At 40.4% G+C, this 71,895-nt stretch overlaps 5 protein-coding genes across 12 annotated transcripts; 4 read left to right on the forward strand and 1 right to left on the reverse strand.

Moving 5' to 3' along the window:
• Nucleotides 1–5,343: 5,343 nt before the first annotated feature.
• LOC128261557 (5-hydroxytryptamine receptor 1) lies at nucleotides 5,344–59,212 on the forward strand. Of its 8 annotated transcripts, XM_052995349.1 has the most exons (5): nucleotides 21,393–21,675; nucleotides 21,730–21,994; nucleotides 22,069–22,083; nucleotides 49,450–49,528; nucleotides 55,321–59,212. In XM_052995349.1, exon 5 carries the CDS (start codon nucleotides 55,682–55,684, stop codon nucleotides 57,347–57,349), a length of 1,668 nt encoding a protein of 555 aa, XP_052851309.1. In that variant the 5' UTR covers nucleotides 21,393–21,675; nucleotides 21,730–21,994; nucleotides 22,069–22,083; nucleotides 49,450–49,528; nucleotides 55,321–55,681; the 3' UTR covers nucleotides 57,350–59,212. The 8 variants fall into 8 exon arrangements, with proteins under 8 accessions (XP_052851286.1, XP_052851318.1, XP_052851276.1 ...); XM_052995326.1 differs by lacking the exons at nucleotides 21,393–21,675; nucleotides 21,730–21,994 and adding an exon at nucleotides 5,344–6,007; XM_052995334.1 differs by having other exon boundaries at nucleotides 21,393–21,994.
• Nucleotides 32,135–32,895, forward strand: LOC128261601 (coiled-coil-helix-coiled-coil-helix domain-containing protein 10, mitochondrial). The gene has a single exon (XM_052995385.1). The coding sequence runs from the start codon at nucleotides 32,271–32,273 to the stop codon at nucleotides 32,784–32,786; it is 516 nt and encodes a 171-aa protein (XP_052851345.1). The 5' UTR covers nucleotides 32,135–32,270; the 3' UTR covers nucleotides 32,787–32,895.
• On the forward strand, nucleotides 34,829–35,354 carry LOC128261611 (coiled-coil-helix-coiled-coil-helix domain-containing protein 10, mitochondrial). Its single transcript, XM_052995396.1, has one exon. It carries the CDS (start codon nucleotides 34,938–34,940, stop codon nucleotides 35,280–35,282), a length of 345 nt encoding a protein of 114 aa, XP_052851356.1. The 5' UTR covers nucleotides 34,829–34,937; the 3' UTR covers nucleotides 35,283–35,354.
• A 4,772-nt stretch (nucleotides 59,213–63,984) lies between the features above and the next one.
• LOC128259302 (high affinity copper uptake protein 1) lies at nucleotides 63,985–65,236 on the forward strand. Its single transcript, XM_052991610.1, has one exon. The coding sequence runs from the start codon at nucleotides 64,169–64,171 to the stop codon at nucleotides 64,964–64,966; it is 798 nt and encodes a 265-aa protein (XP_052847570.1). The 5' UTR covers nucleotides 63,985–64,168; the 3' UTR covers nucleotides 64,967–65,236.
• Nucleotides 65,237–67,245: 2,009 nt separating this feature from the next.
• Nucleotides 67,246–70,000, reverse strand: LOC128266419 (uncharacterized). The gene has a single exon (XM_053002922.1). The coding sequence runs from the start codon at nucleotides 69,893–69,895 to the stop codon at nucleotides 67,382–67,384; it is 2,514 nt and encodes an 837-aa protein (XP_052858882.1). The 5' UTR covers nucleotides 69,896–70,000; the 3' UTR covers nucleotides 67,246–67,381.
• Nucleotides 70,001–71,895: the final 1,895 nt, after the last annotated feature.

Consider the following 71,895-nt stretch of genomic DNA (forward strand, 5'->3'; position numbering starts at 1 on the left):
CAACGGCAGGCTGAGCCAGAGTTTAAATCTTTAAGGGAAACGAGGCGCAAACAAACACCTGCTTTGATCTCTGTCGTCTGATAATCAGCCGCCCGAGTGTTTTTCTTATCAATTGGCAGCGAATCAGGTCAGACAACCCCTGTGTCAGCAAATGTCAGAGATCTCACCGACAATGACAGCAAAACAAGTGTAACGCAAAAATACATTTTGGGCGACAGCGATGGCGTGAAATTTAATCAAATAAATTAGCAATAAAGTTTTATTTTCGCCGTCACCAGCTCAGTTTCTCCTGCGTTACACGTTGCGTATACGTAATGGCAAAGTGTGCTTTTATTGCCCTACAGCTCTTTGCGTTGCCAACGTCGTTTTTCTTTCGCGTTTTTAGAGTTTTTCGAGTTTTTATTTCCACAGTGATTCTCACACTGGCCGCATTTCAATTAACATTGTCAGTTTGATGCGACCCTCAGTTTGAACCGAATTAAAGCCGTTGGAATGGGGATTAACCAACGGACGGAAACCCATACGCTCACACATGTCAAGCTGTCGAAATGTCCATTTAATTAGGCTGAAATGAAGAATGTGATAAGGGTGAGAATTAGGGAGTTTTTAAGCTAGTGCCACACGCACTGAACCTATTTATAAGCAGTCTGTATCGTGAATCCCTCTTTGGGCCCGGCTCAAAGTTGGAAGTTAATTGAATTTTGTTTCTGTTTTACTTTCGGATTGCAAAGTGCGTGATAGAGGCAAACATAAAATTGGTTTTGCAAATACTTTAAACTGCGTGGGCCAAACACTCGGCAAGACATGACCATAAATGCGTGCATAAATTTGGGAACCATTAGTGATTTACAGGCGCCGAAAGTTCTGGCAGCGATTATCAATACAATCTGCCAGCCTGCTAGCACATTTATCATGCAGATACATGTCCCAAACTAAGTCACAAACAGACATTTTACATATTTCTGCCAGCGCAAAAAACCTCGTCCACGAACACGAAATGGGCGTCGAACAAGTTTACCTTAAAATTTGTTTCGCACACGCTTACGCTAAATAAATAAGCAACAAACAAACAGAGAACATCGAACCGCAAACTCAAATGCAAATGCCAGCGCAAACTGAAACTCAAACCCGCAAAAGTATGCAACAAAATTTTAAACTCATGACGCAGCCAATTTATATGCACAAAATAAAGCGAATTGAAACGAATCAACAATGAATTGAACACAAAGCCCTCGGTTACAAAGCTTGCAAGAGTAGAGGTATAGAATACTTGACACCCATTAAAATATCTGATTTCTGTTTGAAAATATTATAATAATAATACTTTTAAATTACAATTTTGTACAGTCCCTTTTTAAATAAGCTTTGAATAATTGATTTTTAAATTATTTCTTATGTTTAATGACAGCTTAATAGATATTTTGCCGGCATTAGATTACTTTTCATCACATATATTTGATATCCCCGAAGGACTGCTGGAAATCTCGCATCGAAAACTCAAAAGAGTTTTAGCGAAATGAAAAATTGAAAAACGCTCGCCCAAATGCGATGATTTTGCGGTCGCCAGCTACACTGATGCGTATCGGCGGATTAGGCTCTGGACACAAGGCAGCGGGCAGCGGGAAAGGGCATAAATCATGGCGTATTTATCATAAATCAAATTGGATTCTCCTCAACAGGCCGCCCACTTTTTCCGCCCCTTCCGCTTATGGTTCGTGGTTGCTGGCTGATGTGTTTGCTTGGCGCGCATATTTTATTTATGATTCTTTTCCAGTTGAGTTGCGAATTTGTTTTGTCTCTATCTGTCAGTGCTTCCGCTTCGGATTCGATTCCCGACTTTTCCTGATTTTCTTCATCGGATCAATCATTGTTTCACAATAATTGGGGAGTCGGGAGATTTAAAGCAGGTGAAGAGGGTCTGGCAGGCCGTTTGACAGCCTATAGCCACTAACTTATACGATTGACGTGGCATTATCAACTCGCTGAAAAAAAAAACGAAGAGCAAGAGAGTGATAAATGCGGCCTGGCACTAAAAATGGCCAGAAACCCACAACTATCGACATTTTGCCTTGACCGTTTCCACAAATTACTAGGCACTTTTCCTAGGGCACTTTAAGTACGAAATATCTTGCAGTCATCAGCTATTAGTTGAACAATAAATTCACTTTAACATTTCTCATTCGCCTTCTCGTTGCTCTCATTTTCAAAAGGGTCAATGATATGTTCAGGTCAGCGGACAAAACATTTTTTTGTTTGGTTTGTAAGAAAAAAGTATTTGGAAATGTTAGTTCTTTAACTTGCCGCGCTAGGCTAAAAACTCTTAATAAACAAATAAATAAATTGTACAACCGTGGCCAGGAAACCCATTTTTAAATCGTTTGTTAAATTATTTTTTAATATATAAAATTATAAAATTTTCACAGTAAATTGATTAATTAAAATATTTTACTCAAGAAATAATTACATAAAAATATATGCTGTCTTGAAGAATATCGTCAGCATACCAGTATTGTCCTTCAGGTACCGGTAGAATTTTCGTTATTTGGTGATTCAAGATGCCACTGGATAATTTATCAACAAAAGATCGTGCTGAGAGGGCCAATTTATTTTATTTCAATTATATTTATACCTTGTGTTTTCAATCAAAACTGATGTACTAAATTTGTAAGTAGTTAAATAATGTGTATTTTGTTTTCTGAACTTAACATAAATAATTATACCTATTTATATTTATTATTATCAATGAAGGCCTATGGTGTTTAAGCAATATTATTCAAATTATTAATTTATTAACTACTTAATTTATTCATGTATAATCGTTGGTATCATGTAAATAGATAAAAGCCATATACATTTCTTACAGTTCACACCTTTATTTATTTTGAATTCCTGCAGCTGGTCAATCATTTCTCATCCGTTTTGCTTGATTCCCTTTACTACTCTCACTGGTCACTTTGTAAAACGGGGTATATAAGACCATTAGTTTTTGCGAATATTGGCAATTTAGTTGGCAGAAATTTCGCCAGAACTGGTATCCATTATTCGAAACTGGAAAAATACATTTTGTACTTTTCAGCTGATTGTTCTATTTGGATTTGTGGCACTTTTATTGAACACCGACCTGCATTAAAAAAACATATTTTATGGCACTCTGAGAGCTTGTTACCCCGGCGTTTGCACTGTTGTCGTTGCTTCTGTTCCGAAAGTAAACTACTCGATTTATTTTCTACCTTTTTACACCGGTCAGACAGCAGGCCACTTGCGTTTGGACTGCTGCAGTTATATTTCTGAGCGCTTGTTTGTTTAATGAATTTTTGTATTTAATGAATGAACAACATTTTTCTTGTTGCCAGCTCCTGTGTGGGCATTTTTTGTCTGTTCTGTTCTGTTCTGTGCAGCTCGTATGTGAATTTTTATTCGTTTCTCTTTGCCAATTGATTGGAAATATTTCTTTTCATGTTTTTCAATTTGAAAACCCAAAAACAAGAGTGCGCAGTGGTGGGGAAAACAAAGAGGCACGTGGGGAATGATGCAGCTCCATTTCGCCCCCCTTAAATCTCTGTGGCAAAGTGCTTTTGAGCGATGGCATATGAGCACCCCCCTTTGTTTAGATAATAATAATTTTTGCCTTTTTATTTCGGTTTGCTGGGGCTCTCGTCTCGATTTATGTTCTCTGGCCGCCTGACAGCTAATGTTAGCTTATAAAGCTTTAATTTATTTTGTTATGATTACTGATTATCTTGTTCATAAACATATTTGGGCTTCTCTTATGGTGATTGCTCGACCAGAACATTTTTGTATTTACTCAATACCCAAGTCGATGAATGGCTATTGATGTTGCAGTTAAACGAATGCGGATTTCAAGTAAAATATTTTGCAGATGCGCATCTTGATATTCTGTTAGCTATTTGCAGGAAAATGTTACTGCTTGTGCTTTCCCTTTCTCAATGTTTTCAAACTTCCCCTAGCTGAATTTGATTTAGTATTAACACTTCAGCACGAGCGCCACATTTGAATTAATCCAAAAATGTTAAATAACTGTTGAGCTTCAGATGAAAAACCAGATCAAAGAAAATAATTATTTTTTTTTAAATTGGCATAAAAATAAATTATACCATAAAATGGTAAGCCAAAAGGAAATTAAGAAAAACAAATGGTGATTTGTACACCCCAGAAGCTATTAAAAAAAAAAAGTATAACATGCTGCAAGCCTTGCTAATTGCAAATAGTAAATAATCAAATAGCACTTTTTTATTATTTAAAAACACGAAGGTAATGCTATCCAACGTATAAACAAAGAGTTAATTATTCACAAAAATTGCACTTTGCAATTTGCTGGTTATTTTCATTATTTGTTTAGTATAATTAAAAGCAAGCAGTTAAACTTTCAATTTTCTTTATTTATTTTTGTTTTTGCTTTTGCAAAACACTTTGAAAATTTATAATTTATTAATTTTTTACATTTATTTCCTAAGTTTGTGCCACCAACTGAAATATTGTTCCTCCTTATCTTTCAAACCTACATTTTTATCATATTTATTTAACTAATAAGTTAATAAATTTGTTTACAATTGTAAATATAGAACATGATATTCGACCAAACTTTTTTTTTATTTACAAATATCATAAGAACAGAAACCTTTACTGATTAGTGCACTTAGTTGTTATCTATTTAACCGAATAGTAAGCCAAGAGCTAATGTGTTGTTGTTTAAGGTTCAAAGAATTCTAATCATATTTTTATTTTTTAATTGTACGTTTTTTTAATATTTTTATGTATTTTTATATATTTTGTAGGTAAGTAAAAAACTTGTAGTTTTTTTTATCTATCTAACGGCAGGTGTTTAAACGAAATGAGTTAATTATACGTAAATATATGTAGACATTTCTAGCAAATATCATGCAAACCGACAGTTCGATGTGGCAAATATTAAACTATTACTTGAACTATGGCAAATATTTATTATTCAGTTTTCTTTCTTGATTTTTCCCCGCCAGTCAGTGTTTCATATTACCAATGTTTTGCTGTGGTTCTGCTCTCTTGCATGCGATTTTCCCTGCGTTTGGGTTTTCTGGTAGAGATTTTCCCCTGAATTTTCAGTGCTCTCGCGCTCTGGCTCTCTCGCTCTCTCTCTCTCTCGCTGGCTGAGTTTCCCCGCCCTGCAAAGCGGAAGAGAGTGAGTGTGAGAGCAGACCCACTGACACAGTGATAAAGAATGGCCGCTGATAACAGCGCTCAGCTGTGTGCGTGCGGAGAGAGTTGCCGAGTGCTGTTATGCGATATAGTTCTATATGTCGGGTGTACCGCCGTGCCGACACACTGTTAAGGCCACTCGCACAGGTACGAGGCTCTGGCTCTCTCTTTGCACCGCTCGGGGAAATGCTGAACGCCTTCAAACGCTGCTCGGAGGTCGGCGGTCGCGCTTCCAGTTAAACATTTACAGGCGGACCGACGGGTCTTCAGCTCTTCAATCGTCGGGCTCCGCAGTTTATTCGCGCTCGGCTCCCGAATTCCTGGCAGCCTCCAGCACAAAATTCAAATAATTCAAAACATCAGAAATCAAAATAAATAAATAAGTGAAGAAGAAATATTTTCAGGAATTATTCAAATGAAAATATCTACATAAAACAAATAAGGGGCAAAATTAAATCTGCTTGTGCTACTTGAAATGAATGAAAAATTCAATGCTATTAGTGTGTGCAAAACAAAAATAAATATCGGAAAATATTTGCATGTGTCTACATTAGTTTGAATGGAAAAGTGCTCGAGAGTAAATAGGCCGAAAGTCGAAACACAAAAAATATCTTGGACAAACTTGTGCAGTTTCCATCTCACATATATTTCGGATGTTTTCCAATGCCAGTGCTATTATTAAAGTAATTTGTGCGACAATTGCCACCTGTTCGACAACTTTTGGAAAACACACAAAATTTATGCAAACGACTACGATAAGAAAGCCCATCCGATCCACAACGAGAGTGAGAGTGACGGGAGTCGTTGACCCAGTGTAAGTCTCTGGTCCAATATTGTTCTGGTTTTGTTTACCCCCAACCCCAGTCCTCTGTTTGAGTACACCCGCGATTTTAGCACCTCAACACCAATCTGCCGATGATCTTTGTTATCGCCCAGTGTTTGTTGGAGATTTACATATAGATTTATGGCAGGCAAACATTAATTGGATTACTCGGGCAGTCTTGGGCATTGTGGACGATTGACCTAGACCAAGGGGAAATAAATAGGTGTCACTTGCACAAAGTGATATTGTGGGTTTCCTCCGGCCGTGTTGTGACTTTGTAAAGCTCTGTTCGGTGACTGTTTTCATAACTCGCTCTTTTCAAGGGCCCTCGGCAGGGACTTGAGAACTGGTAGAACTGTCAGCCACTGATATGCACAAACACTCCAGCCGGGGGCAAAGCTAATTAAATTACAAAGTCAAATACCGCTTGATTTGATAATATGGTTGGACTTCGGGTATTCCAAGGCATGTGCCAGAGTGGCATGTGCCCTGTGCCGCAGATGCCGCCGATTTCCCATCACTCCCGGGCAAATGCAGCAGTTTTATCTTTAAAGTTGTCTAAATTACCACCGCACAGATGTGCACCCGAGTTGCGGGTGCGGCTTTTGTATATAAATTTACACTTAACTGCAAAACAGCGAGCTTAATTGCCCGAAACCAAATAAAACTCAGCATGCCAGCGGATCTGGCCGACTGGTCCAAGACAGTGGCGTTGACTGGGCCAAGTTTTTGGATAAATTTCGAGTACCTAGCTCAAGGGTATATCGAACTTAAACGGATTATTTCTTTTTCTTCGGGAATTAGATAATTTTTATTTAGTTCACTCAATTAATGGTAAATTATTGTTAGATATATAAATTGAAATTTTGATATCCTATAAAAATTCTTGGTTGATAAAATCATTAGTGTTTAAACAGTAAGATTTAAAACGCATTTAATAATTAAACTACTTTAATAAATAGTTTTTTTTAATATAATTTAAGACATTATACAGAAATATCGTGGGCATAAAAGATAAAGAAGGGTTTATCTTTAAAGTTAAAGCTTTTTTATACAAATTTCGAAAAGTCAAATTGTAGGTTAAGATACTTGGTAAACATTTAAATGTGTAAGTAAAATTATTTTCGTTTCGAGTGAGTGACTAAAAATAAACACCTAGAAGTGTGAATACTAGGTATCTTCCAGTTGCGAGCAGAGCAGCACTTGTGAATGTTGAAAATATTCTTAGCAATTGCAGCCACTGCTGCGCGCATCCTTGAACATGAAAAGTGAGGCGAGAGTGCTGCCAAAAGATGGCGGGACAATTTGGGCGGGCACTTACACTAATTACAGCCGCCGTGTTGTCCGTCACTTAAAGTGAGTCACGGCCTCATGGTCCACACGTGTTTGCTTAAAGCATTAGGGCATAAGATGTCAGAGTGACACACTTTTCCGACTGCTGGAGCCGCTGCTGCTACTGCTCTTTCATCTATTGTAAATTGACTCTCGAGGAAGAATGGTCGACACAATGGGGCGTATGCGTAATACGGTCGACAGTTTTCCGCCACTAACACCCTGTCAAGCATTGTGCATTGTCTGCCCGGAACATTGCTCATACGCCAGGGTTGCTGCCGCAAAACAAACGGAACGCTCAAATCAAAGGCGACAACCCACAAACAATGGAGCTCAAAATGCCAGCAGGCATGGCGGAAATATAAAGTAAACTATTGTTTTGCCACATTGCGTCAGTGTTTTTTTAACTCGGTGTGCTAGCGAACATTGCGCATACGCCGCGTGGCCCCTTCGCACCTTAGCGACAGCGTTAATAAGCTTTTAATTAATTAATAATGAACCACTAGCTCATCATTGCTTGCCCAAAAAAGCGTAAAAAAGAGAGAGATAGATCAGCCGGCTTTGTCATTTTCCCATTGTCTGCGGGGCTGCTGCCCACGCTTATCGTAATGGCCGAAAAGTTCTAATCGAGGCAATTAACGTGGCCAAATTTAATTTCCGTCCCCAAACGCTATCAGGCCCGCAGAACGAAAAACAGCGAGAAAGAAGACGGAGCGAGGCGCTAGCTTTTTATTTACAAAATATTAGTTTATGCCAGCCATGGGGAAATCCATCATGTAAGCCCGGGATTTCTCAGTTGCATGTGTTTTTCTGTTTGTTCTTGGCTTCATTGTTTGTTCGTTCTGCCTATCCGTCTATTTGTTTGCCTTTCTCCTCTTTTGTGAGCCTAATAAACGAGCATGGCTTCCAGGTGTTTTCTGGAAGTTCGAGGAGTTCGGAGAGAAAGAGCGGCTGCCTTTGAGTGGCCATTAAGCAAATTACTTATGTTAATTAGTTGCCACGGCTAATGAGAAATCCAAGGATTTGCAGTCCGTGATAAGTCAAATTTAAAGCAGAGCAGGGGCAAAAGAGTCTTTTGCTGATTATCCACCTTCCGCCCCAATTTAACCCTGTTGATTTATGATGCGAGATTTACCCAAGCGAAATCTCAACTTGAAAGTCAATTTTACAATGCCCCGGGCCTTGCCACACAATGAGAATTCAATTTACCCCTCTGCATGCCCTTTCTCTGGAGAACTGGGACCCTTTGATCCATCAAATTGCATTTATTTGCCAGATGAGCAAACTGCAACAATGGTGATGCAACAGTTTGCAGCAAGAAACGCATTCGGCAAATTGCATAAATGTATAATACGGCACAATAATTGTCGAACGACTCGAGATTTCAAATAATCTGGACTTTCCTTTGTGGAAGAAAACAATTTCGATTTCAATTTACAATCAGCGGTAATCAATCTGAGTGAGCTAGGGAGTTTCTGTAATTTTCGAAAGAGAGAGCTAACAAGCCTAAGCCTATTTAGCCTAAGGCTAAATATACTGTACTGTTCAAAGTAAAATAAAGTTTTTTGTGATATCAAAAATCAACTAACTAGTAATCATATCTGCAAATCTTTTGCCTTTTATCTGGTTATCGAGTTATTTGACCCATCTCATTTGTGCTTAATCAATGGATAATATTAAAATCCCTTAACCATTTTAATGACATGCAGATGTTTACATTAAAATTAAAACAACGAAGGATTTGTTGGCCTTAAGCCGTTAAATAATTAAAAACGTAATTAGCTTCGTGCAATTCGCATGCATTAATGTATTCAAACTGCCGGCAGCTCAGATCCATTTGGAGCGAAAAGTGGGGGATGCCAGAATGGCTTTCAGGTCAGTGCGCCAGTTGGGAATAATTTCATTTAAATCAACTTTGGCTGCCCTGCCTGCGGTCAGTTGAAAGAAGATTAATTACTGACTTTATTTTGACTGGTAGTAGGCCGTGCAAATTCCGACTATATAATTCAGTATTGACGCAAAATCTATGGGAGGTGGTGCAATGCATAAAAACTAATTAAGCCGCATGAACGCGAAAAAATTAATTCAAATTGAATCGCTTGACAATAATAACCAGCATAAACTCCAGTGCACAATATATCTTAATTTTGCACATAATTAATGTCTGCAATTAAGTTTTGTTCCCCACCTTGTATACTATATACATATATGTGTAGTACTCACACACACACACTGGCGAACGTAAACAATCCACTTAACATGCTGGGAAATACCATTTGATCCTATCCTCCTATCCATCTCCTGCCGCATTGCGTATACGCAGCGTGTGCTGAACGAGCCTTTGGCAACATTGTGTCACGCACATTATTGATGGCTCGGCTCAATCGTTTCGCCTTGAGTTTCCTTACGGGTCTCTCGGTTACAGCTTCTGGTTACTGCGTTGGGCAATTACGGCTCGTTGGTCCCTGTTTATTAAATCGACATAATTGCGAATTTAAGCCCGCAGCCCGGATCTTCTGCGGTCTGTAGCTGAGTGCTCTTCTCTGCCCAGTCAGCTTAAAAAGTTTTCCCGGCAAAATTGGGAATCACAGCGGTCAGAAACAGTGAACTTTATCCTGCACGCCTCTCTTTTCAATTATGACTAATGACCAGTAATTAAAGCTATGAAAGCGACCTTTGGCGGATATACAAATTGATTAGAGATGGACACGCGATTGGCGGCATAGATTATAAAGTCATTGAAAGTGAATTAGTCGGGGTGTATACAAACGTTATAAAATTCACAACGTGATGGTAAAACAAGATAAAAAGTAATAAGTGGGAGACACGGATCTCAAGTACTTTTTAATTAGTAAACAAATGGTTAAAACCTTTAATTTTTATTTTAAAAAACTTAATGGTTTACGCCTCATATTAGATAAAAATTCCTTTGCTTTATAGACTTTTAATAACCAATCTATAAATGTAGAAATGTTAAAATATTAATAGGAAAATATTAAGGTAAATCATTGCCCTAAAACTACATATTTTCAGCATAAAGTATTTTGGCCCAAAACTAAAACCTTTCCGGCCCAGTTGATAGTTAACTGTTTGTTTCAAGGACCCGACCTGATGCTGTCACATCTTCAAGTCAGACACAATATCTTTTATTAGCTTAATTGTATACACTTGAATGGGGCCCATACTCAACCCCTGACGCCACAGAAGTCATTCAGCATAAATCAGGGCAAATGCTCAAGTGTTTTGGCTTTTCATTAATTAAATTGCCGGTTGGCTGGCCGGGCTGCAGAGACCACCTTTCTGGGCCCAGATTGTTTATGTTTTGATTAGGCATTAGGCAAAGAGCACGGCCAAGGGCCAAAAACCGAAAACAAGTTTGGGTGAAGTCCAGGCCCTCGAGGACCTTCGAGTGGAGCCTTGTTCTCGTGTCTCGAGGGTGCATTATAGGGCGGCCAATCATGCTTGGAGCCTTTGCCCCGCAGACCCATTAATCACCGCCGATGTCTGGTAAGACAGCCGCGAGTGTTTGCTCACAGCGCTTTGATGGCTAATTGCATACAAGCCAGGCGGTTCCGTTCCGTTCCGTTCCGGCAGCACTCGTAATTGTAGACATCTTGTACTACCTGATTGTGTGTTAGCCAGACAATTGCAAAGAGTTCGCACCGAGTGCTAATTGAATTGTAATCGACTTTGGCATGCAATTAGACGCTGCACAGCGCTTTAAAACGCCAGATGCAAGGTTCCCCTCTGCTGGTGGTATTTTTAATTTCCTTAATAATTACCACCAAGATGCAACTTAACTTTAAGTGGGAGAAATATAAGTTAGCTTATTACTTAACTAAATCATTGTAAATACTATAAATAAATACTATAAATTTAGTTTAACAGTTATTCATGTGAAAAATTGTAGTATTATCTCCATTTTTATGTTCGCTTTTCTATCTGTATCATCTGGTATCTTCCCTTTCTAATTTTGTTTAATAATATTATAAACTGCTAACTGGCACCTCGGGTCAGTAAACAAGAATGTAATCAAGTGCGGCAGGTAATTAAAAGCTTTGCTCTTCCAACTCTGTCCACTTGTGCACACAAATTGCAGAGCAGCTCTCGTTATGGTTATCCCACAGTCATCAAGATGAGTCGGGGGAAGTGGCAAACTGCAGCTGTTTACCCGGAAAATGACAGCAATGGCAATATCTGCGATGAGAATGCGAGTGTCAGCTGCGAGATATACCAAAACAATGCGATTAAGCGCGGTTCCATTCCGTTTTGGCGCACTTGGCGTATGCGTAATCCGCGCTAATGCAGCGCCAATCTAATTGGCTCAGTCAATTAATGAAGAGGGCAAGCAAAATGCTGATTCTATCGATCAGCAGATGTCATTTTTCTATTTATTTTTTCCAATAAGATTTTCAACAGAGAACAAGATGTAATTGATTTTAAATTTTTTGTCACACTTTCATAATAATCACTAAGATTAATAGAAATTTTAAATACTCTTAGTTGTGGTTAGTAATCTTTGTCATTTTTTCTTTTTATGTATAAAAAGTAATAAATACTTTAGTAAAACAAAAGTTATAATTGAGAATAAAAGTTTGCAAGTGCATTTTAAAGCTACTTTACTACTTATTTTTTTTGTAAATGCTAGGCATATAAAAAATAATACATTTTTAAATTTACACTTTAATTGTTTTGTAATGCAACCGGAATTAACTAATAAATTATTAATATCTAAGTAAGCTTTGTTCTTAAATCCAATAATTTCTATGCACTAACAACCGGTTATTATTTAATAACTGTTTGCCCAGCAAAAAATTTGTTCAGATAAGTTATAAAAATGCTCTCTATGAACTAAATAAATATTTTCTGTTAAAATTTATGGATGTGCACCCACTTAAAATGCAGCTCTTTGTCATCATATCATGGTGAATAATGCTTCTATCGCCACTGACCATCCAACCACAATCCCACACCCCACTCACACATGTGCCTGTGTAAATAAATTAAATTCAAATCTAAATTGATATAAACTATGCTCATTGAGGCTAAACAGAGAAAAAAGAAGGCCCGTGCTTATCGCTCGTCCCACTCATCGCTCTCCAAAGTGGAAAAAAGGGGGCGTAAGGGGGCGCGGCGGTACTTTATCGCTGCTTAATTACGTTACTGATAAGCTCACATTTTCGGGCCAAGTTCTAGTTCTATTTGTGTTTCGCAGTCTTCGCTTTCATTTCGTTTCTTTTCCCTATCAAAGGTCTGCATGTGGCTATTTTTTTTCACTGGACAAATCATGGCGCTTAGCTCTTGACTTTCGGAACTGCTCAGCCGAGATTTTGTTAATAAAAATTAATGGCTTTGTGATTTGTTTGGCCTTAAGTGCAAAATTTCCTTATGTGCTTAATTCTGGTTCGCCCATTGATTGTGTTTATGTTGCAGAATGTAATTTTCGACCACCCACATTGAAGGTTGTACTAGCACTTATGGAATCAAAGAATTTTTAAATGATACATGTACATGTACACATAATTAATTTTTATAAATTTCAAGAAATCTTTATTTTTTTTTTAACAAAAATTAGGAAAGACAGTGGTTTAGTTTTCTTCATTTGAAAACATTAATTTTCCAGACAAACATTTGTGAAATATATATCATTACCATCATAATTGTTAATAACAAGTTCTTTGTTGTTTCTTATTTAACTTATATATTAAAATTATATTATCCAGGGTATCAGAAAATAATTTTGCCTGAATTGTTTTTCCATTCCAATTTATTTGTTTTCGTGTTTTGATGCGGTACTGGGTTGAGGGTAAATGGGGATAATATTGCAGATTGGCTGCTGGGTTTGGTATGCAGACATCGCCCACACCCGCCATTAATGTCGGCGTAATTATTTATTTAGGCGTTCTAATTACTTATTTATCGGTAGCGCTTAACGTGGCGTATGCGTTATATCGGGAATAGCACTCTCTGGCAAAGCGAACAATGAAAAATGCGAGTAATTTAATTTCCGTTGCCAACGGGTTGAAAAAAGTCAATGACACAATGCTAAAAATAAATAAATAGCGATTTATAAATATCCAACACAAATGATAATTGATATTGGCCTATGATTTATGAAGGACGCAGTCTCAAAAATACGGATATGATTTATTTAAACTCTATAGCCCATCAGCGTCGATGTGGAAAAGTTTTGAAGCTTGGTGATTGTTTATACGCGCTGTCAGGGAACCCATTAACCTATTCAATCATTTAATGGTTAAATCGCATAAATACGAAGTGCGAAAATATTTATTCGCCCTCATAAAACAGTGATATTGTTCCCATTATTTGGCCATAACAAATTGTTTGCATTCGCGCAGCATTTTCCCATTTTCATGATAATTTTCCACATCCACATTTCAGCTTGCATTTTAGTAAAAGGTCTGGCACATAAATAAACCAATATTGGTTGGGTTAATGGGCATTGCAATCATTTCATATACCTGGAGCTTATTTATTTGGAAATTTTAGTCTGTGGTATCTTGCAGTTGAAAAGCCGTTTGGCATTTTTGGCTGCTCAATTTGTTTGCCGGCTTTATCAATCGAACATAATCTTTATGCACGGTTTGCCCCAAATAAGCGATATTTATTTCTTCAATTAATTTAAGCGCCAGCTCAATAAAAATATCTCCACTACTTTGGTGACGAAAACTGAACTCAACTGGGCGAGATAAAAGCCAGTCATACAAGTGTATGTGGTGGTATCTGAGAATTGTCCATGCATAGTGGAGTGTGTTCTGGTGTGGCTGATGCATGGGAAATAACCAAAACATTCTGCATGATTGATGGGTTCCATTGCCCAAGATACGAATACGGGGTTTTGCATACAGCCTAGGTCGGGTATGCAAATTGGCTTTATTTATTATTTGAATGCATTTTGTGGTCATTGCGAATGGTCTCTCCCTTAGCTCTGAATATCCAAACAGGAATTAAACCTTTTTTTGGGATGTGGTAAATATGAAATTTTCTACACAGGAAGTTTGTTTGATAAGTTTTTTTAACGTCGCCATTCGGAAGTGGTAAAATGCCAAAATGAAAAATTTGGCATTTATTGCAATTTAAATTTAAAATTTTTGTAATTTGCTGTGGAAAATTTGGAGCTTACTACTCGGTTGTTTTTGTGGCTTTTCCCCGCTGCGGTGTGCGTTACATAAATCTCCCGGCGAATTTAGTTTCCGATTTGCATTGGTGTGCGTCGTCAGGTTTCATCGCACATAATTCATGCAGCTCGACAAGCTCACAGCTCTCCAACCGAAAGCCATAAATTAAATCTGTTTTTGTCCTGAATTTTCAACAACATTTTTTCCCACAACCTTGTTGGCTGCGTTTCGGCATCGATTTGGCAGGCAAATCGCGGCGTCGCCAATTATGCCTCTGCACTCTATTTATAGAAGGGGCAAAACTTAATGGGTAACCCCAATCACGCAACCAGCATGCATCCGCAAGGTATGGATCCTCCAACCCAGCCTTGCTGCTTGAACTTCACATTCCTTGGCGTCGTCAGCCTTGGCTGCATTTTAATGGTTTTTATTGATTTTCAGCATTGTTTCAGCGGCTACCGCGCAACATGCCAATTCGCCCGAGGTGCACACCTGCTGCTGCACGTAGAAAAATAACTAAAAAGATCGAAAATTGTCAATTAAGAATTTAATTAAAAAACTACTTTAAAAAAAATAGGTTTTCATTATTTAAAAATTATTTTAAGTCCCAAACACTTCAGCTATAACTGTTGATAAAAAGATTCCAAAAAAGAAAAGCTTCTCTGTAAAAATATTTATTTTTAATTTTGTTGTATTATTTTTCTTTGATAAGGTTTAGAATCGACATTTTTCTACGTGCATCACAGCTCGTTATGACCATTCATCGCCTCAATTGGCGCGTGCCAGCTAGGGTTCCTAAAAACCGGCTACATGGGGAGGACACCTGGCCCAAGGTCTTGCTCCTCTAACTGGGTGTGTTGCACTCGCACATTTAGCTTGCGGCTGCTGTCCTTGTTCAGCCCTTCCACATCCCCCCGAAGTCCTCCGTTCGCTCAACAAATGTCCTTCTGCTTTTTAGGTATTCGCGCACTTTTGTGAGCGCTTTTTTCGCAATGCCCTACTCCAAATCTGGATCTAATTGTTCTGCGGTGCTGTTCGAATGGAGCCCACACACACAATGAAAATACCTGGCAAATTGGACTTCCCTGGCCTCAGTTCAATTCTCAACGCATAAGGGGGTTAAAGGCATTGATTGGAAAAAGAAATGTGGCAGAATTAGGCTTCGATCCCTATTGCTTAAAAAAGTAGCTCTTAGTAAAAAAAACAGTAAAGGTACGTTTTCCTTAAATTTAAAAAAAAGAAGTAATCTTTTTAACAAATTATTAAACAATAAATTTGACACAGTTTAAGCCCAGTAATGTATCATCACACAAGTGCATAAAAGTTCAATTGGTCTTCAAAAATAAAAAGATTTTAAAGGTTAGCAAATAACAATGTATAAATACATTTTACACTCCTCCTTTTCCACACAGACTTATAGCTATTTATGGCTGAATATTCGTGATAAATCGCTTTATTGATATGTCCACGCAAGGGTTGGGAACTGACAAATCCTGGGATAATATTTCAAAAGTTTCAGTTATGCTAATCAGCCGGAAAGTGGTCTCCCTGCTGAGCGTCCATGTCTGCTTTTCGTTTTGGGGGGTGAGAGCTTAAGCCCCGACGATGGGTGCTTCACTCAGTTTTTTGTCAGTCCAACATTTTCAAAGTCTCACTATGTGTTTGTCCCAGTCTACCCGGTGTATTTTACCACCATACTTGCCTCTGTTACATTCTTCGTGATTCTGTACCTTTTTTGCTTGTATTTTGTCGGTGCACAGAAAGAAATATATAAACAAATATTTTTTTTATTTGTTGTTCATATTTCTAGAAATTTTTTCTATCAAAACAGTATATACTGCATTATTTCTCCGATTGCACTTTTGATAAGTTATTCATAAGGTTCATATTTTGAAAATAAAGTTTAAAATGTAAAATAAATGTTTCACCCTTCATTGGTCATGGAATCCCGTTTTTCAAAGGCTTTACCAGCTGTTTTTTTCTGCATATTGCATAGCTTTAAGTTTCCAAAGTCTTAATTTTAGTCTTCAAAAAAATGTTTTGCATTTTCCAAATAAAACCAAAGTTAAGTCCATTTTAAAAGACAGAAAACTCTTAAATTGATGCCCAATTTCGGTGACATTTTTCTCGGTACATTACTGCTGCTTCCGGTGAGCACGCCTCGCTTATCAGCGCATTTTCAGTTGTTCCCTGCTGGGTGGCAACCAAACCCAGAAGCATTACCACCCAACCACCCACCTTTTTCCCTCGAGCCTCGTTGCTTGTTTGCCTGTTTTGCATGTCATGCGCTTGTTTGTTCTTTGCTCCTGTTTTCTTCGTTTTGTGCTTCCTTCCGTTTTCAATTTCTTTCTACATGTTCACGTTGTCGGGTGCTTTTCCCCGTTCGCATCCTGGACTTCCTTTTTTTATTTTTGCATATTTTGAGCAGCCATCCAAATGACATTTCTGCTGAATCATGATTTCGAACATGAGGAGTCGCATAAACTGCATCTGTCTTTTGTGAAAGTCGCCCCCCTCTATTTTGCTTTGCCGGAGACATGCAGCCTAGTAATTGTCTTCGATATTTGTTTGTGGGAAGCATTTAATTAAAATCTAATTTAATTTATGGCCCCCGAAACACAAACATCACAAATATTTGCTTTAATTGAAATGCCTGAGTCCAGGCGTCAGAGTCAACTTTAACGCATGACCTGTCAGCTCGAAGTCGCTGGTCCGGCAGTAATTCATAATACTATGAGCTATGTATACAATAAATACAATAATTTATCGATTTTTCATGCGAGCATAATTCCCCCACGCTTCCACAAAGTTATAATGGAATCGGGATGAAGATGACTTCCGCTTTGTTTGCCCCCGATGTCAATAAAAATATGTGGCCCGTTCTGTCCAACCAACTTAATAATCATCGACGAATCAAAGATGAGTGCGTGACCGCAGCAAAAGTTGTGATTCGATTTTAGGGTAGTCCTCCCATGACTGTACACAGTCAAAAAATTGCTTAAAATGGGAAACTCTTCCGTTGAGATTTATAAATGTTTAAATTAGCTTAAAATAGTGTATTGTATTTAAGAAATAATTTGGCATTTGGGTTTTATAGAAAAAACTAAATTATTTTTTAATATTTTATATTTATGAATTGAAATAATAATAGAAATCTGAACTTGTTCATAGTTTAGAACATAACCATTGGGTAATAGTTTCTTTAATTAGTTTGCAAATGAACTTTATATATCCACTCTTCCACTTATTAATGCATTTAAATTTTAATCAAATGATTTATTTCTTTTCCTGAACTAAAATGTATGGTTTTCTTAAAGACATCCGAGCTCCGTGATTCTATAAAAGTATATTGAACTATTAAACACCTTTATTGATAGCCAAATAATGTACCGTTTATTCCTTGTGTACCAAGGTAATAATACAAATTTCTATCACGCTGTCATCTCTGAAGCTTACGGCTGAGTGATTGGCAAAACCGCAGGGGGCAGGACATCGTCCTAATGGCCCATTGACAATTATGGCGCTAGTAAATCTTGACCAGCAGGGACACGGCCAGTGGAGGCCAAGAAAACAGAGCAGAGCTTGGGGAAAACTGGGTCTGAGTCAAAGCAAATATGGCCCATGTCATCTGCAGGGGACCCCCTATGACTCGCAAGTTGTGGGATCGTCATTGTTTATCTTGGAGGGGGGGGTGGGAGCGGACTAAGGAAGGAAGGACTACCAGGACTTCGAGGGGAGGGAGGCTTGTGGTTCGGCTCATGGGCTGCATATTATTCAATTAAAATCGCACTGCCATTAAGCTTGTACGGACAACTGTCAGCAACACGCACGCAATCAATGTCAACACGCACACACACTGCTCCTCTCTCACACACTGCTACACACACTTTTGCAAACGGTCCAAGTGCTAGGCAAAGGAAACAGGCGCACACACACACTTGTGGAAGGAGAGAGTTGTGGTGCGAGGACGAGTTGCGAGTACGTTAATAGAACTTAGACTCGCATAAATGTCAGCTACAAGATTTGATAGCCCCGGGTTAAAACTAAGTCCCTGCATATGCGTGTCTGAAGAGCTTGCCGTTGAAGAGTGTGTGTTTTTGTGGGTGTGAGCGTGTGTGTGTATTTGTGGGTGGGAGGAGAAGAAGACTTTCCCCCTGCCTCTGTGTATGTGCGCCAGCAAAGTGTGCGCCAAAAAGCAGGCTGCAAAAATTGGACAAGATGCCTGATTTAAATTTATGTGCCACAGTGAACAGTGCCTGAAGCGTAAAAAGATGTCCAGAAACCAAATAAAAGCAATAAGCAGCCTTAAAAATTGAATAATTTACATTATTCCAAAGAATTTAGATTTGAAAATGAAAAAAATTAAGTATTTTTCCAAAAGCAAGGTTATTATTTTCAAATGGAAATTAATACATTTTCTAGATAATTAAGACTTATTATTAGAAAATAAAGTTTTTAGTTAAAGCTTCAAGAGATCAGCATAATTTAGTTATAAAACATGAATTTCAGTAAATTCTCCCTCTCATCTTATTATATTTTTGTAGCTGAATGTTGTTTCATATTCGTTTATATTTTAGATGTTTATTTTAATATCCCTTCCCGATCCGAAAATCCAGTAATATTTTTGGCGCTGACAAATGCTTTTTGCCTTATAGAGTTCTCTGTGAAATATGTGTTGTTCAAGCACCTAGGGCAATTTAAGACGCAGCTCCGAACGCCTCCACACGTCACTTGCGAAAAAGAGTTTGAGAGTTGAGAGTACGGGATATGCTGCCTCATCTGGCAACTCGACCTCGTAGCCACACAGAGGAAAACTTTTTCTCCTGCTCCCTGCCACGAAAAGTTACCCAAAATGCCCGGTCCTCGTAGGAAAACAAAGAGGAAAAGCGAAAGGAAAAGAAAACGGTTGGCCCCTCAAATGAACTTTTGCATGGGAACGGAAGTGGGAAAATTGGAACGAGACCTGACGTTAAGTGGCGCCCAACCAAGACGCAGCATCAGCAGTTGCCACGCCCCCCCAAAAGACCCCATCCCCCAAGGACCTGCTGGGTAGCTGATAGCAAGCTGAGAATAAGGAAATATATAGATAGTGCAGGAGTGGCGGTTGCCACACTGGGGAAAATTTTTGTTTATATTTAGGAAACTTCTTCCCTATTATTTCTGTGTAGCTAACTGTATTTTGTAAAAGAAAGCAGCGCTACTATTTGCGCTGAATTTAACAAAATGTATAATTTAAAAAAAAAAAAATTGTTTAAGAACATGGCTTGTCTAAGAAAAAAGAAAAATAATAAGTAAGCTTACTATTCTTATCTAAAGGAACGTTAAACATTGTCAAAGCTTTAAAAAAGTTTAACAAGATGAAAATAAGTATTTGTTATCTTTTTGTCTAGTGCAGGCCACCAATGTAGCCTTATTTTTACGGCTATCGCTTCAATTTTTATGGCTTAAGTTGCTGTAAATTTAGTTAGGAGTGGAGTTCGGCTCTATCATCTGGCACTCTGGTCCCCTCGAGAGCTGAGTACGGCGGAATCGATACTGTGCGGTAACAACTGGGGCTGCGTGTCCGTCCGCCGTTCTATTAGCCGTCAAGCGGAAAATTTAATACTGTTTATTTACACAATTTTCCAGTTAGCCAGCGCAGCGGTTCTACCTTCACTTTGGTCGCGTTTTAGATTACGTAATGTTTTAGCATTGAGGTTTTTCCTCTACTTCTCTGCCTGTCTTTAAGTAAAGCTTTCCTTTTCTGTGGATGTGGTGGTTAAAGCCAAACTAATACAGTAACTTACACACACCCTCCCGCTTCACCTGTTTCCATTCACACGTTGTGTGAATAATACGAGGTAACAGTACATTTGCTTTAGTATTTATGCGCTGATAAACATGGCAGACAGCCCCCGTCACGCCCACATCCAGGCACCTAAACCCCGCACACCATCTGGAGGTCCTGTGCGTTTAGGCGCTGCGTATGTTATTTAATTTGGCCCAGTCAACACCCGAACACTGGATAACCTGCTTAACCCTCGGCGACGTGCGAATCTGATTTGTGTGCTAATTTTACGCTTCTTAAAGGTCAATGACGTGATCTTAAACAACTTCCGAGCAAGAAATAATTTAAGCCAAGAAATTATAATGGGTCAATTAAGTTCACTATTAATAACAATAAGAAAGGCTATTAATATTGATGGCACCAAGGTGAAAAAGTTCCACCAAATTCATTCATTGATTTTTAGAGCACTGATAAATTCTTTAAATAGAGTGCGTTGTTTAAACAAAGATAAACGTATGTTGCAAAAGAAATTCTTGCTGTCAGAAAATGTTGATATCTTTTTTTGTATGCCTATGCTTTTTTAAGTTCCCTTCGAGCAGAATAAAGCCTAAAATTCCACGATTTTTTTTTATCAGGGTGTCGTAGAAATCTGTAATAAGTTTGATATCAGTTGGTTCTCATAAGTATACCAAAGTCACGTGTTTTAAAATATTTGGTCAGTTGCTTCAATGCATAAATTAATGGTTCACTATAATTTATAATTCTATATTCTATTTATAATTTAAATTGGATGGGGTAACTATTAAATCAGATGCCATTAATTCTAATGAAGATTAATTACAACAAAATTTTAAAGTCATGCAACAATTGAAATCTAGTTTTACCAAAGATAAATGTGACATAAATTTGTGCATATGCTGAGCCATTTTCCGTCAACTCATTCAAAATCCCTGCGGCAATGGCATTTAAAGATTATACGTGAAAGTTGGCTCTTTAATTGCAAAGTCTCGAAAGTATCGCTCAATCTTTATTGGGCTTCCATTTATTTATTATCGCCTTTCGTTTTCAGTACATTTATTCGAGCAATTTTTGTCTTCTGTGGCGGCCGAGGCATAAATAATAAAAGTACTTCGTGGTTGGGGCCCAAGCGATTTCCATGTGCGCGGCATGGCGAATGTAAAATCCGGAGTGAAAAAATATATAGGAAATACGGAAAAGAAAACGGAAGCTAAGCTTAACGTGGAATGGAAAAGAGGGGAGCGTTTGAGGGGTGTGGGAATTTATGCAAAATCACGTATGCCAGGGCATAAAAAATAAAGCACGAAATACGATAAATAATGCAACAGCCGAAATGCAATGCAATTGTAGAGCCAGATATAGCAATGTATTTCGGGGGCTTAAAATAAACATGGTAGAGGCAGGTGAGTGGTGACTAGGCAAACATATAGTACATACATGTCAATGACTGCTGTCAGCCGGCGAACACGGCACTCTGACCCACTTCCACTTTTCCAGGCCGGCGTTAATCTTTTTTATGTGCAGTACCATCCCGAATCGCCGAGATTCGAGATTCGATACAAGATTGTTTGGCGAAAGGCCTGGGACCCTTCAATTTTATTTAGCATTTCGGCTGTCATTTTGGGCCTGAGTGGCACTTCGTGTCGGCTTTATTGGGTTCATCAAATGGTCGACAGCAGCAGTCAGCATATGTGGGATAGTTGCCATAGATACTCCGGCCAAGTGGGTCTGATGTTTGGCACTCTCTAATAACCCAATGACTGAACCCCACTTTTTCTGCCATCCTTTCTTTGCAGATTGAACTGAACGAGGTGAGTCCGTGCATTTGACTGTGGAGCCATTTGGGATTTGGAATCCACTCGAGCGAAGCGCCAGAAAAATTTGACTCTAGATTAGGCCATAAAAATACGCATTAAGCTGTCTGGAAGAGATAACTTCATATGAATTTATTGACATTTCTGTTCGGTCGACGGTCAGTGTTGGTCGACTACCCACTTGTTTGCCCAAAAAACATTTCTTTCTGTTGGCCAAAACCCCGCTCCTTTGTACCCAACTGAGCATGAAAAGGCCAACATCCGTTGCGGCTAATGTGCCTGTGGGCAGGACATGGAAAAAGTGGCAGATCGAGGGTCCTTTGTGTGAATGCGGCGACTAAGAAGTACATAAATAAATTAGTTACGTGCCTGGCACAAGTCCTCTTCGGTTCAGCATTTGCTATCACCGGACTCGAATATGAGATATAAATATGTTTACCTGCAATATTTGTACAACATGACGGACTATTTCGATGATTTTAGTTTCTCTGCGTGAGTGAGAAGCCCTTCAATTTATTTATTTTGTTAGAAATTTTATTGTTGGTTTGGGCCACTGTTAGATGAACAAATTCAATTTACCTGGTGAAATTCGACGCTACTAGGGAACCTAAACTAACATTTTAATAACAAGTTCTCTGTTTTTGCGTTTCGAAATATGCATTCGATAAAAATTTTTGTATTATATCTTTATTTTTAGCTTTTCGACATGTTGATAGAAAAGCATTCTTGTGATTGCCATTTATGGGTATTATTTTAGACTTTTCTCGAGTATTAAAAGTAAATTTCATTACCTAAAATTCCAATTAAAATGTGTCAAAGGTAACCAAACCAAGTGTGCCAACCAAATTCTGTTACACATTGCTGAACAATTTTGATGAGTTTGGTTGGTAACTAGGGTGTTCTGTTTAGGACCATCCTTATACTTAACTGTGATATGTGGAAGGGTTTTTAACGTACTTCCCGCTCCCCATTGCTGACCAACCTTAAATCACGAGCTGGACAACGCTTAACTCTGTGGTTGCGCTTCATAAATTTTGTTTATTCATTTGTTTTCGCAGTCCTGTCCGGCTTCGCTTTGCTGTGGTTCCCCCTGCCCTTTGCTCCTTTTTTGTGCACATATATTTTTTTGCTGCTTTTGTCTGTTGGTCAATTATTCAGACCGAAACGCTTGTGGTCAGCACAGTGTGTGCATAAGGGCGGCAGAACGGCTAGGTGAGGCCGGGAAGTAGGGCATTTAAATGGCTTTAAGAGGGTCTAAACGGGGAAAGAGGGCAAAAACGGGGAAAGCAGTAAAAGAGTACCCAACGAGACGTGTGACTGTTGACGGGCTTGTGTAAATTGCATAAACTTGGTAAATGTGCAAAATGTGTTGCTCGCTTTTGTGCGACAGGCAGTAGGTGTTCCCATCAACAGGTGCGATGTGGGATGGGCAAGGACGATGGGGCGTGGTGGCAATGGGGGCGTGGCCAGGAGCAGAAGACATACCCAGCAGTCAGTTCATTATGTGGCCGGCACTTTGTTTACCTAGGACCCGGCTCCCCAGGCCCTCGGGCTGTTTACAGTGGTGTCAGTCATTGGGTTGGTCACTCGACTGCAGCTCCGTGTCCTTGGGCTCGGTGCTGGCATCCTGTGACCACATCCTGTCGTCGGCACGCTGCCTGGAAGTCAGTCCTCGCACATACAACTCGAACAAGTGACGAGAGAACGTCTCTCACAGCTTCATTGTTTGGGTGTCTACACTTGAAGTGAAATCATCACAATACCTTAAGATTTTTAATGGTTTATTAAAAGTGTGCTTATATTCTAGGCAAGATAATTAATCTTTTTAATCAGAAGATCACTTATAGTAATTTTATCTAAAGCTAAAAATGGTTTAATTTTCAAGCTATTATATTTCAAATATCATTTTGATTTTAAGACTTTGAAGATATTTTCCCCCCAGTGCAGCACTCTTATGACTTCGGCCAGAGCCAAGGCATTATAACGCTAGGACGAGTAAGCCCAAAGAGTTCCTCCTGAGTAACGAAGGACGAACAAAGAGCTATTTTGCTGTGTGGTCGGAATGGCTGGAGTGGGTGGAGTGGGTGGAGGGTTGGATGTGTTTGCCTGTTGGGGGCACAAGAAATCAAGCGCAATGAAGCCCCAGACGAACGACAGACAAAGGTTTACTTTGCTCTCACCCAGCCCATTCAAAATTCAACGAAATGATAATAGATAAGCCGCTTGACACTAACACGCTTACGCACTCAAGGAGTATGTTTGGATTTGGCCCAAAAAGGTGTGCAAAAAGAGCAACCCAACTTTCCCTTTGCCATCTTCCCATTTTCCCCATTCTATTATAGCCCCCGAAAACACTGACCAATTAGAGCGGAAACATGCTACCGGATTAGCTGCGAATTAGTGATTGTAATTGAACGCATACCTGGCGTTACAAGACAGTTGTTAATGGGCCAGCAGGACGTTGTCCCTGGGGAAAGAAGTGATATACTGTAGGGCGACACCAGGTGGTCCGGTCGAAGGTTTAAAATGCTATTATGCATTCCGGGCAACTTTTAAGTGGTCAAGTTTTAAGTGGTCCAGCAAAAAAGTTTGCTGAATTCGCTGGCAATGCAAAGAAAAACCAAGCTGGAAAAATGACAGCTTAGGCAATACTTGCAAGAAACTGTTTTGCCCATTTTACCAGCTAGTCCATTACCCATTTAATGACAAAGTTGTTTACATTCTGTCCGCATAAATTACATACGTGTGCCATTAAATAAACTATCCGCGGGTGTGGGCAGCTGTTTTGCTTCGATTGCCGTTGCCAGGGCAATAACAATGAAAATCATAAGCTAATGCCATAAAAAGAGGAACATTTTAAGCGAACGTCAAATGCAAGACTCGAAAATCGCTGCAGGAAATGATGTGACGTGAGGCTTTTGCTTTTGCTTTGTTTGTTTTTTTTTCACCCAGTTTGCCCTTTGCTGTCCAAAGCAGCAATAATAACAATATAACGAAAACGTTTTCCAGGGTCAGGGGCAAAACGGGCTGCGGAACGAACGGCCACAGCAACATCATTGAAATTGACTTCATTATTATTTTATAGTCTTGGCCTTAAGTTTTGCCAGCTCTGCTTTTTATGGCTTTTTATCAAATCTTACATTGTGGTGCTTGTGGCACGTTTTACACTGATGGTCGTCGTTGTGTTCATCCCCGTTCGTTTTGCTTATTAAAATCCAGCCCCGGGCTGCTGGGAACTGCTCTCTATATGGTTGCTCTATATATGCACATGATGTACAAGGATATATAAGCTAGGATGCGGGCCCCGGGCAAAACTGATATAATGCATTTTGCAATGGTCCTTGTCTTGAGCACAGAGCCAAGAAAACTAAGTGAGGGCACCATTAGCAGAACAGTGCAAAGTGGAGCCATTAGAGGCGACTTCGATTACAAACGGATTTACTTTGCTGTTTTTGCTGTCTCCGTTACCATGGTCATTAAATCACTTCAAGAAGTTGCTAAGAGTTACTGAGTAATTCGGCGTTCATAATTTAGTAGCTGATTTTTTTACATACTAACATAAAAAAGATTTAACCAAGTTACTCTATTAAAGGGTACATTTTTATGGTGACGAAAAATTAATTAAATACAGATGAAATATTAACTTAACTTTATAACTATTCATAGGTACTGAACCAACTCTTTAAGATGCTTCATTTTTAAAGTTACTTAAAAATACATTTATATTTGTTTGTGTCTGGTGTATTCTTTTAAAATTTTACAATTTAAACAATTTTTATTGTTTACTTAAATGTAAGAAAGGAGGATTCAAGAAATGTAAAATCCTAACAAATGGTGAAAACCTATTCTTATTAAATAGTGTCAAGCTGGCTTAACCCCTTATGTCATTCTAAGCTCTGGTCACTCAATTTCCTCCATTTCTCCGCTGGGTTTTCCATTTTCAAGTGCCACTTGCCATTTGCCAGTCACTTATGCGCTTTCCTCATTTCCACGTTTCCCACTATTTTGCTTTCATGTTTTTTCTTCAGCCATTATGTAAATTTTTTATCGCCATTTTGGTGTGTGCAGCATTTTAGTTTGTTGTGTGAGTAGACCGCTAAAGTCGAATGCTTTCCACTTCCGCCCTCGCGACACCCATTTATTCTTTGTCTTTGTTTGTTTATGAGCATTAGCGCACACCCACTTGCACACGAGCACTCTCGGCGGGTTTTTTGTTTTTTTGGGTCACTTTCAAAGCTCTTGGCGTTTTTCAAGTGGTTTTAGCACACACTCGAAATAATTTCGTGTGTGGAATTTACTGTGCTGGCGGCCGCTATCAATGCGATTAAAAAACAATTACACTTGTGACACTAATGGCGCAAACACACACATTTTCGTGGTATTATATATATTTTCCGCATGAATATTTGCCTTTTATATAGTTTTTTATATTTATTGTGCGGAGCACACACAAAAAACAGAGCCTGCCTGTTCGTGGCATCTGCGAAAAAAAGCGTCCGATTTGTTTACACGTAAATGGCTGCTGGCCGGATAACCACATCAAAAATAAACAACAAATTCAAAATTGATTTCCAAAAATCAAAATAAACAAATTCCCATTCTCTGGTTTTCATTTGGGAGTTTTTATTGTTGTTTGCGCTGCTGTACCGCTCTTGCTTTAAAGCTCTTTAAACTAATTGCCCTGGAAAGGGAAAAGGGAAAGGGAATAAGGGAAATTGGCAGGCCTAATGGCGAAGGCTAATGGCTGTCCGACATCTTGCGGCATTATTAACATGATTGCCACGAGGACCTCATGCTGAGTCCTTTGGGGGTGGCAAAAGCTTATCAATGAATCACCAAAGCATGTGATTGATGATTTGACGTGTATAGTGTCGTTCCATTTCCCGCCCAACCAAGTGTGGCTTCTCTGACAAGGATTAGGTGCCCACGCAGAATCCAAGTAAATATCAGGAATTCTGGGGATTCTTCTTCATCTTTTTCTTCTTATTCTTCGGGGGAATGACAGCTCACATATGCATATATTTGTTCAAGAGCCGCTGTGTGTGTTTGTGTGTGTGTGCCTACGTGTGTGTATTAGTCGGTCTAGGACAGATTAAAAGTGAAGAGCCTGCTAAAAGTTTTCCTTCCCGGTATTTGAATGGGCATACTCTGTCTTCGCTAGAAATACAAGTATGACTAGCATTAAATAAATAAACGTTTCCTGCTAATTTTAGCTGCATTAGCATAGAAATGCCTGGGAAAATGACTCATTCTTGAAATCACCTTTAATTTTGCTCAGGTACCATTCACTAATGACTCGCTTTGGCTTAGTACCTATATTCATTTTGCCGAAATTTGTCAAGGTTAAAGAGAAATGTACTGGTTGAGAAAATAATATCAAACATTTGTTTGATGGAGATCTCTAAAATTGCCTTTAATATTTATAACTAAAAAGTTTGTTATTTATACTTTATCATTAATAAAATGTAGTCATTAATAAGAAAATGTAATACTATTATTATTGATAATTGAGCAAGAGCTTTTGCTTTTAGAAATTAAATTGTTAAAAGGGTTTTTTTTAATAAAAAGTGAAGCATTGAAAAAATTACATGCAATACAATACTGCTTTGATAAATTCTAAAAGAAAACTTGATAACACATTTCTGTTCTCTACTTTCCACGGGCTTTACTTTCTTACCGTTCAGTTCTCATTCAGGGTTCCTTGGCCCATTGATAACTAGTTTTATCTTCGCTGTCAAGGGCGCTGCGGTGAAGAGCATTAACCAGTCAGCAATGTTGGACTCCCGATATTTTGCCCTACTCATTTCGTTTCTGTTTACCGACAGCAACCGCCATCATCATCAGCAGCTGTTGAGGCTTCCGCCATTTGTTCGTCGGCGGCTTCAAAAGCTTGCTTTTTTATTCCTTGTAGCTGGTACTACTGTTGATTTTCACACATACACCGAACAGTATATATACCATTTCAGCCCCGCACGAATTTCTTTGTCCTATCCCCAAAGTAGACCAAAATGTTTACACATACGCGCGATTTTCTTTTAACAATTCATCAAATGCGCTAAGCGCGCACAAAAACTTTGACACTCGACGTTTTCTGTGTTTGGAAAGGGGAAATGTCCCCCGATCACTTCTCGCCCCCAAATGCCATATCAATCGTCGCCCAAAGTGCGTGTTTGTTAGACACCTTTTGCAGGTGAGACGATGGTACAAAGGGGCTTTAAAATATTTATTTTACTTTGCCGGGCCATGTTGAAGGCTAAATACAATAACTCAAAGTGATTTGGCTGGTGAAAAGAGCTCGCCATTATTTGCATGCCCCCCTCTCACGTTTGCTTCAACCATGCATTATTTATTTGCCTGGGCGCAATTTATTTCGTGCAAAATTGTGCAGACAATCGAGTAAGGAATTTGTAGCTGTCGCTGGCAATTAGTTAGGGCATTCGCAAAATACCAGCGTCGCTTAAATTCTTAAAGCAATCATTATTATTTGTGTAATTATCTGCCTGGTTTGCTTTGCCTATAATCCAAGTTCATCGTCAACATTGCGCATACGCCACGTATGCGTACCGCAACATAAATACTGGCTTAACTCTATTTATTTGCTCTGCACCTCTGTCATTTAATTAGTGTAAACAGTTTTTAGGCCCGGCCCTGTTGTTGGGTCAATAAGCTGATTTAAAATTAATTACTTATTAAATGCAAAAGCATTTCGGTGTGCATGTGTGCGTTTTGCAACCAGTTGATTTATGTAAATTAATTAAATAAACACCTGTGGCCAGGATTTGTCTACCGAAGGCCTTGGGGGGCTATTTTTTAACGCAAATAGGACTGCTCTCTGGGGTCTTTTGGCCTTAAAACGATAGTGTTTGTCGTGATCCGGTCCAATTTAGCGCGTTCCCTAATTGCAGCGACCTGATTTATATCGAATGTCAACTGGAGCGAGTCCATAAATTTTTTGGAACCGCCTTGCGTGGCTGCCTGGCATAAGAGAACCCAACTTGGCTTATTCCCGAGCGATAAGTCCTGGGTTCCTCGCTACAAGCTACTCGAAGGCAGTCAAGTGTGCGCATGATTTATTTTCATTAAAAACTTCTTTTGCGGCTGCTTAAGCATTGAAACTTTTCGCGCCGCTCACTTCATAAAGCAGAAAAGTGGAAAACTCAGCATAAAGAGCCTGCGAAAATTTTAATCTGCACATTATCAAGTTGCCAAGCCCACACAATGAAGCCTTTGCAACTTCTTCCCATCCCGAAGTGCAATCATTAATTTCAAGCTTAACTTTTGGGGCCCAGCTAATAAGCGCGGAGAATGTTAAATATAATCAAGGGCCCGTTTGTTAAGCTTAAAAAATGGCTGCAACCGGGCCCATTTATATGGGGCGCCAGTCCCCTGAAATCTAAATACATTTGTTTGCCTGTCCCCCGGCAAATACGTGCGTGAAGTTGCACCATTGTAATGGCAGATTGCCACTGCATTGGCACGCGATCATTAGTCAAGAAGCAGGAACTGCAGCCTGACACTTGATGAAAGCCAAATGGAGTAGTGGGTGGCTTTCCTAGGGTGCTTTTCTGTGTAAAAATACGCTTCGTGAAAAGAAAAAATCAAGATAATAGAAACTGTTCACAATTCAGCAGAATGTATTCTAAAGTGCAAACGATTTGTCTTCAATTTACACTTTAAGACGTTTTGTAAATTTTAAATTTATAACCAATCCTGGAAGTTTTATACAACAGATTTTTGTAAATAAAATAAAATAAAACAAAAAATATATACCAGTACTGACTCTATTTGCTATTAAATATTGGTAGATTGAAATGTCTTTCTTATCGCCTAGAAAGGACAATGCAATTATTAACTGATTTTACTGAGCTAAACGACTAAGCAACTTTAGTTTTTCCTATATTCGTCTGTTTTTTCCCCTGGAGTTTTCCGTGTTTCCATTGCGTGCGTTGTCAGGGCGTTGGCAAATTAAAAGTTCTCGTTTCTATTATTTGATTGCCAAGCCAAAGCTGGTTTTTATACAAATTAGTTTGCTGGAACTGTTACTGTCGCCTACTAATTAGACATAAAAAAGTTGGACTTGTTCAGGTGTGACAACCACAACTTTTCGTTCAATTGCGAAACTGTGAAGCTCCCAGTCTGGCACTGATTTTCCTATTGTTGACTGCAAGTCCAGCTCTACGGCTTGTCTATCCCATATATACCATAGCATATACATTTTTCCCTTGACTGCGACATAATTATGTGGCGGCAATTTGCATTGCGCCCCCGACACAATAACCATAAAACGCCGTAACAATCGAGCCCAAGAAGCGCCGGCCACGAAAGGCAAACAAAGGAGGCGAGTTCAACGGTGCAGCAGTTATTTCAACACCTTTATGGCGGTGTTCCTACATTTGTTAACCGCAAACGGACACTGGGGAAAAATATAGAAATATAGTATTTAGAGTAGAGTTTTTATCAAGGCACTAAAATATTGCAGACTTACTAAAGTATTATTGAAACTAAAACTAATTGCTAAAACAAATAATAACATATTACATTTTTTTCAACAGCCTTGGGCATACTTTAAATTTCAATTCTTTATATATTTAGTCACTGTGGCTTGTGTGCTGCTGTTTTGACTCGACTCAATCCTCATTTCCATAGTGTTTTCCCGAGCTTGGGATCATTTTGCCAGTGCAGACACACTTGGCTATGCTAGCCACAATAGCTCCAGCTTTAGTTCTGGCCGATGGCCAGTAAAGGTGGCTTTTTGGGTTGGAAATACGAATGGAACTCACCGGCTGACATGCAAAACAAACGGTGTTCGGGGGCAGCTACGTGGAAATACATTTACAAACCGTAGATAGACATCTAGAGATAAGGCAAATTGCTGTGCTACAAAATCGTTAACTGTAATTTACCGCATTTGAAATGTTGGCCATTCGCCATTCTCGATTCTTGGTTCTCCATGCAGTTATGAATGGTCGAGTTGGTCTGCAAGTGGCGTTGTATGAGCTACTTTAATTGTATTTTTCAACGGCCAGACAGTGTTGGTGAAAATGGCCAGAGTAATTGAGGCATTCGAGTATATATACTCGGATATCGGAGGTGGTTGTAATGGGAAACACTTGAGAGCCACTTGCGAGCCATGAATTACGTTCTGAGCGATGGTTAGAAATGTAAATGAGTGCCCCAAATTAGCTGCCTGCTCCCTCCCCCCCAAACCTCCGGCAATATTAATCATACGCACTGCGGCCGTGGTCGTCCAATTTACACAAAGTGCAATCAGCACAACTAGGCAAACTCACGCCCATGCTGACACTTGAGTGCAGTTCCACATTAAGAGCGTGCCGGTACAGCAAACAGCAAATGGAATATGCGGCAATCGTGGATGCAAATGAATTCGCACAGATATCCCGCACATATCTTCTAGATCCGCAAGAGAGCAATATGTTTGCGGCAAACTATAACACAGCTGCTGGCTGGCGAAAGTGCCTGTCAAAAGTAATTAAACGCCCTGTCGAGAGACCAATGCGAATATATTTCCAGTGAAGCAGGGCATTTGAATCTAATTGTAACTGGGTATAGATGAATAAGTCTATTCCCTGCTAATATAATATAATTTAAAAATTTGTATTTATATCATTATTATTTCAGTAGGATAAACTTTAAAAGATTTAAAAGAAATTACTTTTTTATTATTTTTATTTATTTATTATTTTATTCTTCAAATAAAAGTAAAGCTACACACAAAATTGGTTGTTCTTGTTTATATACTCATATTGAAGTATTAAATATTTTTATTTTATTTTGTTATTATTCGTGTATTCACAGTGTCATTATGATTCCTTTTTTATTAACCAGTAATGCCTTACAATAAACCTCGTATGAGTATCACTCCCTGGAGGATTTACTTGCATATATCAAAAGGCAAAGCTAGAGATAATTTAATATGTCAAGTGGTGGCGTGCACTTTGAAATTAGTCACAGCGACTCCGGTGTAACAAAAACTACCGGACAGAGTTCAAGTTGGATGCTTGGGGGTACACCATATAGAGTATGTCAGTTGGCCCTGCCAGTCGACTCTGGAAAGGTCAGAAGCGAGCATTTGTCATTCTAAATTTAGCTTTCTGGGTGAAAGCAAGTCAGCCAACGCTTTTCCGCCTCTATTTGCTTGCCGTATTCCTGCGATTCTAAGGGATATGCCTCGTCAACGATCCGAGAGTCGATCCGGTGGGTCAATGCGCCGTCAAAATAGCCGAAGCAGTCATGTCTTTGCCGCAAAGTCATCCCGTGGCAGCAGCAATGATCTTCCGGCGGTGCAAAAGCCCAAGAAGGAATCTTTGCCAGCAGCAGCACACCCTGCAGCTCCAGCTGCCGAGGCCAAAGGATCCACCACGGGGGAACGGTTCAAGGACATGGCCACCACGGCGGCCGGAGTGGCTGCCGGATCCGCCGTGGGCCATGCTGTGGGCGCAGGACTCACCGGGATGTTTCAAGGACGTGGTCAGGCAGCACCGGCACAGGAGAAGTCTGAACAGCCACAGCAAGGAGCTGCATCTTCGGCACCCAAGCCACTGCAACTGGTCGAGGATGGTCCTTGTGCCTTCGAGCTGAGGCAGTTCCTCAAGTGCACCGAGGAGAACGGCAATGACCTCTCCGTTTGCAAGGAGTTTAACGAAGCTATTCAGCAGTGCCGCCGACGTTACAATGTCTGAGATCGTACATATGTATATGCGAGCACCAGACCGGAAAGAGCAAATAGATGGAAACAAAATTAAATATAAAGTTTAATGTTTTTGAGTACAAATACAGGAAAACGAAGTTCAAATATGAATTGTCACACTTTCTTTAATTCGTCATAATTTCCTTAACCAATTGGCATTCACATTAGAAAAAAAAAATTTTGGTTAACTTTAAAAAAAAATGTTGATGTTACCCCTTATGAAAACTGTTAAAAAAAATCAGTTAGAAAAGTAAAGAAGATTTTTAACTGGCAAAATAGTATGCCCCATTTAGGACAAACTACAACCAAAACACGATACCAAATACGCACTCAAGAGCCTAAATCCTGAATTCGATCAAATTTTGAAGAGATCATTTTTGCATGTAAGTGTTTAAAAAATGTAATAAATTTTATTCTAAATATGATAAATTCCCCTAAAAACTATCAGTATAGGATGTATTAAATAAAACAATTGGTTTAATTATAGTGAAGGTGGCTTAAATATTTTTAGCAAACCAAAACTTAAAAACAGTTACCTAAGCCCGTACAGCTTTTTTATTGTAAAATTTAAGTTATGCTGGTTGTCAATTCGCGATTTGCAAATTGAGTCTTTTTAGACAAATTCCCATTTACCAGTGCCCCTTGGGAGGGTATAAAAACAGACTTCAGAGAAGCAAATTAATTGGCATTATGCGGGCAGCCATCAACGAGAATTCAGCTCCTGTTCTCATCTCATCTCAGAATTCCGGGCCATCCATCTTGCTTGCCGAAACATTATTGATGTTGATTGATTTATAAACATTTGCTGGGACCGAACGAGAGACGGGCCAATTAAGTTCTAGCCAAAACAACAAACAAAATTTACTTAGCATTCCGTAGACTATATATTTTGCAGCAAAAAGTGGCATCAGCTGCTGTCACATTTATTCACATGCCATACGCACAGAACATTTTCAGCGAGCAAATATAATTGGCTTGAATATTCATAACAGAGTGAGTGGAAATTGTATACTGCTGATTAACATGGCCTCAAATGGAAGGGGCGAGTGGGGGGCAAGTGGACCGAATTTCGCACTCTCCAATTATAACACAGCATCTATCAAATGGCATTTGCAGCAGGGTCTATTTGGTTTTCCCTGTCGCTGCTGCGGTTGGCAATAATTCAATGAAATATCTCGTTTGCCACATGAACTCGCTGCCAGAATTCTGAATAAGCGCCACAGCTTAATTCGAATAAGGCCCATACTTTGGCAGTTTTGCCGCTCTATTTTCGTTTTTCCTCGAAAAAGACAGAATTAGTCAACCCAGCTATTGCATGCTCTCGGCTAATTAAAGCGTTTTCGCTGTACTCACTTTTAGGATATGGGAGTGACTTTGAGGAATATCAAAAGCAGAAGTATTAGCTTTCTGAAATACTCTTTGCTAAGTTCCAATGCGGTGTCAATGCTACTGAACAATTTGGGGTCAGCTTCAGTAATGGTTTTTTGGGTCGCACATCAAGAGTTTTCGCTTATTTAACTGCAAAGTATGGGAGTTAAAAAGTTAGTAAGGAGCATGTCAAGAAAAACTGGTGGTTATAAAAACAAGTCTCGAAATTAGGACTTCTTATAATTTTTTTTTCTGTTTTTTAGAAAACTTCTTATATAATTGTGAACAATTAATAAAGAACACTCAATTATAATTCAAATTACTTTTGGGAAACCTTTCTATTTTGCTGTGTATCTAGCAGATTAACCCCTTTTCTTGGGGAAATTTTGAAAGGGAAGCCAGCTGTAGTTTTATGTTTATTTTGCTTTCATACCTTTCGCGTTTGCCGACAAATTCATTATGTGTTCGTAATTAGTGCGGGAAATGGGAAAAGCAAGCGCAAAAAGCGAAAGGGAAAACAAATTAGAAATATTTATTTCGTTGCTGCTGCAGGTCTGGCCGCCAGGTGGCGTTGTGGCATGCATACGGCAATTAGCTGGCAGGCAATGCAATTCGAATTAGCTGACAAAGCTGATTTAAATGGATACTCGGGGGAGGCCTAGACTATGCGTGACACATGACATTCCAAATTCAGTTTTCCTTTTGAAAACAAGTCAGAATTTTTTCAGCTCGAAATACACAGAAAATTTATAGCCTAAAAAAAAAAACTAGCAAAATGCCGCGCAGGCAAAGAAATGCTTCGGCCAAGCCCAAGGCCACCAGTTACTTACCAGCCGAATTGCCCTCAACCCGAACTTCGGAGACCCTCTTCAAGGACGTGGCCGCCCGAGCAGCGGGCGTGGCAGCCGGATCGGCAGTGGGTCACGCGGTGGGCGCAGGAATAACCGGATTGTTCAGGGGGCGCGGCGATCAGCAACGGCACAGTGATGTGGTCGAGGATGGTCCTTGTGCCTCGGAGATGAAAAAATTCCTCAAGTGCACCGAGGAAAGTGATGATCTCAATGTGTGCAAGGAGTTCAATGATGCTGTACGACGCTGTCATCGTCACTATAATATTTAAAACCCAAAAACACCTGTCTTTTCACGAAATATCTTACTTGGAATAAATTAAAGAGATTCCTGGGCTCCTTAATTACTAAATTAATGTTATTGGTCCCGTGAGAATGAATTTTAAACCATAATTAAGCTTAAAAATACAAAACTACATATATATAAATTAAAAGTTTATTGTGAACTGTAGTTTTTTTGCACGTCAAACTAAGTAAAACACCCAATTTAAATGTACATTTAGTATACGGATAGGCTACCAGAACGGATTCATTCCCCAAATTAGGCGAAGGACAATAAGGACCTAAGTGTTAAAAAAAATTTTAATAGAACTCCGCTCCCATGTCATTGTCACTATAATCTACGCGCTTAAGACCCGAAAACCCTTTTCCAATCATTAAGTATTCCATTTTGTCCTTGGCTCCAATTTAAATAGACTTCAGCGCTCCCAATCAATGCCAGGCGATGTGGGTGCACAATTAAACTGCTTTATGACAGGTCCTTCGTCCTTGAGCTGCTCTCCCCCGTTTTTTTTTGTAACCACCTTAAAGCGAGCCAAAGGATCGGCTCCATTGTCACATGCTCGCTGCTCCTTTGGCGCTGTTATTTTTCGTCATTCTCAGTTAATTGTGATTTTGTTTACTGACATCCTTGTCTCTCCTGTCGCTCGACCCCTTGTCAGGACTCGGCTTTGTTTGCCCTTCTACTTTGTCTGTGGATCCGGGCGCATATTTACTTTAATTTTGTTTTGTTGTGTTACTTCGCCACCGCCCAAAAAACTCAGCCACCCCACTGATTTCAGCGTTGAACGCGCTTTTCTCGTCGCTTTGAGCGCTTTTGTTTCGTATTTTCGCGTTTTTCCACTTTTTTGCGCTGGGCCCCAAACTTTTTCATTTCGTTTTTTATCTGCTTGGGTTGCGCGCAATTAAGTCAGCGAAATGTTTTTGGCCACGTCAAGGCGACGACGTTGACATTGAGGACCCCAGAGAGAATACCCTTTTTTAATTTCAAGCATATTTTTCCAGCACCAAAATGTTTGAAGGGAGCTTAGCTCATTTTTAAACAGTCAAACTCGCTTAAACTAAATTTTTTGGCTAAACAATATATCAAGATATGAATAAAATTATTTATTTTCCAAATACAAAAAACTTTTTTAGCATATCTCTTTAAGGTTTGTTATGAAGTCTTTAAAGCATTAAAGCAATTGACTTTTTCTTTTTACGAACCGAAGCAAATTACTTTTAAGGAAGTTTAAGCTACCGAAGCTCAACTGTATATTTGCAGCTGCCTTAATCGCTTTGTCTGGCTTAATGAAAACAAATTAAATTTTTGGCAAACAGCAGCGGCCTAATAAATATTTATTATATGCTCAAAACTTGCCCTGCTCACATGCTCTCAAAGAGGGGTATCCTGCATACCCGATTTCCGCTGACCTGACACGTCCAGGCCAAAAAGCTGGTAGTGGCAGCCAGGACCTCCCACTGCGGTCAGTGGTAAGTGGTAAGTGGGATGGGGATGTTAGTTTAGATGTGGACATGGGTCGGATGCAGCTCGGATCTGACATGGCAGTCGGTCCATAATTACGTCCAATTAAGCGGCTTTGAATTGAAAACTAGTGCTCCCATTTCTATTAAAATTTGCACAGGCTTAGAGTTTCCGTTTAATTGCCGGTGGTCCTGCTCATGGAACTTTCAGTTTGAAAAAATATTATGCGTCGAGGCTGCTTTGTGTGGTTTCTGGTCTAAGGGAAAGAGAAACTTAAGTTAACTTTTCTATTTTTTGGCAAGGAAATGAATATGTTTATTTGAAAATCTTTAAGCTATTGCTGTCAAAAAATAGAATCTGCTAGTTAAGATTTCTGTACCGTGTTCTTCGTTGAATAAAGGTAAATATGGCAGGCAAAAAGCGGTAAAACACATTAAGATCGTTGCAGCAAAAATCCAATACAATACAAGGCAGATGCAGATGGGATTGCAGTTGCAATGGCAGGTGACGAGTGCAACAGCAAAAGCGTTTCAATGATTGCCTCTTTTTGTTGCCCGTTAAATATTCCTGTTTTTCATTGTTCCTTTTCCCGCTCAAGGGAACACAATGAGGAAAAGTGGGCGGAAACGTGTGAAATTCGATATGGCAAACACGCATTCGACTGCCAGTCAGCTATGTTTTAAGGCTTTATTATGGTGTATGTACTGCCAAAAATGCACTTTTGACTCAATACTTTACTGGATTTTTAATTATTAAATATATGGAAAATATACACGAATCCAATTTTTCTGTAAAATAATTTATATTTTTGTACTACAATCGAAAGCTGTATCTATTGATATAATCATAGTCATATTTATATAAAAATTTATTAAAGTAGGTATCAGAATTTAAATTTATAATATTGTTAAAATAGTTATTTGAAACAGAGTTAAAAAAATTTTAATAAAGTACTTCTAATCCCCCGAAAAGAAAGTAGATAGTTGAAGGCGTGGCAAATTCCTTTGGTTTTTCCTCTCTGTATATGTGTATATTTGTTTGTGCATGGAGGCGTGGTTACAGGAGAAAGAAAAAGCGAGAAAACCCGGCTGCGGGCAAACAATGAGAAATATCTGGTCCACCTGGTCTGCTGGCCGCACAAAATGTGTGTGTGTACACCGTACACTTTCAGCTGGCCGACCGACCTGAACGTGTTTAATTTAATTCTTCGGGAAGCCTGGCTGCAACCATTCGAACCAGTCACCGCACCATGGACACTTCAGCAAATCGCATAAAATGCTAATAAAAATCAAATCAATTTCACAAGTGGTCGGCCAGTGGGGCGTGCAGTGCAATAAATTGCATCAAAATCGTGTAACCAAATTGGTTGAATGGCCAGTAAGTGCATTACTTTTTAGCGCGTCTGTCAAATATCAAATTGATGTGTTGATGTGCAGCAAACTGTGGCGAAGGCCTGGTGGAGAGCAGCACAGTGCAGCAGAGATGGCCGGCGGAAGCGGAAATGCACTTCCGAAAACCGGAAATGTACTGCCTACGAATTGCAAATGGCGGCCAGATATTCCCACCCCCAATGAATATGCAGCAGAAGGTCAGCCGAATTGCTTCGAGTGCCCGAGGCCGCTCAAAGTTGGCCATTCCAGCATATGGACCAAGTTGCGGTCCAATAAATATTTCAGAAACACAACTTTCGGTACTCAGAGTTCATTAAAGAGGGGGGAACTAAATTTAAATTGCTGCTCTCGGCCTGGCCAACTCCTTTGCCTGTTCTCTGTCCATTTGCATATTAATTAAACCTTACAGCCGCAAGGCGCCTGCTAGCCCCCAAAGCCGAAAGGTCAAAATACCAAAATGCCAGCCCAAAAAGCCATAAGCTGACCACACACACACACACACACACACAAAGCTGCTTCATTAGATGTCGTGGCATATTTATGGGACGAGGAAAGTACAAAAACTGAGCCCAGTTTAAGCCCATAAAAATTTAATTTCATCTTAACAATGGGCGTATGGGCCAACAATTTGCCGTCAGCCGAAATTTATCTTGCTCACCCTGCCGTCGCCGCAATGTGTCACTTAAATATCAATTTAATTTCCATAATAAAGCCAGCGCCTCCAGAACATCCCACACAATGCGGGTCCCCGGGGAATTTTCCCTATGATTGACAGTTTGTTTTAGTCCCACGGATGGGGGAATACCCAAAAAGTAGTTGACAGAACATTGATTGAAATAAGTAGATCAAATATGTATTAATAGATGGGCGAAATTCGGTAGCGAAACAATCGCCCAACTGTTGTTAATTGTATTTACCCTGCTCTTATCGCCCAAAGGAAAATGGAAGAAGAACTTATGCCATTTTCTCAATGGAGTTTATTTACTTCTGATTAAGGAAATTTAGCTGATTGCCATGCAAATATGAATTAGCTTGATCACAGTTTAGTTGGATAAGACTGGTGGGCGAAAATCACTTAATATAAATCCAATATTAGCATGATAAAGGTATATAAACCAAAAAAAATACTAAAACGAGTTCAAATGACTTAAAAGATTGTGCATTGTTTTAAATTTATAAATTTATATATTTTTTTAGGTATACTCGTATGCAAATGTTAATTAGTATTTAGCTTGTACATGTGAAGTACAGGAAAGCTTTATAGTTTGTATGTGTTTTTGTTATAAGTAAATATAATGCAACCTTAAATGAACTGTTACAAATATGGATTAGTGTTTAGAGCGAAACTTCTTAAGCAAACTTCAATTTTCTTTTATCTTTAATTGCAAAATGTGTTCACATAATACCTCTGTTTAATTGAGCTTTTTCCAGAAATTATAGAAATAACTTGCAGTGAGAGAAATTTACATCTTAAATATATGCTTTATAATATCCCCTTTCAATAAAAAGAATTTAAATTATTAATAAAATCAGGTGTTATGTTGATAAGCTGAAGCATATACTGACTTAAAAAAAGTTGTTTATTACCTAAGAGTGAAATTTCTCAACAGTTCTGTGAATTCAATAAACACCAGTGCATATAAATGTTTCCCCGAGTATGCAGCAAACAACAACATAAAAGCAATACGAGTGAAACAATAAAAGCAAACTTAAAAGTCCATTAAAAATACTTAAGCGACTTTATAAAGCCAGACCGCGACAACTTGGTGAGAGAAAGCGAAAAATTTGAAAGTGGATGTGGGCGACTGGACTGCACAAAACTAAACCAAACCCAACTGAACTCAACTGTGCCAGCAAATATATAGCAAAAACTGCTACGAATGCAGAGGGAAAAATGTGACTTAATGATTTTAAAATAATACTGATATCAATCAAGTATTTTTTAAATATTAATAATACATAATTTATTTGTATTTGAAAAATACATAAATTGACTGGGCTTATTCGTATCCTTCAAATTTATCAACTTTTCACATCAAATATTAATTAGTTTTAAGCAGTAAGTTGTTAAGTATTTTATATTCATCCATTCATTCATTATTCAATAATATTTTTCCTGTGTGGTGTTGCCGACAATAAATAGAAATCTCAATTTACGATGCGTTAGTTGAGCTCCCGTGCTGGATTTTTCCGAGAGGCGATGGTGGTTACTAATGCCACTAGTACATTGTTGTTGTTGACTGGAGGGAAAGGTAGTGCTTAGTGGGCGGTAAGTGGGTGGCAAGTGGGTGTCCTTGCTGCTGGGCGAAACCCAGTCGCCTCCCTAATGGCACTTGTGATGGCTGCGGTTATAGTCGCCGTCATCGTTGACGATGATGTTGATTGGCAATTCGCCGGCGCATGCATGGATATGTCTCCATCGTACTAATCCTCGGGCAATGTCCTTTGGAAAACTGCACAACGGGTGTTTATATGTTCACATTAAAAACTTTTGCTCCACTGATGCGAGCAACGAAACCAAAAACCCAAACTTAACCGACGCATAGTTCAATTAAATGATAAAAGTTCTGCTCTTGGAAAGTTTCTCACTGCGCTAATACGTGACATAATTTGCGGTAATGCCATTGGATTGGACAGAAAAGAATTGCGGCAGACATTCCCGAGGGGTTAAGTGACTCTCAGATACCGAAACAATGTTTGCAACTTGTCTACAAGGACGAGGAGAGCGCCTCAATTAGCGCTCACTTCCGTTTCGACCAGTCGAGCGAGTCCAAGGGGAAATTGCTGGCTTTTCTTCTGCGAAAATTAGTGGAAAAACTCAACCGCAAATGCACTTCTCACCAAAGTAAGCCGGCATTGAGGAATCCCTTTCTGGCCAAGACAATTCCGGCCAGATTCACGAGGATGCCGAGCACTTTTCTTGTAACGAAAAGCGGTAACCTCAGCTAATTGGCCCTTGAACGCAAGTGGTAGTAACTCAATTGGATTGTGGTCTGGACTAATCTTGACTAGAGCCTTGTTTGCTATTTGACAAGCTCTATTTAATATTGCAATCGTTGGACAAACTGGAACAAGAGAAGATAATTCATTAAAAATTATTGCCAGTACAAAAGGCAGGCAAAATATGCTAATTGAGTCCACGAGTCAAAGTCATGCTTCTATTTTTTTACCGACCAAAGTGCAGCCAATTCAAATTTATTTCCTGTTTCCCACATAAATCATAAAAAGTTTGATAATGGGCCTTCAAATTAATTTATTCACATGTAAATTGGACACTAATACGAGGTATTTAGCTTGACGTGTAAATTTAGTGGTATTTAAATGCGTTTGGAAAAAATCCATTAATAAAAAATAATGACATAAATTTGGTAAAACCTCAGGAATTCTGATTAAGTTTTACTAGCAACTTTTTTTTGTATACCAGCAGTTGAGTGTGCTTTACAAAATGTTTAGAATCCTCCCTTTAAATTAAATGATCCAGATTTCAAATGATCCCCAGCTGCCAAAGGGGAGAATGCGCAATTTTCGCTAGCTGCTTAAAATTTGATGAGGCTTTTACAGAATTTTATGTGCTTCAAGTGTGCAACAACTTTGCTTTCGCCCCCAACCATTTTTCGTCTGAAAGTGACAGCGCATAACTTTTCGCAAATTGCTGCATCATTTCAGCTTCTTTGGGTAAACTATTTCCGCTCGAGCCTCGCATAAATATGAATTTACAAATTTACATGCCACTAAAAAAGCAACAAAGTTTAGTTTTTTATTCCAGCTGCAACTATGCGGCCAGCAAGTACATTTTTGGGGAAGGGCGGAAAACAGAGGAAAACCTCTCAGAAAATAGGCACAAAAGTCTGCGATGAGATAAAGCTTTGTTGCTGGCCGACGTTGACAAACCCTTACTTTTGTTGTTGTTTGTGCTGTTCGGTGTTGTTGCAGCTCTGGTGGAACGCATAAAAACTTTTTAATTAAATTCTCCTGCCAAGCCAGGAGCCACTTGTTGTCTTTTGAAGGGCGCGGGAGGTGCGGTGCAAAGAGTTCAGTTGGTGACAAGTTTGCATAAAGTAGTAAAAAAGCTATTTTTATACCGCCAAGAGGTTCCGTGCACTGGCCGAAAAATGGCGCAATAAATCAAGCCTCCCAAGAGAGCTACTGCATAAATTAAAAAATACTTTTTATATTTTGTTTATGCACCTAAATTTCATAACCTAGTTAATCCTTTACACCTTGGACTTACTTTCTACTCTAGTTTAAATATTTACATTGTTAAAATAAACTAGTGGGATTAGGGATTCCAATTCTTTATTATAAAAGTCAAACTTAAACTTAACTGCTTGACATAAAATATTAAAATTTAATTTGGCCTGTGTAAAATTTGAGGCTAAACTACTTCCAACTTTATCGAAGTAGCTTCTCAGAAAAGTAGCAACTTCTTTAGGAAGGAGAACAGCTGAGAAAACTTTAACGTTTCCACTTAGCAGAGTGAATGCCAATTTGGATGCAGCAAATTGTGTATATTCTTTAACAATAATTTTTTACTCCCATTTTAAATCATTTTAAATTGTTGTCAGCAATTTTTCACTTCAATCACCAGTGGGCAAATGAGATTGTAGCTCTGCTGGCCTTCGGAATCAATTTGGAAACGTTTAAATTGTATATTTCTTCCTTCCTTCATCCGTCGACTATTTGCCTTGGGCCCTGTCCGAATTCCGCCCGGCTCCTCATTGGGTTATCCCCGGACTCCGGACTCCGAACTCCGGATGCTCAGAGCAGTTGCAACAGCCAGCCGTCTCCTTCTGCATCCTTTTCCTCCTGCTGTCGCATCCTTCGGCTCTGTCCAGCCGCAACAAGTGTCTGTTTGTCCCTGTACTCTGGGGGGACTCCTTGGGGTGGGCAACTGTTGCTTCTCCGCTCGCTGTTTGCATTTTTATGGTAAACTGCCTCGGGCAAGTCAATGTTGCTTTTTGGGCCCCTCAATTAAAAGTGGCTGCGCGGAAATGGTGTGGGAAAAACCCATTAGCAATAATAAGTTTTAAAAAATACATTACAGCGTAAAACTTAAATATTTGTAGACAATGTTTTTGTGTCAAACCATTTTGGTGCATTTTGTTTAATTATATTTACCAACAAGTTTATTAAATTAAATATTTTTCATAGCTTTTTAAACATTTAAAAAAAATTATGTGAAATTGTCTTTAAACAATTACCATTTTCTAAAATAATTTAATCTACCGCTTTACTAGACATTATTTTGTATCAATTTGCAAAACCAGTAATACGAAATGCAGTGATTTTCCAGAAATTTTCCCTATCTTTCCCTGCTTACACTAACATAGCAGAAGGGTCAGCGTGACAAGTGGGAAAAGTTTGCAGACCGTTGGCAAGCTCTGAACTTTTCCGACAAATTGCTCGACCCCACAGCGACATTTGCACCTGTCTCTTGTGCCCCCGGGAAAATTTCCCCCTTCCACCATCAAAGATACATTCATATATCACTGTCAGCGGAAATTTCTTGTCTTCGGTTTTTGTTTGCTTGCCTTTGGGCTAAATATAGAGACTTCTTCGCCGAAAAGTTTGGACAAAGTCAGATGTGAAATAAACATGCTAAAATCGAAAATTCAATTTAAACGTCACAGCGCTCTGTCATCAAATCATAATTTCGGTCAAAGGAGCGGGGAGCAGTGGAGAGCTCTGCTGATACCGTATGCCAGAAACGTGTCTGTTGGCCTTCGAAAATCTGGCAAATGTCAGACGGCTTGTCACAGAGAGGAAAAGCGGCTAAGTATCTTGTGTGCGTTGCGTATAAGTATCTCATGAATGAATCGCAGACGCAGCATTTTCCCCACAATGAACGTAGAACGGAAAACCGGAATGCATCGGGGTTGTGCCACTTGCCAATTTCCCAGTTTTTGGCAGCACCAAAAAGGCGAAAAGAAGCACCAGCTGTCATTGATTGCGGGGCCGCTGAATTGAAAGAATCTTTCTGAATGGGCCAAATTGCAGGCCGTCTAATAGAACGAAGTGATTTGGTCGGATTTCAGCCACCCGGCATCGAATTAAGTTGGCACCATTTTTTATTTGGCTTTCAAAAAGAAACATGCAACTGGCATATGAACGGATATACTAAATGAAAACCAATTGAAAAAGGAGAGTGTCAAAAAATAAAAAGTTTAATATAAGAAAAAGTTCCTTTGCTCAGAAAATTTCACTAGATCTCTCACCCACAATATTAAAACTTACAATTTTATAGTAGATAAAATTCATGGATTTTTAAAACTAACTGGTATAAAAGTATATTGATATATATATATATAAATAAATATTACAGAACAACCCATTTTAATGTTCTGATTTCTTCAAGTTTTATGAAAAAACACTAGACTGTTCGACCAAAAAAAAAATTCAAGAGCTATTGTTCCAGCAATTTCCCATCAATTAATCAGCTGCCATCCGAGGCTGATTGAGTTACCAGCAGCTGAATTCGGCCATCAGCCATTTCCGATTCTCGGATTTCAATCAAAGGAAAATATTTACATTTTTCACTTAGCCAAGCTTTTCGAAATGAAATTACAAACAAAGGACACAAAATGCGCCAAGGCAATAAAGTGCGGAAAAAGAAACCGAATAATTGTATAAAATAAGCAAACGAGCCACTAAAGAGGCTGAAGCGGCAGCCTTGAAGTTTCAGATCCCAGCTTCTTGGCAGCAGTCTGAAAAAGAATTAAACTAATATTTATCAAAGAGATGAGCGAGACGTGCTTCAAGCTAAACAAAAGACGACAGCGAAAGCCGGCGCCACCGGAGGAGAAATGAGGAATGGCCCCATGGCAGGACGGGCAGTACAAGCAGGACGAAAAAAGGAGCAGGATGTGCGGGATGAGCTGGATGTGGATGTGGAAGTGGATGATGTGAGTGAGATGCTGCAGCGTCACGATGGACTAAAGACTCAGAACTAAGGCAAGTGACGCTGTCAAAAAGCGGAATGAATGGACCCGCTCTTGTCTACTACGCCCTCCGCTTTTTGGATACACTGACAAAAATTTTAGAGCTTAAAAGCAGTAATTAAGGCAAAAGTTCTCAAAAAAGAAAAAAAATTAAGTCCTTTTTAGAACCGTACGATACTTAAATCGTGTTAATATTAACTAACCTTTTTTGTGACTGACTGTTTTTTTCAAAGTACGATATACCTAAAAGCGTCTTTTCTGTTTTGTTTAATTTTGAAAGGTTTTGTTCAGCATAAAAATGTGTTTATCATCAATTATTTTCTTTAAACTTTAAATTTAGTACTTTAAATTAAAAGATCCGTCAATGTTAAATAATAGTTTAGGGAATAAATCTGTGAACCAAATTACTGTGAAATTGAAGGAATGTTTATAATCGCATCTGGGTTTTTTTTGCAGTGAATTTGTGTCAGAGTGGCGCTAAAAGTTGAGCCAACTTTATGCTAATTAGCAGCTGCTAACCAGCGTTAAAACTTTGTACTTAAAAGGCGCTGGAGGAGCGGAACCTCCCGACATGTGTTCTTATGTGCTTGAACCTGGCGGGACCGGAATTTACGGGCTGGCAGATCCTTCGGCATTGTGGCTCCTAAAATTGGATAAGTACTGCTTTTCGGACAGCTGGTCCGAACAATGGACAGTCAGATATACTACATATTTTCTGTGGAGTGCGGGCATATTCTTGGCTCAGCACTTTTTCAGCCGCCTCATTCTACCTTGTTGGGGAGTGACTTCACAGCTGTCCCCCTCGATACATTTAAAAATTCACCATTTATAAGCATTTATTTCGGTTGGGCGGCGGTGGGAGTGGTCTGGGGTAATTGCATTGAAATGGGAAAATAAAACGGCTATAAATATGCCCATTGTGTGCCAGTACGATTCTAGAGCCAACAATGCGCGCCATAAATTAACTAAATTGAAAACCATTTTGGTGCAGCGCTCTCAAAAGCTCTGTATACCCCCAAAATCCCCCGACCTTCAGCGCTGGCAACACTTTTATATTCGTTACATTTCATACTGAGCTCGGGTCTATTGTGCCCTGCCTTTGAAAGGGAAACTAGGCTTTATTAGACGGCTGGTAATTATGTGTTGATTTTGAATTGATAGTCTTGCTTTAGACGCTTTATTCATTATAATAAATAGCTAATAATAAAACCAGAATTTGTTTGTTATTTATTGAATTACTTTTTATAGGGATACAGAGATTTGTAATAATTTCGAATACTCTTTTATTACCATACGTTTTTTTTATAAACCAAATTCATGTATTCAAAAGTATAAGGGCTTTTTTCCATTACTATTCACTTTGCTTTCGATTTATTATTTTTTTTATGTATTTTTTATCTTATTTTATACGCAGCCCAGAGTTATCCACATAATTTTTAAATTTTAGAAATTTTTTATAAATTTTTACCCTTTTACAAGTTTAAAATGTTTCCAATATAATAATGTTAACAATTTCTTATATTTTTATCAGTGAACAAAATATTTTGCTTGCAATGTCAACAAGGAATATGAAAAATTCAGCTGAGTATATAATCAGCTTGTTTTAATACCCAGTAAGAGCGTTAAAAAGCCGCCTTAGAAATTCGTTCCACATTTTTGTAGCTTTTTTTCTTTCTGATGCGCTTTCCGCTCACTGCGCAAATAAATATGCAATAGAAACTTTTCTCACGTTTTTGATTGCATTTTTTGTGCAGCGTCATAAATATTTAATGTTTACTTTCGCCGGCAAACGGAAGCTTCGAAACTGAGCATCATTTTTTACCCGCTCGCCTTTCGAGATCTGCGCCCTTTAATATCCTTGCAATATTTATGGCTTTTCCATGTGGCCGCCGGTAAGCAACTGCAATGTGTTGAGTGCGTTGGATTTCTCTTAATGTCCTTATTAAAAGGAGTCTAGATAAGCCAGGGAAATGCGACTCCTTGGCAATGTTCCTAAATGTGGCCAAAAACCACACGATGCACTTCATTAACTTAATTAAAAATCTTGGCATCAGCTCGGCAAATAGCGTGTATGAGTGCATGAAAGGGCGGCAAGTGTAAGTGCAAGAACCGCAAAGCGAGTAATTTCCAGCTGAGTGCAAATAATGCGCTTTCCCACATGAACACGGTAAAAAACGAAAAGACCTAACTTAAATTATTGTCGTCTGACTTTAAAATTGTTACACCAAATCGAAAAACAACAAGAAAATTATGCCGTAGTGTCACGAAATATATTTAGTTTGTATTATATTTCAAATATAAGTATGTTATCGGGAACTACATTTAATTTTTTCCTGTGTAATCACATACACTTCCATAACGCAGCACACGGAGCGTAAACTCAATTAAAAACTGTCGAGCTGTTGCCGCCACGCCGCATTTCGCCTGACGACTGAAGTTGATTATCTTTATCCAGTGTCAGAAAAACACACACACATGTCGCTCTCTGTCTCGCTTTTCTTTTTCCAGGGTATTCCTAGGTTTTTCCTAGCTGCCCATTGTTTTTTCCATCCACACTTAACGCCGCACGCAAATGTATTTTTTCGTTTTTGAGAGTGCATGGACTTCTTTCTATGATAGTTTGTAACTTATATTTTCTTCTTTCCAAGGGTACCAGCGAACGTAATTGGTTTTAAAATGCAGATGCATTCATAAATTAGTCATATAACTGGTTTGGAATGCACAATGTAGTGGCCACAAAGCAGTACAGGATGTAAGCCAAGTACCATGCTGAACAGTCAGATCTCATAAATGCCATTCGGGAATCGTGTTCGCCTGGGAGTTCTGGCCAAATAAATTTGTCATTCAACTGAGCCACCACAATGCTGAACAGAGAGAAAAACGTACAATTTCAGTTTAACTTTGGGCTTAATAAAAATGAAAAGAAATGGAAGAATGCTGGTGTAAAATTGTCGTAGACTTTAACAACTATTTAGAACATTATCAAATCTTATAAAGTTTCTGGGACACTAACACGGTAACAATAACTTATGGGTTAAAAAAATAATTTAGATAGAATAAGTCTGATGCAAATTGTAATTATATTCGAAGCTAAAATTTTTGTATTTATTCTGTGTTAAGTTATTGAGTAACTTCACTTTTTATTTTAAATGTATAAAGTTTTTTTTTGACTTAAAAACCGTTTCTCAAATCTGATGAGGTTTCTGGTTATTTATAAATTATATCCAATATATAAAACAAATAAAAAAAAATAAAATTAAATCAGTCCGATGCCAATTATAATCATAATCGAAACAAAGTCTTTACTTAACTTTTGTTTCAAATGTAAAAAAGGCTTCAATGAAGGCTGATAACACAAAATATAATAATATGTATATTGGAACGATATCAATTAAATATTATAGATTAATCAATCTAGTAAATCTTAATATAAGATTCTTCAACATTTTTAAATTAAAGTTTGTGAATTTTGATTCCATACGTACTGGTCGATACTTTGTTCTCTGTGTGTGTTCATCTAAATGCAGAATAGGGCAAACAAAGTCAGGACGAATGGAGTGATTGGGGTTCGCACACGCGTTCGCATCTCCCAGCGGCTGCATGTGGGGAAATTTTATGGGGTGGCCACTTACCACCCGCTTACTCTGTGTAACCCCCTTGCTGCTACTGCCATATCTGCTATGCTCTGGTGCACTCTGTTGCAAATGCAATGCCTACAATGTTTCAAATGCGGCTAAGCATGACGTTGATGAAGCGCATGCAACAGCTCAACTTAGTTGAAGGTTCATGGAATGGCAGGTTGATGTTGCTGCTGTGCTTCTGTTGCTGCTGTTGCTATTGCTGCTGTGCGGCGATGTGTTGCTGTTGCCGGCTAAATTTGTTGCTGACAATTTCTTGTTAGCGCGAACCGTGCATGTAGTGGTTTCGTGTGCGTGTGTTCTAGACGATAAATTTTCAATTTTTCAACTCGCGTTTGTTTGTGTGAGTGAGCGCGTTTTAGCGTTTCCGCCTGTTTAGCCACCGTTCAACGCAGCACAACATGGTGTATGATTGATGCCGTCTCTGGCAGACATTCGCACACAAGCGCAGAAACCAGCAAACAGGGGCTTATTATATTTACATAAAAACAAAATCTCGCTTGGTTAAAGGGTGATGGCGGGGCTGTCGTGGGAAATTCTATAGCTAAACCCACTCTTACCTCATGTCTCGCGATTTGATGGAGCACCTGACAGCCACACACATACAGTTGTAATCCCACTATGGTGGCAGCACCAACACCATATCTCAAAACACGCTTAACTCCCATTATGTGCTAAGGTTCTTTAATTACTTACACACACCTCATCACTTATCTCATTCATTGCAGCCATGCGTTGAAGACGTCCGCTAAATTCTGAGCCAAAGAAAGAGACGGATAGAAGGGCAGAAAAAGAGACAGGAGATATGTGAGTCTTCGCTTTTATCCAATATTGCCGTATATTTAACCAACGAAGAATACCTACAAAATCAATTAAAAAACCTGATTTGATCTGAGGCCATTAAATCATATTAACAATACTTTTGATTATCAATTCAATGAATCAATTCATTTAAAGGAGGAAACTTTTAAAAACAATACTATATTTATTATTTGCTGCTCTGTTAACAAACAAATTTATTGAACCATTCATCAAAAATATAATATTGTTTTATTCACTTACAAAAATTAAAGTACAGAAATCAAATAAATTCTAACTGCACTATGAAAGCAAACTGGAACATAAAAAACTTGAAAAGTTTGTAAAAAACAGTATGATGTCAAATCATTCTTTTATCACCCTAAGCTTTGTACAAATTCGGGGTCTTCAGCTTTTTTGTTCCCTACTTTTCATTTTTATGTTTATTGCCAACCTTCCGAGGAATTTAATTTTGCCATTATTGAAAGGCAGTGAATGCATTCTCTAGAGCACTCTCGGTCCTTGGAAAACAATTCAATTAGTGGCAGCTAAGAGACAAAGTTATCCGACGGCCATATAAAAAGATTTTATGACTCACTCACAGGATCATGGTAGAGGAAATACCACGCTGGCCGGCATTCTCATAAAAGTCAGCTTGAGCATATTGAGTGGAAAATGGTTGGGCCAGCAATGCACTTTACTGCGATGCAGCTGCTGCATTTTCCTTTAAACAAATTAGATTGCATTAGATTAAAGCATCGGCATCAGATGTCCTTTCCTTTGTATCAAAAAATTCTGATTAAAAGGATCCTTTGGTGAGCAGAGAAAAAATAAAACCAAATTGCTATTGGCCTGGTGATGAGCCATTACATTGATTGAAACCACTGCAGAAGGCCAACAAGTTGGAGATTTGCCAACAATTAGCAGCTGAAAAGTGTAACCAGATGATGTCCCGCCCATTGGGTGCCAAAGTGGGCGGCAGGAAAATGGGCGAGGACAAAGGCGACTTTTTAACTGAAAATATTTTGGTAAATAAATGCGAAATGACATTTTTTATGATGATGTCACAGCGCGCCAGAAAAATAATTTTAAAACCAATAAATTGTGCAAAAAACAACCGACAACAACAGAATGAGCTATAAAAGGGCAACAACAAATGTTTGACATGACAAAACGGGCATTTATGTAAGTAACATAAATTCCTTTGGCGGGGAATCATCGATGTTGTCTTTTTTGGGTCTTCATATGGCCACCATAAATAATCAAATGAAAATAACAAAAGACTATAAGGCGCAGTACCGAAATATGCAAATATCTGTGTGGAAATGGCAAAGGCAAGCTTATTTCGTGTTGTTTTCCACCAGGAAACCAGAAAACGGAAACGAAGGCAAATGCGAAACGAGACAGGCCGTACCCGCAATTTATGTAAAATTCAATGCTTTATTACATCACACACGCAGTGTGCCTCTCCCTCATATGCAAATCATATCACTCATACGCCCACGTTAACTTTAAATGCAAAAAATTATCAAAAATGAAGCACCAGTGAAAATGTCAGCTTCGAAGCAACAAATTCGCCATAACAGGACTAAGAAGGATGCGAGTTCCTAAAGATAAGCAAATGTTTTTGTTCTCTCTCTCTCGTTTCGAAACATGTATGTCCTGTGCACAAATTTTATTATGCACACAAATAAACAAACACTCAGTTCCCCAAATGCCTACATATGCCAGGCATTTTACACGAACTGCTGTTCGACACTCTCAAACAAAATTAATGGCAAACAATCAGGCTCTCACATTTTCCACTCACTTTTATGATTCCCCGTCTCTGACCTTGACTTGGAAAAATGCTGTGGGAAAGGTTGGACATACTCGATATTTGATATTCCATTTAAAAGGATTGCTGCTCATGACACTGAAGGATTTCGTCTGAAATTCCCAAAAGGCTCTAGGGAATCCCATGGCCATGGGATTTAAGCTTTTACTGGGAAAAATAATCGAGAATCGGTGGAAATTATACAATTTTGATTTATTTGCTAAAAAGGTATGGCCATACAACAATTTCAAGCTATTACCTTTAATCAGTTTTTTATAAATAAACATTTTTCATTTCATTCAATTATTAAATTGTAATTTTTAAAATATAAAAACTTTACTGCACCCGTTATTGCATATTTTACGGGCTGTCGAGCTAAGCCATAAAGATATTTTTTGATAGCAATGAATTTAAAACGAAGTCTCACTTTTAATAAACTTGTTTTATTGTGAAACACTCTAGGTATTTTATCCTGATTGCTTTCCGCATTTTGTTGCTCGGTGTAAGCGCGCCGGCATAAATATATGATTCGAAATCAACGCATTCATTATTTACAACCATGGCAACGCGGAGCGAAAAAGCGTAAGGCAATGTAAACCAACAGCAGCTTGACACATAAACATCAAGTGCGCAAGAATTTGCCCCTCGGAAGCCCCAGATTTGGCCCCCATTTCCCATTCTCGTCTGGCAGCTTCAAAAATCCCCAAAAAAAAAACCCGAAAAGGGGCGCCAATGTCGACAGCGGCAATTTAAAATTGCTGGCTTTTTAGCTCGCATCCATTTACAGCAATTTCGTGAGCTCTCGAGACGTGTGGGACCCTCGTGAGATGTGTCAGGTTGAAATTACATCGGGCACTTGGCAAATGGCAAAAATGCGGCAAGGATAACACACATATGCGAGTGGCCCATAAATAAGCAGAGACGAAGCAAAAATTGAATGTGAGTCCTCGGCACGAGAAATCAAATTTTATGACTTTGTAATTGAAAAGAGCCGGCCAGCATATGAAATGAGTGGGCAAACATCGCGCATACGCCGGGTAGGCTGCACAGATTTTAATCTCCTGAGGTTTTCCATCTGCAGTTTTTACCCCACCCCCTTTTATCCCAGGGATTTATTACAAATCTGCTGGTTTTCTTTTTTTTGCCTGTCTCAATTCACCAGTGAGTCACTTGCTTCGTGACTTTCGCTACTCAGCCACAAATCTGCTCAGCTTTAAAAATGCTGTCTGTTTTGGGAAAAAAAAAACGGCGAAAAGAAAAGCTTAATGTGCCAGAGTGCGGCGCCGGCAAGCCAAGCCCTATAAAAAACGCGGGCGCGGGGGACAGGCGGGAGGCGTGGCAGCAGACCATAAACTGCAACCATCAACTGCATCGCATTCCCTTTCGAGTTTACCATTTTTCGAGTGGCTGCTGTGGGGGATACTCGAGCTGGCTGCTTGAAACAATTGCTTGCGATATCTGCAAAAATTAAGTTTACGCTTGCTGATTTTAAAAAGCACTTTATGCGCATCCAGCTTTTATCTTTTTCCCTGGATGAGCTTATTTTGGGGGCCACTCCACTGCGAACGCGAAACTTAAGGATTTGCAAGCGTCAGCGCGGCCATAAAATATATTTTGTGTTAACTGAAAGGCGAGCCAGTAAATCCCGCACGCAGCACTTAATAAGGCAGAAGGGGCTGGCATAAATCTAAATGGAAATCTGCGCAGTAAACTATTTGCCACTTTCCAACAAAGTGTAGCAGTTGGCCAACTAAAATTACACTTGTCTACCAACTGGCCTCCGCAGCCAGGCTCAGATGGCTGGATGGTGAACAGGGCCTTTCAGCAACATCAAGGGACTGCGGCAAACCTCAAGACGCTGCCGCAGAAGCCAGAGAAACTGCCAAATATTTGAAAAGTTGCTAGCTCGCAGGGAGGAATGTCAAATATTAAGGGGGGAGGAGGGGAGAGGCAGCTCAAAGTAAGCGAAAGTTGCTCATGCAGGACGAAGGACATAAATATTAAAACCTATGAATATTTACGCCCCTGTCGGCTTTGGCAATAATACAAATAGGCCGTCCTCATTGCCAGAGGAGCCGCCTTCGCCAAGCATGGGCTGCCAAATCGCCTGCCATCGCGCCCCTCGTACGTTTCATAATTAAATTACATTATTTATGTCCTGTTGCCAGGAGAAGTCATCCGGACAGGAGTCGCACTCGGGCTTAAAGCGGCTTACGTTGTTCCATTGTTTGCTGACCAAATAATTGGCGCCATCTTGTCCCCTTGATTAGCATAATTAACACCGAGCGGTCGTTCGTTCGAGCGCAGCCACCATCCAAAAACAAATAAATTCCAGTGCATTCGCACAAACAGGCAGCCTCAGCATCGCAATCACGAATCGAACTCGTGCGCATCCGAAATTCCAATTGCCAGACAATTTCCCACCAGAGATGAATTTTCGCAAATTGCAACACACACATTGCCATTCGTATTTATTATTATGTCCAACCGATTGGTTTACCAATTTTCGTGTGAATGCCTTATTGTTTAGAATTAGGTGATATTTGCACATTTTGGAACAAGAATTGTCAACGATTCCCAGTGGTTCAAAATAATATGGGTAACTAAAGAGGAAAGAAAAAAATCCACAATTAAAGTCCCTAAAACCCCTAAATAAAATGGATTGTGTGCTACAAAGTATGTTTATTTTCAAGCACATTTCAATAGTTGTTATAAAATTGTAATCATTAAATAGGTTTTTGGTTTGAAGATTTATATGATTTATGCCTGAATCAAAACAACTAATTGTACAGTAGAAAAGAAAAAAGAAATTTGTTTTCCTCGTGTTTTAGTTATTTTAAATTTAGTAATACAAATTTAAATAGTTGTTCTGTATTCTCTAGACCGACTACTTGTTATTCCTGGCCAGTTTTCTCCCTGTTTTCAGCCAACAAGTTCGTTTCCACAGAGAATAGTTTTATAATGATGCTTTGAGCATCAGCTTAATGTGAGTGCCCTCCTGTTGTTTCAAGTTTCACTTGATTTTTGAGTGTCGAGAGGGCTCACATCTGGCGCACTGGTGTGGCCTCGTCTGGCCGTCTAGACGCCTTTGCCCCGCCCTCGAATCACCTGATTTTCGTGGCTCAATTGCCACTTGGCCGCCTTCAATAAATCGTTCGGGGAGACACATAAGCGCGAGAATCGCAAATGCCTTTTTAAAGGGGCATTTCAATTGTGAAGCCAAGTTCGTCGACACCTCCGAACACTTCGCAATGGAATTCAATTACAGAGAAATGTATAAATTGTATGTCTACGCGAGGCCTCTTTTACTTTTCATTTTCCTTTGGTTGACCACAAAGGCAGGAAGCCGGGGGAGTTGCGAGGATGAAATAAATAAAAATGCCAAACGGAAGCTGCCAACGAAAATGGCCGCAACAATGGCGTAGGCGCCACCGCCCTTTAGCTGCCCTTTGTTTATTTGTTTCGCATTTCGAAGAACGTGAAGTGCTGGGGCGGGGGCGGGGGGCGTGGCCTGCGGTTTGTGGCAGGCAACGGGCCAACAATTCAATAATCAAAAGAAGTATGAAAATTAATACAAAAGGACGGCGACAGCCTCCGATGATTCACCGCGTGTCTGGGAAAATGGGGGAAATTCTTAGCGGGTACACAAACCAGCTGCCGATGGCCGCCGGCCCATTAAAACGTTTGCGGTTGCTTCTCTTTTATATTTTTTACATATTTTTCCCCGCATTGTTTCATTGTTTAAAATTTTCTGTGGAAAATGTAACAACTGTGACCATCATTAGGGCGACATGTGCGTGTCTTGAGGTCTTTGTGTGCCGGGGAAAAAATTCCATATAAAACGTAAGAGAAAAGATGGAAGAAGAATGTTGTGACCCCCAATGCTCTTTTATTTTATGCGTATTTAAATTCAGACTTTAAGACACTGCCATTTGCACTTTATAAATACAGCTGAGTAATGAATTTTCTCCCGTTTCTTTTGCAGCCCAGACGACAATCACAAAGTCCACCAGCCGAGATTTATTAAAAGAGATAGCAGCGAGTGTACAAGGCATAAAAGTCAATGACCACATCAATTGGCAGCCGCAGGCAGCGTTTTTATTAAGCATACGCCCCCACATAAATTAGTAATCAAGCGACGGGGGCCCGAGGCGAAACTAATAAGAGGACTTATTTTTATTGAAATTATGATTAATGATGGGAGCGTGCAAGTAAATCGCGGTGCTGGTAAATCATGCTGCTGAGGGCCATTGAGACGACGACGATGAAGTCGGGCAGCAGCAGCAGGTCAGCACTGGGTTGCTCATACGCCGCGTTAGCCCGCTGCCACTCCGATTGAAAGACTGATGGCTTTGTCTGGACAGGATTGGCGGCGCCATCAGAGCCACCGCCAGCATAGGAATCACCAGAAGCACCAGAAACACCAGAAACTGATCTCCACCGCCACGCTGACGCTGTTCGTCCTCTCCCTCAGCAGTTGGATAGCCTATGCCGCGGCCAAGGCGGCCACCGTTCCAGCTCCGCTCGTGGAAGGCGAGACGGAGCCGTCGTCATCGCAGGACTTCAACAGCAGCAGCGCCTTCCTGGGGGCCATTGCCTCCGTCTCCGCCTCATCGCCGGGATCTTTTGGCCTGCTTGGCTCAATGAACAGCAGTCCCGTTGCCATAGTCACATACGAGGGCATAACCAGCAGCAGCAGCAGCAATTTGGGGGACAGCAATACCACCTTGGTGCCCCTATCGGATACTCCTCTGCTGCTAGAGGAATTTGCCGCCGGAGAGTTTGTGCTGCCGCCGCTGACATCCATATTCGTGAGCATCGTCCTGCTGATCGTCATCCTGGGCACGGTGGTGGGCAATGTCCTGGTCTGCATAGCCGTTTGCATGGTGCGGAAGCTAAGGAGGCCCTGCAACTACCTGCTGGTCTCGCTAGCCCTCTCGGATCTGTGTGTGGCCCTGCTGGTGATGCCCATGGCCCTGCTGTACGAGGTGCTGGAGAAGTGGAACTTCGGGACGCTGCTCTGCGACATCTGGGTGTCCTTCGACGTGCTCTGCTGCACCGCCTCGATCCTGAATCTGTGCGCCATCTCCGTGGATCGATACCTGGCCATCACGAAGCCCCTGGAGTACGGGGTCAAGAGGACTCCGCGGCGGATGATGCTGTGTGTGGGCATCGTTTGGCTGGCGGCCGCCTGCATTTCACTGCCGCCGCTGCTGATCTTGGGCAACGAGCACGAGGACGAGGAGGGCCAGCCCATCTGCACGGTGTGCCAGAACTTTGCATATCAGATCTACGCCACCCTGGGCTCCTTCTACATCCCGCTGTCGGTGATGCTGTTCGTGTACTACCAGATCTTCAGGGCGGCGCGGCGGATTGTGCTGGAGGAGAAGCGAGCGCAGACGCATCTGCAGCAGGCCCTCAATGGCACTGGATCCCCATCGGCTCCGCAGGCTCCCCCGCTGGGCCACACGGAGCTGGCCAGCTCGGGAAACGGGCAGCGGCACAGCAGTGTGGGCAACACCTCGCTGACCTACTCCACCTGCGGGGGGCTGAGCAGTGGCGGCGGGGCATTGGCAGGACATGGCAGTGGTGGGGGGGTGAGCGGATCGACTGGACTACTGGGCTCGCCGCACCACAAGAAGCTGCGGTTTCAGCTGGCCAAGGAGAAGAAGGCCTCCACCACGCTGGGCATCATCATGTCCGCCTTCACCGTCTGCTGGCTGCCCTTCTTCATTCTGGCCCTCATTCGTCCCTTCGAAACGATGCACGTGCCGGCCTCGCTCTCGTCCCTGTTCCTGTGGCTGGGCTATGCCAACTCGCTGCTGAACCCCATCATCTACGCCACCCTGAACAGGGACTTCCGCAAGCCCTTCCAGGAGATTCTCTACTTCCGCTGCTCCAGCCTGAACACGATGATGCGGGAGAACTACTACCAGGATCAGTACGGGGAGCCGCCTTCGCAGCGCGTGATGCTGGGCGATGAGCGGCACGGGGCCAGGGAGAGCTTTCTCTAGGCCCTTCCCAAGGACGTGTTTTGTTGTACCCAAGCCAAGCGAATCTGAGCTGCTCGAAGGATCTTCCCAAGGTTTCCGGAAGAAGGCCACATCTCTGCTCGACGCACTCACGCACACCTAAGTATACACACTGGGGTGGACACCTAAGCAAAGTAGATAATGTAAAGTTTTAGGGGGGAAAAGAATTTTGGGCAGTTCTAAGTACTTGTTCACTGAGGTCTTAAACAAAGAGTTACGACTTTTTTAGTGGCTTAATATAAAATGCACTTCATTTTGATGACCTTTATAGTACCTCCCAAAAGTTTACTAGCTTTGTATATTTTCAAAAACCTATGTTTGCTAAATAATGTTGAATAATTTGTAAAGGCTAAAATAATACGCAAGCAATGAACATTGATTAAATATAATATTTATTTAACTAAAGTATAGAAAGGCATTGGGCATTTCAAAATGTATTATTTTTATGTAAAAGTTAAATTTAAACAAAAATGATTGATAAATTAGAAAGAGTCTTGGACTATTCCAGACCTCAAAGACCTAAAGCCTCAAAGAAAAATATACTAAGGACTGACCACAGATTAATTTTCACCACCCCAGTACTCACACATGGATATTTGTATGTAGTAGTGTTAGTAGTGCGTATCTCTGTATATGTGCACCGCCCCTGACGACTCCTCTTAAATGTAACTTGTTGTTGTAATTTTAAATGTAGAACTAAGCAATCGGCGTGGTCTATACCACACACCAACACACACACCTCACACTCACACACCAAACACACACGGTTGTAACTGTGACAGGTTTCTACGGTTCCTTTTATGTTTCGAAAACAATCAGCACCGGATATGAGACACAATCTATATCGAATCTATTGATACCCCTTAAAAGAAAAGGGAAAAAAACCAAGAAACCCATTTCCTTCACCCAAAAAATTGCCAGCGTAGTTAGTTGATTTGCGATACTCAAACTGAGCCAAAAATTAAATTTACAAGCTGCAGAGTGCAGCCAATTAAGTCTACTGATTAACCTAGATATATTTATGTTTGTGCAAGAAGCTATCCACTGTAAATACCCAGCCATCTGCGACTCTGTCTATAACGATAGTATATATATAAAGATATAGAGAAAGTAGCCTATATAGATATATACATATATATATATATATATATACACTGTGCGGCTCAAGCTCAAGTGAGAAGAACTAAATTGTATTTTGTAACTTTCTGCATTACTCTTTCGTTGTATTTTGTATGAAAAGTCACGCCTCTCTGTGATACCAAACATTAAGCATTACTTTTATGTTTAGATCGAAGCTGCATCAAACGTAATACACACATACCTATACATATAGATATAGTCGAACTAAGTGTGCATGTTTTTATTGTATATGTATGTAGCACTGCGAGAAGTGCATTATGATATTCGCAACAAATCAAACAACAAAAAATGGTAACTGGAAACTGGAAACTGAGCTATTCATAACTTGTTGTTTCAGCGCAAACACAAGCGAGAGATAAACTATCAATCAATTTACATAGCCCACACATCCACAACCGCCACCCATTGAATGAAATTGAAAATGGAAAATTGAAAACGGATAACGAAAATTAAAATGAAAAACAAACAAAGGCAAACGAGCATGACAAAACTAAGCGCAGCTAATTATACGCAAACCGAACTAGAGGTTAATGCAAAAAACAAACATTAGATATTATAATTCAAAACAAAACAAAAAGTAATTGAGAATAACAAACAAACAAAAAACTAAAAACACTTTCCGAGTGATGCTTACAAAACTGCATTTGAAAACTGTTTTTCCGAACAAAAAAACTTGCGGAAATTAAGGCATAAAATAAAAGGCAAACCGTATCAATGTAATTGATTTTCTTTTATATTTTATTTTGAGTAAGTATTTTGAGGGGGATGCCATAGAAAAGTCTGGAAATCTCTAGTAAGTACAAATCTTTTTTTTCAATTCCTAGCTTGCTAAATAAAAAATCATAAAGCTTTTGTATATTTATGAAACCCTACCAAGTGACTTTAAATTAACATACACGTGGCTTTTGTATTCTTTTTGAATCTTTAAAAGTGACTTTAAATGATCGGAGACTTACTTTGCATCCCAATATAATAAAGGCAATTGAGTTCTTTGAAAATGTTTTTCATTGACAACAAAAGTGTGCTGCAAAAATTAGTTGAAAAGCGACAAATTCAAGTTGCCAGAGCTAATATAAAGCTGGGAAAGCGGGTAAAAAATCAGAACTGAATGCAAATTTAACAAATGCGAACTGCAGCAGCTGCTGGCAGTTTGTGCTGCTCAATGTCAACCCAATGCGCAATTTAACAGACTGACGGGCCAAAAAACATTGAAAAGCAGCTGCAAGCCAGTCGCCCATTGAGTGCATTCAGCTCATTGCGAGTGACAAGTTGGGCAAACGTGCAAAATGCACGGAAACGGAAGCTGCAGCTGAAGGGAAAAAGTGTAAAGAAAAATGGGGAAAAAAAACAGGGAAAGCGATGCCAACATGCCGTTCATACCAAATGGTAAACACTAACAAACTAACAAACATTGTCGGCGGAAGTCCTCGAAATGTGCGTTGCTGTATGCAAATATCTGCTCATTCCTTACCTCCACCTTTTGCCAGGCACAAAACAAGGCGAGGGCTCCTAAGCAGGCGGTCGAGATTCCAGGAAATAGAACCGTAGCAAGACGCCCCCAAAAGGGTATGACAATGACAAAGTGAGCCGGATCTGATGGCGCCAGCAGCAGAACCAGCTTCACACTCGCAAAAGTATCACACAACTTTGTCAGAATTTTGGTATGTATTCAGCAAGACCACGGTAAGAAAAATATACCGGAAAAGAGCCAAAAAATCCGAAAGAAAAATAAAATGGGTATTGAAAGCTTTATTAATTCCTAAAAAGGTATCCAATATTTGTTTACATTTCCTAAAATTTTGTGTAAAATAAATTTTAATGGCCTTAAATAGTTTTGGGTCTTAAAACAAAACAAATTAGCAGTATAATTTGTCTCAATTTTTTTAATAAAATACACAATGGCCAGAAAAATACAGGTTTCGAAGTCAAACTAAATATTTATTAAAAGATATTATAATATTACTATTTTGACATGTTTGAAATGTTCTTTTAATATTTATAATATATTATTTGATAAATTATTTTCTAAAAACATTTTTCTCAATATTTCTTTCACGTACAATTCAAGACCCTCTAGCTTGAACAAGAATTGCCCACTTTAAACATAGCTGAGACCTAGTATTCCACTGTGCAGCTCTAGCTGCTGGCTGCTGGCTGCCTGCTGATAAATGATGATTTTATGCCCGCTTCTCCGCACTGCCGTCTACATGCTAGTATGCCACTTTATGAACCAGTCGAAAAAAAAAGGACACACACCGAGCACAAGGCCACGCCTTCCGCCCCGGATGTGGACGGGGATATGTGTTTTGGGTGCGCTTTGCTTTTTAGTTAAGCGGATTTTTGTATTCAAATAGCTGCGTTTGGCAGCAAAAAAAAAAAGGTGCCCCAAAATGAAAAACGATGCCGACAAGTGCAGTGAAATTGCTGCAGCAAGGGAGCGTCAAATTTACCGCATCGCCAGCAGTAAAGTCTGCAGTTTTACGAGCATTTTTTTCTATTAGCAGTTACGTGACACTAATGCGACGTTTATGAAACATCTCGAATCGGCACGAGGGTCGGCACTATGTCCTTGAGAAGTTTCCAGCGGGGCTTCTAGCAAAAATCGCTTATGAAAATGCCTGCAGTTGTCGGGCTCGTAGCCGTGAAGTGTTAACAAGCACTCGCCACATAAATCAACAGACAGGACGAGCAGGACCCTTTTCTGGACAGCCCAGAGAAACAATAAAAGCCAAGCAAGAAAAGGGCAGTGGCAGTGGCAGTGGCAGCGGCAGTGGCAGCGGCACGTAACAAAAAACCAACCCAATTGAGCCCAATTTCCTGTGAGTGGCACTCTCCAGCCTCTAACTTTCGGGATGCCGCCGAAAAGACCTCCAAAGTGGCTAGATTTGTTTCGATAACGCAATCGAAAATCGATGACCCTCCCCCGGCAGCCAAATGTCCAACGCGCTGCAAGGTAATACGACAAAATTTTCAAATGTATTTGCCCCAAAAGAAATGAGCTCCGGTTTCAGCAAATGACTTTCGGTGCGAGGAATGGATGGATGCCCCTTGGATGTTAGATGTTAAATTTAATAAATATCAAAGCAGCATCTCGACGGAATGGGAATTTAATATTTTGTGTGGGTATTAAATGGCTCGGGGAACGGAAATATAAAGTGTAATCAAATGCTATTTACTTTTCGTACTTCTGTGACAATAAGCTGGAAAAAAAAAACACGAGCTTTGGGGTGGCTTTCATTCATTAAAACCTGCCGACGTTGTTAAGGCAAATATTGCGTATCCGCCGGGGGAGCCCGGGGCAGCCGAAAAGTATGCAACACGAACACCTTTGCCTTTGCCAAAATGTATTCAAAACAAATTATGTAAATTATTTCGAGTGCTAACAACTCCATTTCAACATGACGCGATAGGAATCTGCACTCTTCCCCTCCGCGATCCCCGCTTCCCCCAGCTTTGTTATAATTGTGTAAAATGTTTTATTAAATACCGACCTGCGGGGCTTGCGTCACTTTCCCGAATCGCACAGAAGCACGGGAAAAAGTGAGCCGAAATGTCTGAGAATTTGTACAAAATTAAGTTGATTAAATGGACTTAGCTGTGCGATTACACGCAAGGCTGCCCGGACGGTTCAAGAATGCTTCGCTTTTCTTTCGAATGTCCCACGATGTCCCAACACCCACGCACACACACACACATTGGGCAAACATTTTTCATTCCCTTCTCGGAATTCATAGCTGTCGCTTTATCGAATTAAAGGAAAAGGGGACGGGCAGCAAAACTTCGACCATTGAAATCTCAGTCTCGTGGGAGCAGTCGTCTTTAGTCTCATTAAATGCCGCATGATTAACGCTTTGCTCTACTAGACAATTGATAAAGAATGGAACGGAGAGCCAGGACCTCAAGGAGCTTTAAGCCGTGTCGGGCATCAAAAGGAATTACATTCCCGGGCAGCCAAGGACTGCAAACAATGGACACTGCAGCTTAAGTAAAGGGTAGCCGACATGCTTTGCTCTAAACTGGATAATCTAAAGGGATTTCCTTAACTTCGTTTTGCTGGCATATGACCAAGAAATTCTCTCAGGCAGGTTTTAAATAGAGTAGTTTTTTTAACCGAGCTTCAACATTTGCAGCAATTGAATAAAGAGGGCCACTGAAAGGTAAACATTTGTATATTAAAAAACATATACAATAGTTTTTCGTTAATATTTTTCCAAATCAGCAGGGTATTCAATATGCTCCTAGTTTTACTTGAACAAATCTTGCTCTTCTTCCGTTTTGACAATTAAGGTCTGTGAGGCAGGCTGAAAACGGAAGCGCTCGAATAGCCACAGAAAAGCACAGCATTTAAGGCAGGACTCACTTTGTTGCCGGCTTCGTCGGGTTCTTTGTTTTTTGTGGAACAAACAAAAAGGCACCCCGAAAGGAAAAATTACACTGGAGCCATGCTGCGATGGCTGCTGCTGCTGCTGTTGCTGCACTGTTCGCAATGATTAATGTGCTCCTGCACAAAGCAGCGGCATTAATGGGCGGTCAGCGAGGCGTTCCCAGCGACAGCTAGTGGCTTCATTTCAGCAGGAAAATCGCCTCGCATTCCTTTCACCGCCACGTACTGTACACTCCCCGAAAAAGGCTGCCGAAGATTGCAGCACGTCTGGCAAAAAAATCTTGTTCAGCAATCAGCGGCTGGCCCATAAATTAACGCGGCGTATGATTAATATTCGGTGTAGCACCATCTAATGGCCGGCTCGTGAGCAATTGTAAGTGATCGAGCTGGGCTCCCAGTGTACGAACTTAATTTCCCCGGTTGCTGACGCTTAAATCTTTATTAATATGCATGGTTTGGCGGGAGGATTGGAGGATTTCGGTGCAACTCGTCTCATCCGTGGGGCTGGTGAAAAATGGATGCCATTAGTGCCAGCAAATTTGCTCGCTTGTCCCGTACAGGATACTGTACACTGAAAAGAGGACTGCGGACAGCAACTGCATTGATTTTGTGGCACGTGGCATGTTCTGCCCGCCTGTCATTTATGTTAATGATACAAGCGAATCGACATTGGGTAGCGCACGAAATTGGCGACTATGTATAGAACATCACTCGAAAGTGGAGGTAGTTAGGCAAATGTACATCTTTTTTTCCGAAAATATCTGAATTTTTTAACACAAAACTTAGTTACATTTCTTTATTACCTAGCTATTGGATGTTTATGGTAATTGGATTCGAAATGCACGAACATATTTTTGTTACTAAAATAGAGAATTATCTTCAGTAAGTTAAATTTAAATATGCGCAATTTAGATTATCCAACAGATTTTTTAATGAAATTTACTGAGTGTAAGCTAGTACTGGTTAGACAAATTCAATCAAAATAATTTTACTGTCACTGACAGTATATTTTCAAGTCCCAGGAACTTGTTAAAACATTTAATAACATTTAAAGAAGGCTCTATTCATACAAAATTTATTTAGTTGCTAGAGTTTGAAATAGGCATTTCATTTCTTGTCGCTTACAAGTTTCAGAATCACTATCTGAAACTAGTCTCTATCTCGATCTACTTCAAAGAGATTGCTTGTTTTTGAAATCCTTGTGAAAGCTGTCACTTAAGATTCGATCAAGTTAACACAATCAAACAATTCTCATATATTCTAACTGATGTCTGACCATGAATCACCATGGAGCTGATGCTCCAGAGAGTCACGACCACCATCACGGCTCTGATCCCGGTGCGCCGATCACCGTTCACGAAGGACACCATTCGCCTGGGATGACACATGATGCAGCTCATGTGGATGCCAAGCACACTGATCACGGAGGCGGGGGCCACGACATGACCATGTCGATGTTTTTTCATGCCGGCGACACGGAGACCATACTGTTCAAGTTCTGGCATACTGATTCCGCTTTGGCTTTGACTTTGTCCTGTCTTTTCATTTTCCTAATGGCTGTGCTTTACGAGGCCCTGAAGTGCTTCAGAGAGTGGCTGTTTGCGTGGAACAGGAGAAGATTGGCGGGCGGTCGGGATCAGTACACTGCACCGAGGCGCTACAGAGAGGCCAACTACAACTACAACCAGCCGACATATCCGCCGAGGAGCCACCAGCATTCTGGCACCCAGATATACGCCTACCGCCCAAGGTCGCCCTCGATGCCACCGCTTGGAAACCAGTCGCCGCCCGCTCAGCCCTCGGCTATCCTCACCCCCCATCAGCCACTCCACCATCATCATGTTCAGCAGGATCCCTCGGAAACTAGGGGACCCTCGCGGCTCAAGTTCTTGTGCTCCCGGATGCACCTCCTGCAGACCCTTCTGCACATCTTGCAGGTGCTCATCTCCTTCCTGCTGATGCTCATCTTCATGACCTTCAACGTGTGGCTCTGCCTGGCCGTTTTGTTGGGCGCCGGAGTTGGGTACTATATTTTCGGAGCCTTCGGCAGCCGCGTTTCGGACCATTGCAACTGAAAAAAAGGACTAAGGACTAAGACGACGAGCTGTCTAGGACCGCTGCTAATGTGCTTTTCTAATTAAAGCAAGCTGTAAAAATCATAACGGCCTGGGTACCCGGCCTAATTGTTAATGTTTATGACTCGTAAAACAATGAATGCAGCATCTTCTGCCGGCTAAATTAAGGGGCATCTGCACAATGTGGGTTTTCGTGTGGCTTTGGCTAACGGGGCGTATGCGCAAAATAGCTTGGTAGGGAAAAAGGTTATGGGGAAAAGGGTATGCTGACTTTTGGGAAGAGATGGATAATGATTAGTTAGTTTATTTGAAAAAATATTTGAAACTTTAGAAATAAAAAAATATCTTTTGTAATTTGGTATTTTAATACATTTTAAATGATAAAGACAAAAGTAGTTTGCTTTGAATTAAGAAATTCCTTCTTTATGGAGTCTACGATTTAAGTCAATTTCTTTTTTTAGTTTATTTTGTTATTGCTTAAATCTAAAGAAACCATAATATCGAAAGGTGATTCTGGACAACATCTGCTGGTATCTAAGCGTATTGCCGCGTCAACCAAAGCAAAGTCCTGGCATTTTAACGCGTTATTTGGATATTTTTGTATCTGCGGCTTTATGGGGCGCCCGCATTTACGAGAGCGCCAACATTCCGAGTCGTGGGTGTCCTGGTACGACTCGTATGGGTGCCCAGGTGAGCAAAGCAGCCGCCGTTTATTTGGCCGTGTCTGGCGCTTCCATTACGCAGTAATTATGAGGGCGATAAAGCAGCGCCGTGTTTACTTTTCGGCACATGAAAACATGGAAGCGGACATGGGATTGAGAGGGAAATGCCATGGAAATGGACGGACTGCCGCCATTGTTGTCGGCCAGTTATCGGCGCTTCCACTTTCAATTAATATTTTAATAAGCTGGCTTTACGCCATTTTCCGAGTCGATAACGCAGTTCGCAACGCTGCATACAGAGGGGCTTTCCGACTGAAAATTAATCGTGTGTTGGCTAAAAGATAGAGACGGCTTTAATAATTCATCCACAATGGTGCATGGTTACCCAACAGCCCATTCCCGAACAGCCCATTTGCAAGTCCCCCATTTGCAAGTCTATTGGAAAGTCATCCAAAAGGGAAATGCGTTGGAGCAGAGCAGGCTTAAAATTGCAGAGACAAACCCATTGAGTTCCCATGAAACTACAAATTTGCTTTAACCACTCAAACCTTACAAATCAGAGTTATAAAATTAAAAAAAAAAAATTAGAACTAATTATATATTATATATAGCCAAATACAATTTAAAACATTTAACGTTTCATTTCGATTTAAATTGCTTATCACAATACAATTTTATATGAAGTAATTAGGTTTTAAACTCGTTGTTACTGGTTTATTTTTAGCAATTTTCGCTCATCGCAACATACGCCGACGACACTGCGGTTTTGGTCAGGAGTTCAAGTATAGATATTGCAACCTCGGGCCTGCAGGAGTACGTGACACGCTTTGAAAAGTGGACTACAGAATGGAACATAGGCATCAACTGCAGCAAATGTGCTTGTGTCACATTCTCCACAAGGCCAAAAAACTGCCCAGGCATTTCCATGCTCGGCTCTGTACTTCGACACGAGTCCTACTACAAGTACCTTGGTGTGATTTTGGATAGAGGACTCACTTTCCAGAGGCACACAACCATGGTCAAGCAGTCTGTGCTCTCAAAGGCAGCAAGTATGTCCTGGGTTCTATCTCCAAGAAATAAGCTCTCACTGTCCAACAAAGTTCGCATCTATAAAGCTATTCTTAGTCCAATCTGGAAATATGCATTACAAATCTACGGCACAGCGTCTAAGTCGAACCTATACAAAATCCGAGTAGCACAAAGTAAGATTATCAGATCAATTTGCAACGCCCCCTGGTTCATGAGAACTAGTGATATAGAAAGAGATCTCCAAATCGCAAAGATAGGCGATGTATGTCGTACGCACGCCGAAAACTACCTCAGAGGTCTTGGCTCTCATCCTAACACCCTGGCGAAGAGGCTAATATGGAGACCTACCAAAAGAAGACTTAAAAGATACCACCCACATGACCTTCCATTAAGATATATTTAACACATTCGAAGTCTGAAGAAATTAAGATGTAAATCAAGTAGAATTAATGTATAATCTAATATGCCAAAATTTTGTTATGCCCTATATTTACAACCTGCTCAAGCTGCCACATAGGTAGCAGTATACCTGTTAATTTTGAATAAATATACACTTTTATAAAAAAAAAAAAAAAAAAAAAAAAAAAAAGCAATTTTCGTAGCATTTCGAAGAAGCAAAACCGCAATCAAATGCTATGAATTGAGTAAGACAATTAGCCCACTAAAATCAAAAAAAATCTAAGTTGCTCCCGGGGAAATTCGTATTTATATAAAAAGTGGTCAGTTAACGTGAAATTCCCATTGCTACGTTTGCATTGTTGACGGTGAAGCCCAAGTCGTTGAAGTGGGCTGGCAAGTAGGCTAAAAACGTGGACTCCGTTGCCGCATTGCTGAGCTGGGGTTTCATGGCGGAAAAGAAGACCCGCTCCACTTCCATAATGGCTTCGAGGAATCGGTTGGTGTGCAGCTCCCTGTGGCATTTGGCGTATTTCCTTAGTTTGGCCAGGTCCCTAACGTTATCGCCGACAGGGAGGGAGGGTATGTTCATCAGATTGGTGCGCATCACCCAGGCCAGTTGGTCCATGACCACCACATCCTTTGCCAGCATATTTTCCTTTTCCCTGTAGGAGTAACGTTTGCCGTAGCGCAGGCGAATCCATTCGATGAGATAGGGCACAGAATGCACTTGCGGCAGGGTGGGCAGTACATATCGCTTGTCCTTGGCCACTTTTTCCAGACCCAGTCTGAGCATCTCCTTCATCAAGGGCAGGTTCTCGGGATCGTAGAAATCCTGGCCAAAGTTCAGTCGCGATGTTCGTCGATCCTTCTCCCCGGCAGCCCTTTTCCTCTGCAATCGCTCCAGTTCTTTGTGGAAAGTCTTCACATCCTTGGCAAAAACGCGCTTGGCCGCTCTATCAACCAGGGCATCCAGGGAACCCTCTTCCCCGCCATTCAAGGCAGCACTTAGGTACTGAACATCGTCGTCGATGGCCCGCACAAAGGCCTCCTTCAGACGCATCCTCTCGTCGTCCAAATGAGTCCTGTGCAGCGAGCCAAATAACTCACGATAGTTGAATTTTACACAATTACTGCCTGGTGGTCCCAATTCCAACAGCTGCACACTCTCCTTTTGGTCGGGCTGTGAAGAAGGATTTGTATCCTGCTGTCCAGGATCTGAATCCTTCTGCTCAGCCTGCCCAGTGCCGCACAACTGGAGGAACTGCATCAGGCTACTGGGACGTTGTTTTGGGGTTCGGTTCCAGGGCAAGCCCTCTTGGGGATTGTAAATTTGGCATTTGGCGCACTTTGTGGACTCGGGCCGAAAGTCAGGGCAGCCTGGTAAGATGGGTCTGTTGCCTTTCAGTAACTTGACCATTATGTCTGGGAATTCGTCTCTGCCTTTTCGGTGCGGCACTTGCTCCACTTCTTTTTCCTCTAAAGGCTTTTTGTCAGACAATCTGTTGGACTTTCTTTTAGTTCGATTTCTTGAACTGGATCTGGACCTGTTCTTAGATCTAGATTTTTGCTTCGACCTGGGCTTGGCTTCGGCTCCACTCAATAGCCTTGACCTACTGCCGGATCTGCTTCTTCTTTTGGGCCTTTTAATGGGAGGCCTTTCTGGTGGCCTGTCTGCCTCGAAAGTCTGACACCTTTCCTCCTCGAAATCATCGCACTTGTGGTCCATTGCTGGGCAGCCAAAGGTTAATGCACTGGCGGAAGTGCCGCCAAAGAGCTGTTTCCTGGTGGAGGCCAATCTGGCCCGGGCTGCCATGTCCTGGAATCGCTTCAAATGACAGGCACTCATTTCTTCCAGCTCCTGAACCACTCGCTTCCGCTTCCGCTCCTCCAGCCGATTCCTGACTGTGATCAGCTCCTCGCACTTCCGCTGCTTTATGACCTCCAGTTGGGCTTCCAAGGACTTTTCCATCTCCCGAATGTACTGATGATGGGCACACAGGGACTCCACATCGCGGGGTGGCAGTGAGGCTCGCCTAAACGACTCAAAAATGCTGTTGATCTCCTCGAAAATGATACCTTTACCTATGCGATGGGACTCGCTCAATTTGTAACTGCCAAACCAGCGGGACCATAGATTTGATTCGGGCGGTTCCTCCTCCATTTCGAGTAGACTGGCTGAGTTGGCGGGAAAATTGGAGAGCAATCTACACTCATTTCGCAATAATCCGGCAATGTTTTGTTCTTGAAAGTACGGCGACAAAGGCGTCATGATCTTCTCCTTTCTGGCCAGCTCCCTTTGCCGCTCCAGTTCAACTTCCTTTTTCTTCCTCACCTTTTGACTTTGTCTAAGGCCCCCGGCCTTGTCTCTATCCATTTGGGAGGCATGTGGCAGCGGGAGCCAGCGATCCAGTTCCCTTAGAGTGGGTAACAAGTCCAGCCGGAAGATGGTCGACATGATGATCTGCTCGTTGACACTGTAGGTCTGGCCATGATGCGGCGTCTTGTAGCACATCTCCATGAGAAACCAGAGGAAGGCCAGGTCGTTTCCCCGGCTCAGATGCATCACCAGATGGAGCGTTTTCACCGGCGGCGTGGGATGCAATCCCAAACGCACCAATATCTTTGCCAGCCCCGAGGCCGCCATCTCGTCCATGTTGTCCCTCAGCATATTGGCCAAGCTGTTGGCTGCCTCCAGCTGGGATTGGGATAGTCCTCGGTACCAACTGATTTCCCGCTGGATCGCCTGGTAGCCCTTGATCGGAGCCAAGTGCTCCAGAATGCGACGCCAGGTGCGCTGGGCAACCCCATTTCTGGTATCGCCAGGCATATGCACTTTCATTTCAACTTCAATTTGGTTCAAGCTATAAAGCAACAAAATCGTTAGCTTATGCAAAAGGAAATTTTGAACAATTTTGGATGGCGTTGTCAAAGTTTGAATATTCAGAAAAACTCCTTTAACAGAAATGTCACAGATTTAATAATCTACTCCAACTAGTTAGCCCTAATTTTTGTAAAATGAATATATTTATTTTTTTAACAAAATACTAAGTTAAATATTAATAAGTGTGTCTTGAAAAAATACAAACAGTTTTAATAAATAAGTATTAATTCAAAACTCAATATATAACCTTTATAAATTATAGTTTCATTTTTGTACCGTAGAGTCTAAAACTGTAGTCTAAATCCTTATATTTAAACCACCTAAGTTTAATACTCATCTTAAAATTCATGAAACAATAGTTTACTTTCTTGGGTGTATGCACTTATGGATATTTTATTAGATTTTTGTTTCCTTTAAAATAGTTTAAGCTTTAACAACCAGCTTTCATCAGTGACAGATGAATGTTTCATAAATGTGCCACCATTAATTGTTGTATTTCCTGTTCCACATTAAACATTTTTCGTAAATCGGTGGCAAGGTTTTTGCGCCAGCTTAGTCTTATGATCCAGCGAAGTGTTTACATCTGCCAATGTTGGCTAAGCACTTCCACAATGGCCGAAAGATAAATGATTGGGGCCCAGAACATCGCCTCCATTTTATTTGGGCCAGTCCGAGTGACGCCCCGTCCTCGCCATCGTCAGCGTGCTCGAAAAAAACATCCCGAATTCGTCACACGGCTGCTGGTCCCTCCATTAATGTCCTTTCGGGCTATAAATTGCCTCGCGTGCGAGTGTCGCCAAAGTGTTTGTCACAAAATCCTCCTCTATTCTTTTGGGCGCCGAGATTTTTGCAGGCCGGCCCACTACGAGTATATCATTAATTTATTAGCAAACCAAATAGGAATGTTTTTGCCTTTACGCACGCCCGGGCACACACGTGTTTCCCCTAGACTTTCTTTGTTTTGCCAAGTGGCACGGGCACGGGGCATCCCCACAATTAGCCCTAATGCCACAGGATACGCTTCCTGTTCGCCCATCTTTGATATGCCTCATAATTTATGACTTTCCACTGTCAATTAAATTCTTTTGAAAATGACAGTTTTGCCATTTGCTGACATCGTGATCCCCTGTTCTCGTTTTTCGTTTTTCGGTTTTCGTTTTTCGTTTTTCGGTTCCATTTCGGTTGATTTATGCACCGTCGGGCTGACAGCTCTCCAGGATATTTTCAGCCACGGGTCCTTTGTCTCGTTGAGGTTCTGCTGGCAGTGGTCTTTTTTTTCCGGCCAACCACTTATGTGTTTTCTGGGCACGGGAAGAGTTGTTTATGTTAATGACCCGAGCCGGCTTAGAAGCTGCTGCCTTTGCGGTCATTGGCATGTGTTTCTGCTCATTGCGAACGGCTTTCCAAGATGGCAGATCTTAATAATAGATATGCTCTCGCATTGTCAGGTGGAACTTATCGCATTGGGCATATATCAAGGAAATTAAAGTGCTTCCCTGATAACTTTTTCCTCCTTTTTTTTTGCAGCCCCTTGGCGGATTGCGTGACCAGGTTGTAGTTAGGTTGTAGGTTGCAACTCTATGGGGGCTGCCGAAATAGTTTTAGTTACCGTGTTGCCACAGGACCCAAATAAAATGAATGCCCCTGGATTTATGGCAGCTCATCGGTTATTGATGTCGTCCCAAAAAATATGTACACGTAAATGAATTGGGGCACTTTTTAATATCGAGCTTGGCATGAGCGTTTACCTTCTTTTTGCGCTCCCTGGCGAAATTGAAAAACTTTCTTTTTGCTGGGGGAAGCGATTAATACGAATGTTCTGTTCCGTCCGTTTCGCTTATTTATAGAATGTAGTTGCCCTTTTGCGATCTTGGGCATCCAATCAATCATTATGAGTTGCTATATTGCTTGCAATTGGTTTTTGCGAAAGCAGCTTTAAAATAACATAAAGTTATGTA

This window comes from Drosophila gunungcola, chromosome 3R (assembly GCF_025200985.1).
Source record: "Drosophila gunungcola strain Sukarami chromosome 3R, Dgunungcola_SK_2, whole genome shotgun sequence".
NCBI classification, from domain to species: Eukaryota; Metazoa; Arthropoda; class Insecta; order Diptera; family Drosophilidae; genus Drosophila; species Drosophila gunungcola.

What these genes read in the sequence shown, in the direction of transcription:
- LOC128261601 (XM_052995385.1), top strand. Translation starts at nt 32,271, where the DNA reads ATGCCTCGTCAACGATCCGAGAGTCGATCCGGTGGGTCAATGCGCCGT.
- LOC128261611 (XM_052995396.1), top strand. Translation starts at nt 34,938, where the DNA reads ATGCCGCGCAGGCAAAGAAATGCTTCGGCCAAGCCCAAGGCCACCAGT.
- LOC128261557 (XM_052995326.1), top strand. Translation starts at nt 55,682, where the DNA reads ATGGCTTTGTCTGGACAGGATTGGCGGCGCCATCAGAGCCACCGCCAG.
- LOC128259302 (XM_052991610.1), top strand. Translation starts at nt 64,169, where the DNA reads ATGAATCACCATGGAGCTGATGCTCCAGAGAGTCACGACCACCATCAC.
- LOC128266419 (XM_053002922.1), bottom strand. Translation starts at nt 69,895, where the DNA reads ATGAAAGTGCATATGCCTGGCGATACCAGAAATGGGGTTGCCCAGCGC.